General features: G+C 33.1%; 1 protein-coding gene across 4 annotated transcripts; it reads right to left on the bottom strand.

The window, feature by feature from the left end:
* Positions 1–37,589: 37,589 nt before the first annotated feature.
* Positions 37,590–61,209, bottom strand: LOC143246838 (uncharacterized). Of its 4 annotated transcripts, none has more exons than XR_013026190.1 (3): positions 60,959–61,195; positions 52,047–52,170; positions 37,590–40,492 (listed from the first exon to the last, which is right to left on the bottom strand). XR_013026190.1 is itself a non-coding variant. In XM_076494032.1 (3 exons), the coding sequence occupies exon 1, from the start codon at positions 43,538–43,540 to the stop codon at positions 42,866–42,868; it is 675 nt and encodes a 224-aa protein (XP_076350147.1). In that variant the 5' UTR covers positions 43,541–44,285; the 3' UTR covers positions 37,590–38,526; positions 39,051–40,492; positions 41,658–42,865. The 4 variants fall into 4 exon arrangements, 2 of the variants coding, with proteins under 2 accessions (XP_076350147.1, XP_076350146.1); XM_076494032.1 differs by lacking the exons at positions 52,047–52,170; positions 60,959–61,195 and adding an exon at positions 41,658–44,285 and having other exon boundaries at positions 37,590–38,526; positions 39,051–40,492; XR_013026191.1 differs by lacking the exon at positions 37,590–40,492 and adding an exon at positions 48,561–50,737 and having other exon boundaries at positions 60,959–61,209.
* Positions 61,210–61,522: the final 313 nt, after the last annotated feature.

Below are 61,522 nucleotides of genomic sequence, written 5' to 3'. Positions count from 1 at the left end.
GATCAAACAGTAATAATGTATGAAGGTATCGTCAATTGAACTGTGATCTGTTGTAAACAATAAACAGTAATAATGTATGAAGGTATCGTGAGTTGAAGTGTGATCTGTTGTGAACAATAAACAGTAATAATGTATGAAGGAATCGTGAGTTGAAGTGTGATCTGTTGTGAACAATAAACAGTAATAATGTATGAAGGTATCGTGAGTTGAAATGTGATCTGTTGTGAACAATAAACAGTAATAATGTATGAAGGTATCGTGAATTGAAGTGTGATCTGTTGTGAACAATAAACAGTAATAACGTGATATGAAATGTGATCTGTTGTGAACAATAAACAGTAATAATGATGAAGGTATCGTGAATTGAAGTGTGATCTGTTGTGAACAATAAACAGTAATAATGTATGAAGGTATCGTGAATTGAAGTGTGATCTGATGTGAACAATAAACAGTAATAATGTATGAAGGTATCGTGAATTGAAGTGTGATCTAATGTGAACAATAAACAGTAATAATGTATGAAGGTATCGTGAGTTGAAGTGTGATCTGATGAGAGTAAAGAATCAAACAGTAATAATGTATGAAGGTATCGTCAATTGAACTGTGATCTGTTGTAAACAATAAACAGTAATAATGTATGAAGGTATCGTGAGTTGAAGTGTGATCTGTTGTGAACAATAAACAGTAATAATGTATGAAGGAATCGTGAGTTGAAGTGTGATCTGTTGTGAACAATAAACAGTAATAATGTATGAAGGTATCGTGAGTTGAAATGTGATCTGTTGTGAACAATAAACAGTAATAATGTATGAAGGTATCGTGAATTGAAGTGTGATCTGTTGTGAACAATAAACAGTAATAACATATGAAGGTATCGTGAGTTGAAATGTGATCTGTTGTGAACAATAAACAGTAATAATGCATGAAGGTATCGTGAATTGAAGTGTGATCTGATGTGAACAATAAACAGCAATAATGTATGAAGGTATCGTGAATTGAAGTGTGATCTGATGAGAACAATAAACAGTAATAATATATGAAGGTATCGTGAGTTGAAGTGTGATCTGTTGTGAACAATAAACAACAATAATGTATGAAGGTATCGTGAATTGAAGTGTGATCTAATGAGAACAATAAACAGTAATATTGTATGAAGGTATCGTGAGTTGAAGTGTGATCTCTTGTGAACAATAAACAGCAATAATGTATGAAGGTATCGTGAGTTGAAGTGTGATCTGATGAGAACAATAAACAGTAATAATATATGAAGGTATCGTGAATTGAAGTGTGATCTAATGAGAACAATAAACAGTAATAATGTATGAAGGTATCGTGAGTTGAAGTGTGATCTGATGAGAACAATAAACAGTAATAATATATGAAGGTATCATGAGTTGAAATGTGATCTGATGTGAACAATAAACAGTAATAATGTATGAAGGTATCGTGAATTGAAATGTGATCTGTTGTGAACAATAAACAGTAATAATGTATGAAGAAATCGTGAATTCAAGTGTGATCTGTTGTGAACAATAAACAGTAATAATGTATGAAGGAATCGTGAATTGAAGTGTGATCTGTTGTGAATTATAAACAGTAATAATGTATGAAGGAATCGTGAATTGAAGTGTGATCTGTTGTGAACAATAAACAGCAATAATGTATGAAGGAATCGTGAATTGAAGTGTGATCTGTTGTGAACAATAAACAGTAATAATGTATGAAGGAATCGTGAATTGAAGTGTGATCTGTTGTGAACTATAAACAGTAATAATGTATGAAGGAATCGTGAATTGAAGTGTGATCTGTTGTGAACAATAAACAGTAATATTGTATGAAGGAATCGTGAATTGAAGTGTGATCTGTTGTGAACAATAAACAGTAACAATGTATGAAGGTATCGTGAATTGAAGTGTGATCTAATGTGAACAATAAACAGTAATAATGTATGAAGGTATTGTGAATTGAAGTGTGATCTGTTGTGAACAATAAACAGTAATAATGTATGAAGGTATCGTGAATTGAAGTGTGATCTGTTGTGAACAATAAACAATAATAATGTATGAAGGTATCGTGAATTGAAGTGTGATCTGATGAGAACAATAAACAGTAATAATGTATGAAGGTATCGTGAATTGAAGTGTGATCTGTTGTGAACAATAAACAGTAACAATGTATGAAGGTATCGTGAATTGAAGTGTGATCTAATGTGAACAATAAACAGTAATAATGTATGAAGGTATCGTGAATTGAAGTGTGATCTGTTGTGAACAATAAACAGTAATAATGTATGAAGGTATCGTGAATTGAACTGTGATCTGTTGTAAACAATAAACAGTAATAATGTATGAAGGTATCGTGAGTTGAAGTGTGATCTGTTGTGAACAATAAACAGTAATAATGTATGAAGGTATCGTAAATTGAAGTGTGATCTGTTGTGAACAATAAACAGTAATAATGTATGAAGGTATCGTGAGTTGAAGTGTGATCTGTTGTGAACAATAAACAGTAATAACATATGAAGGTATCGTGAGTTGAAATGTGATCTGTTGTGAACAATAAACAGTAATAATGTATGAAGGTATCGTGAGTTGAAGTGTGATCTGTTGTGAACAATAAACAGTAATAACATATGAAGGTATCGTGAGTTGAAATGTGATCTGTTGTGAACAATAAACAGTAATAACATATGAAGGTATCGGGAGTTGAAGTGTGATCTAATGTGAACAATAAACAGTAATAATGTATGAAGGAATCGTGAATTGAAGTGTGATCTAATGTGAACAATAAACAGTAATAATGTATGAAGGTATCGTGAATTGAAGTGTGATCTGTTGTAAACAATAAACAGTAATAATGTATGAAGGTATCGTGAGTTGAAGTGTGATCTGTTGTGAACAATAAACAGTAATAATGTATGAAGGTATCGTGAGTTGAAGTGTGATCTGATGAGAACAATAAACAGTAATAATATATGAAGGTATCGTGAGTTGAAATGTGATCTGATGTGAACAATAAACAGTAATAATGTATGAAGGTATCGTGAATTGAAGTGTGATCTGATGTGAACAATAAACAGTAATAATGTATGAAGGTATCGTGAATTGAAGTGTGATCTGTTGTGAACAATAAACAGTAATAATGTATGAAGGTATCGTGAATTGAAGTGTGATCTAATGTGAACAATAAACAGTAATAATGTATGAAGGTATCGTGAATTGAAGTGTGATCTGTTGTGAACAATAAACAGTAATAATGTATGAAGGTATCGTGAATTGAAGTGTGATCTGTTGTGAACAATAAACAGTAATAATGTATGAAGGTATCGTGAATTGAAGTGTGATCTGATGTGAACAATAAACAGTAATAATGTATGAAGGTATCGTGAATTGAAGTGTGATCTGTTGTGAACAATAAACAGTAATAATGTATGAAGGTATCGTGAATTGAAGTGTGATCTGTTGTGAACAATAAACAGTAATAATGTATGAAGGTATCGTGAATTGAAGTGTGATCTGTTGTGAACAATAAACAGTAATAATGTATGAAGGTATCGTGAATTGAAGTGTGATCTGTTGTGAACAATAAACAGTAATAATGTATGAAGGTATCGTGAGTTGAAGTGTGATCTGTTGTGAACAATAAACAGTAATAATGTATGAAGGTATCGTGAAATTGAAGTGTGATCTGTTGTGAACAATAAACAGTAATAATGTATGAAGGTATCGTGAGTTGAAGTGTGATCTGTTGTGAACAATAAACAGTAATAATGTATGAAGGTATCGTGAGTTGAAATGTGATCTGTTGTGAACAATAAACAGTAATAATGTATGAAGGTATCGTGAGTTGAAGTGTGATCTGTTGTGAACAATAAACAGTAATAACATATGAAGGTATCGTGAGTTGAAATGTGATCTGTTGTGAACAATAAACAGTAATAATGTATGAAGGTATCGTGAGTTGAAGTGTGATCTAATGTGAACAATAAACAGTAATAATGTATGAAGGAATCGTGAATTGAAGTGTGATCTAATGTGAACAATAAACAGTAATAATGTATGAAGGTATCGTGAATTGAAGTGTGATCTGTTGTAAACAATAAACAGTAATAATGTATGAAGGTATCGTGAGTTGAAGTGTGATCTGTTGTGAACAATAAACAGTAATAATGTATGAAGGTATCGTGAGTTGAAGTGTGATCTGATGAGAACAATAAACAGTAATAATATATGAAGGTATCGTGAGTTGAAATGTGATCTGATGTGAACAATAAACAGTAATAATGTGTGAAGGTATCGTGAATTGAATTGTGATCTAATGTGAACAATAAACAGTAATAATGTATGAAGGTATCGTGAATTGAAGTGTGATCTGTTGTGAACAATAAACAGTAATAATGTATGAAGGTATCGTGAATTGAAGTGTGATCTGTTGTGAACAATAAACAGTAATAATGTATGAAGGTATCGTGAATTGAAGTGTGATCTAATGTGAACAATAAACAGTAATAATGTATGAAGGTATCGTGAATTGAAGTGTGATCTGTTGTGAACAATAAACAGTAATAATGTATGAAGGTATCGTGAATTGAAGTGTGATCTGATGTGAACAATAAACAGTAATAATGTATGAAGGTATCGTGAATTGAAGTGTGATCTGATGAGAACAATAAACAGTAATAATATATGAAGGTATCGTGAATTGAAGTGTGATCTGTTGTGAACAATAAACAGTAATAATGTATGAAGGTATCGTGAATTGAAGTGTGATCTAATGAGAACAATAAACAGTAATAATGTATGAAGGTATCGTGAGTTGAAGTGTGATCTCTTGTGAACAATAAACAGCAATAATGTATGAAGGTATCGTGAGTTGAAGTGTGATCTGATGAGAACAATAAACAGTAATAATATATGAAGGTATCGTGAATTGAAGTGTGATCTAATGAGAACAATAAACAGTAATAATGTATGAAGGTATCGTGAGTTGAAGTGTGATCTGATGAGAACAATAAACAGTAATAATATATGAAGGTATCGTGAGTTGAAATGTGATCTGATGTGAACAATAAACAGTAATAATGTATGAAGGTATCGTGAATTGAAATGTGATCTGTTGTGAACAATAAACAGTAATAATGTATGAAGGAATCGTGAATTGAAGTGTGATCTGTTGTGAACAATAAACAGTAATAATGTATGAAGGAATCGTGAATTGAAGTGTGATCTGTTGTGAACAATAAACAGTAATAATGTATGAAGGAATCGTGAATTGAAGTGTGATCTGTTGTGAACAATAAACAGTAATAATGTATGAAGGAATCGTGAATTGAAGTGTGATCTGTTGTGAACAATAAACAGTAATAATGTATGAAGGAATCGTGAATTGAAGTGTGATCTGTTGTGAACAATAAACAGTAATAATGTATGAAGGAATCGTGAATTGAAGTGTGATCTGTTGTGAACAATAAACAGTAATAATGTATGAAGGAATCGTGAATTGAAGTGTGATCTGTTGTGAACAATAAACAGTAACAATGTATGAAGGTATCGTGAATTGAAGTGTGATCTAATGTGAACAATAAACAGTAATAATGTATGAAGGTATCGTGAATTGAAGTGTGATCTGTTGTGAACAATAAACAGTAATAATGTATGAAGGTATCGTGAATTGAAGTGTGATCTGTTGTGAACAATAAACAGTAATAATGTATGAAGGTATCGTGAATTGAAGTGTGATCTGATGAGAACAATAAACAGTAATAATGTATGAAGGTATCGTGAATTGAAGTGTGATCTGTTGTGAACAATAAACAGTAACAATGTATGAAGGTATCGTGAATTGAAGTGTGATCTAATGTGAACAATAAACAGTAATAATGTATGAAGGTATCGTGAATTGAAGTGTGATCTGTTGTGAACAATAAACAGTAATAATGTATGAAGGTATCGTGAATTGAAGTGTGATCTGTTGTGAACAATAAACAGTAATAATGTATGAAGGTATCGTGAGTTGAAGTGTGATCTGTTGTGAACAATAAACAGTAATAATGTATGAAGGTATCGTGAATTGAAGTGTGATCTGTTGTGAACAATAAACAGTAATAATGTATGAAGGTATCGTGAGTTGAAGTGTGATCTGTTGTGAACAATAAACAGTAATAATGTATGAAGGTATCGTGAGTTGAAATGTGTGATCTGTTGTGAACAATAAACAGTAATAATGTATGAAGGTATCGTGAGTTGAAGTGTGATCTGTTGTGAACAATAAACAGTAATAATATATGAAGGTATCGTGAGTTGAAATGTGATCTGATGTGAACAATAAACAGTAATAATGTATGAAGGTATCGTGAGTTGAATTGTGATCTAATGTGAACAATAAACAGTAATAATGTATGAAGGTATCGTGAATTGAAGTGTGATCTGTTGTGAACAATAAACAGTAATAATGTATGAAGGTATCGTGAATTGAAGTGTGATCTGTTGTGAACAATAAACAGTAATAATGTATGAAGGTATCGTGAATTGAAGTGTGATCTGTTGTGAACAATAAACAGTAATAATGTATGAAGGTATCGTGATCTGTGAATAAACAGTGTGATCTGAAATGTGAACAATAAACAGTAATAATGTATGAAGGTATCGTGAATTGAAGTGTGATCTGTTGTGAACAATAAACAGTAATAATGTATGAAGGTATCGTGAATTGAAGTGTGATCTGTTGTGAACAATAAACAGTAATAATGTATGAAGGTATCGTGAATTGAAGTGTGATCTGTTGTGAACAATAAACAGTAATAATGTATGAAGGTATCGTGAATTGAAGTGTGATCTGTTGTGAACAATAAACAGTAATAATGTATGAAGGTATCGTGAATTGAAGTGTGATCTGTTGTGAACAATAAACAGTAATAATGTATGAAGGTATCGTGAATTGAAGTGTGATCTGTTGTGAACAATAAACAGTAATAATGTGATCTGTTGTGAACAATAAACAAGGAAGGTATCGTGAATTGAAGTGTGATCTGTTGTGAACAATAAACAGTAATAATGTATGAAGGTATCGTGAGTTGAAGTGTGATCTGTTGTGAACAATAAACAGTAATAATGTATGAAGGTATCGTGAGTTGAAGTGTGATCTGTTGTGAACAATAAACAGTAATAATGTATGAAGGTATCGTGATAATTGAAGTGTGATCTGTGATCTAATGTGAACAATAAACAGTAATAATGTATGAAGGTATCGTGAATTGAAGTGTGATCTGTTGTGAACAATAAACAGTAATAATGTATGAAGGTATCGTGAAAGTGTGATCTGTTGAACAATAAACAGTAATAATGTATGAAGGTATCGTGATTGAAGTGTGATCTGTTGTGAACAATAAACAGTAATAATGTATGAAGGTATCGTGAGTTGAAGTGTGATCTGTAAACAGTGTGAAGAACAATAAACAGTAATAATAATAATGTATGAAGGTATCGTGAATTGAAGTGTGATCTGTTGTGAACAATAAACAGTAATAATGTATGAAGGTATCGTGAAATTGAAGTGTGATCTGTTGTGAACAATAAACAGTAATAATGTATGAAGGTATCGTGAATTGAAGTGTGATCTGTTGTGAACAATAAACAGTAATAATGTATGAAGGTATCGTGAATTGAAGTGTGATCTGATGTGAACAATAAACAGTAATAATGTATGAAGGTATCGTGAATTGAAGTGTGATCTGTTGTGAACAATAAACAGTAATAATGTATGAAGGTATCGTGAATTGAAGTGTGATCTGTTGTGAACAATAAACAGTAATAATGTATGAAGGTATCGTGAATTGAAGTGTGATCTGTTGTGAACAATAAACAGTAATAATGTATGAAGGTATCGTGAATTGAAGTGTGATCTGTTGTGAACAATAAACAGTAATAATGTATGAAGGTATCGTGAATTGAAGTGTGATCTGTTGTGAACAATAAACAGTAATAATGTATGAAGGTATCGTGAATTGAAGTGTGATCTGTTGTGAACAATAAACAGTAATAATGTATGAAGGTATCGTGAATTGAAGTGTGATCTGATGTGAACAATAAACAGTAATAATGTATGAAGGTATCGTGAATTGAAGTGTGATCTGATGTGAACAATAAACAGTAATAATGTATGAAGGTATCGTGAATTGAAGTGTGATCTGTTGTGAACAATAAACAGTAATAATGTATGAAGGTATCGTGAATTGAAGTGTGATCTGTTGTGAACAATAAACAGTAATAATAATGAAGGTATCGTGAATTGAAGTGTGATCTGTTCGAACAATAAACAGTAATAATGAAGTGTGATCTGTTGTGAACAATAAACAGTAATAATGTATGAAGGTATCGTGAATTGAAGTGTGATCTGTTGTGAACAATAAACAGTAATAATGTATGAAGGTATCGTGAATTGAAGTGTGATCTGTTGTGAACAATAAACAGTAATAATGTATGAAGGTATCGTGAATTGAAGTGTGATCTGTTGTGAACAATAAACAGTAATAATGTATGAAGGTATCGTGAATTGAAGTGTGATCTGTTGTGAACAATAAACAGTAATAATGTATGAAGGTATCGTGAATTGAAGTGTGATCTGAATTGTGAACAATAAACAGTAATAATGTATGAAGGTATCGTGAATTGAAGTGTGATCTGTTGTGAACAATAAACAGTAATAATGTATGAAGGTATCGTGAATTGAAGTGTGATCTGTTGTGAACAATAAACAGTAATAATGTATGAAGGTATCGTGAATTGAAGTGTGATCTGTTGTGAACAATAAACAGTAATAATGTATGAAGGTATCGTGAATTGAAGTGTGATCTGTTGTGAACAATAAACAGTAATAATGTATGAAGGTATCGTGAATTGAAGTGTGATCTGTTGTGAACAATAAACAGTAATAATGTATGAAGGTATCGTGAATTGAAGTGTGATCTGTTGTGAACAATAAACAGTAATAATGTATGAAGGTATCGTGAATTGAAGTGTGATCTGTTGTGAACAATAAACAGTAATAATGTATGAAGGTATCGTGAATTGAAGTGTGATCTGTTGTGAACAATAAACAGTAATAATGTATGAAGGTATCGTGAATTGAAGTGTGATCTGTTGTGAACAATAAACAGTAATAATGTATGAAGGTATCGTGAATTGAAGTGTGATCTGTTGTGAACAATAAACAGTAATAATGTATGAAGGTATCGTGAATTGAAGTGTGATCTGTTGTGAACAATAAACAGTAATAATGTATGAAGGTATCGTGAATTGAAGTGTGATCTGTTGTGAACAATAAACAGTAATAATGTATGAAGGTATCGTGAATTGAAGTGTGATCTGTTGTGAACAATAAACAGTAATATCGTGAATTGAAGTATGAAGGTATCAATAAACAGTAATTGAAGGTGTGATCTGTGATCTGTGAACAATAAACAGTAATAATGTATGAAGGTATCGTGAATTGAAGTGTGATCTGTTGTGAACAATAAACAGTAATAATGTATGAAGGTATCGTGAATTGAAGTGTGATCTGTTGTGAACAATAAACAGTAATAATGTATGAAGGTATCGTGAATTGAAGTGTGATCTGTTGTGAACAATAAACAGTAATAATGTATGAAGGTATCGTGAATTGAAGTGTGATCTGTTGTGAACAATAAACAGTAATAATGTATGAAGGTATCGTGAATTGAAGTGTGATCTGTTGTGAACAATAAACAGTAATAATGTATGAAGGTATCGTGAATTGAAGTGTGATCTGTTGTGAACAATAAACAGTAATAATGTATGAAGGTATCGTGAATTGAAGTGTGATCTGTTGTGAACAATAAACAGTAATAATGTATGAAGGTATCGTGAATTGAAGTGTGATCTGTTGTGAACAATAAACAGTAATAATGTATGAAGGTATCGTGAATTGAAGTGTGATCTGTTGTGAACAATAAACAGTAATAATGTATGAAGGTATCGTGAATTGAAGTGTGATCTGTTGTGAACAATAAACAGTAATAATGTATGAAGGTATCGTGAATGTGAAACAGTAATAATGTATGAAGGTATCGTGAATTGAAGTGTGATCTGTTGTGAACAATAAACAGTAATAATGTATGAAGGTATCGTGAATTGAAGTGTGATCTGTTGTGAACAATAAACAGTAATAATGTATGAAGGTATCGTGAATTGAAGTGTGATCTGTTGTGAACAATAAACAGTAATAATGTATGAAGGTATCGTGAATTGAAGTGTGATCTGTTGTGAACAATAAACAGTAATAATGTATGAAGGTATCGTGAATTGAAGTGTGATCTGTTGTGAACAATAAACAGTAATAATGTATGAAGGTATCGTGAATTGAAGTGTGATCTGTTGTGAACAATAAACAGTAATAATGTATGAAGGTATCGTGAATTGAAGTGTGATCTGTTGTGAACAATAAACAGTAATAATGTATGAAGGTATCGTGAATTGAAGTGTGATCTGTTGTGAACAATAAACAGTAATAATGTATGAAGGTATCGTGAATTGAAGTGTGATCTGTTGTGAACAATAAACAGTAATAATGTATGAAGGTATCGTGAATTGAAGTGTGATCTGTTGTGAACAATAAACAGTAATAATGTATGAAGGTATCGTGAATTGAAGTGTGATCTGTTGTGAACAATAAACAGTAATAATGTATGAAGGTATCGTGAATTGAAGTGTGATCTGTTGTGAACAATAAACAGTAATAATGTATGAAGGTATCGTGAATTGAAGTGTGATCTGTTGTGAACAATAAACAGTAATAATGTATGAAGGTATCGTGAATTGAAGTGTGATCTGTTGTGAACAATAAACAGTAATAATGTATGAAGGTATCGTGAATTGAAGTGTGATCTGTTGTGAACAATAAACAGTAATAATGTATGAAGGTATCGTGAATTGAAGTGTGATCTGTTGTGAACAATAAACAGTAATAATGTATGAAGGTATCGTGTGAACAATTGATGAAGTGTGATCTGTTGTGAACAATAAACAGTAATAATGTATGAAGGTATCGTGAATTGAAGTGTGATCTGTTGTGAACAATAAACAGTAATAATGTATGAAGGTATCGTGAATTGAAGTGTGATCTGTTGTGAACAATAAACAGTAATAATGTATGAAGGTATCGTGAATTGAAGTGTGATCTGTTGTGAACAATAAACAGTAATAATGTATGAAGGTATCGTGAATTGAAGTGTGATCTGAACAATAAACAGTAATAATGTATGAAGGTATCGTGAATTGAAGTGTGATCTGAATAAACAGTAATAATGTATGAAGGTATCGTGAATTGAAGTGTGATCTGTTGTGAACAATAAACAGTAATAATGTATGAAGGTATCGTGAATTGAAGTGTGATCTGTGTGAACAATAAACAGTAACAATAAACTGTTGTGAGTAATAATGTATGAAGGTATCGTGAATTGAAGTGTGATCTGTTGTGAACAATAAACAGTAATAATGTATGAAGGTATCGTGAATTGAAGTGTGATCTGTTGTGAACAATAAACAGTAATAATGTATGAAGGTATCGTGAATTGAAGTGTGATCTGTTGTGAACAATAAACAGTAATAATGTATGAAGGTATCGTGAATTGAAGTGTGATCTGTTGTGAACAATAAACAGTAATAATGTATGAAGGTATCGTGAATTGAAGTGTGATCTGTTGTGAACAATAAACAGTAATAATGTATGTGAAAGGTGATCTGTGAACAATAAACAGTGAAGGTATCGTGATCTGTTGTGAACAATAAACAGTAATAATGTATGAAGGTATCGTGAATTGAAGTGTGATCTGTTGTGAACAATAAACAGTAATAATGTATGAAGGTATCGTGAATTGAAGTGTGATCTGTTGTGAACAATAAACAGTAATAATGTATGAAGGTATCGTGAACAATTGAAGTGTGATCTGTTGTGAACAATAAACAGTAATAATGTATGAAGGTATCGTGAATTGAAGTGTGATCTGTTGTGAACAATAAACAGTAATAATGTATGAAGGTATCGTGAATTGAAGTGTGATCTGTTGTGAACAATAAACAGTAATAATGTATGAAGGTATCGTGAATTGAAGTGTGATCTGTTGTGAACAATAAACAGTAATAATGTATGAAGGTATCGTGAATTGAAGTGTGATCTGTTGTGAACAATAAACAGTAATAATGTATGAAGGTATCGTGAATTGAAGTGTGATCTGTTGTGAACAATAAACAGTAATAATGTATGAAGGTATCGTGAATTGAAGTGTGATCTGTTGTGAACAATAAACAGTAATAATGTATGAAGGTATCGTGAATTGAAGTGTGATCTGTTGTGAACAATAAACAGTAATAATGTATGAAGGTATCGTGAATTGAAGTGTGATCTGTTGTGAACAATAAACAGTAATAATGTATGAAGGTATCGTGAATTGAAGTGTGATCTGTTGTGAACAATAAACAGTAATAATGTATGAAGGTATCGTGAATTGAAGTGTGATCTGTTGTGAACAATAAACAGTAATAATGTATGAAGGTATCGTGAATTGAAGTGTGATCTGTTGTGAACAATAAACAGTAATAATGTATGAAGGTATCGTGAATTGAAGTGTGATCTGTTGTGAACAATAAACAGTAATAATGTATGAAGGTATCGTGAATTGAAGTGTGATCTGTTGTGAACAATAAACAGTAATAATGTATGAAGGTATCGTGAATTGAAGTGTGATCTGTTGTGAACAATAAACAGTAATAATGTATGAAGGTATCGTGAATTGAAGTGTGATCTGTTGTGAACAATAAACAGTAATAATGTATGAAGGTATCGTGAATTGAAGTGTGATCTGTTGTGAACAATAAACAGTAATAATGTATGAAGGTATCGTGAATTGAAGTGTGATCTGTTGTGAACAATAAACAGTAATAATGTATGAAGGTATCGTGAATTGAAGTGTGATCTGTTGTGAACAATAAACAGTAATAATGTATGAAGGTATCGTGAATTGAAGTGTGATCTGTTGTGAACAATAAACAGTAATAATGTATGAAGGTATCGTGAATTGAAGTGTGATCTGTTGTGAACAATAAACAGTAATAATGTATGAAGGTATCGTGAATTGAAGTGATCTGATAAACAGTAATAATGTATGAAGGTATCGAATTGAAGTGTGATCTGTTGTGAACAATAAACAGTAATAATGTATGAAGGTATCGTGAATTGAAGTGTGATCTGTTGTGAACAATAAACAGTAATAATGTATGAAGGTATCGTGAATTGAAGTGTGATCTGTTGTGAACAATAAACAGTAATAATGTATGAAGGTATCGTGAATTGAAGTGTGATCTGTTGTGAACAATAAACAGTAATAATGTATGAAGGTATCGTGAATTGAAGTGTGATCTGTTGTGAACAATAAACAGTAATAATGTATGAAGGTATCGTGAATTGAAGTGTGATCTGTTGTGAACAATAAACAGTAATAATGTATGAAGGTATCGTGAATTGAAGTGTGATCTGTTGTGAACAATAAACAGTAATAATGTATGAAGGTATCGTGAATTGAAGTGTGATCTGTTGTGAACAATAAACAGTAATAATGTATGAAGGTATCGTGAATTGAAGTGTGATCTGTTGTGAACAATAAACAGTAATAATGTATGAAGGTATCGTGAATTGAAGTGTGATCTGTTGTGAACAATAAACAGTAATAATGTATGAAGGTATCGTGAATTGAAGTGTGATCTGTTGTGAACAATAAACAGTAATAATGTATGAAGGTATCGTGAATTGAAGTGTGATCTGTTGTGAACAATAAACAGTAATAATGTATGAAGGTATCGTGAATTGAAGTGTGATCTGTTGTGAACAATAAACAGTAATAATGTATGAAGGTATCGTGAATTGAAGTGTGATCTGTTGTGAACAATAAACAGTAATAATGTATGAAGGTATCGTGAATTGAAGTGTGATCTGTTGTGAACAATAAACAGTAATAATGTATGAAGGTATCGTGAATTGAAGTGTGATCTGTTGTGAACAATAAACAGTAATAATGTATGAAGGTATCGTGAATTGAAGTGTGATCTGTTGTGAACAATAAACAGTAATAATGTATGAAGGTATCGTGAATTGAAGTGTGATCTGTTGTGAACAATAAACAGTAATAATGTATGAAGGTATCGTGAATTGAAGTGTGATCTGTTGTGAACAATAAACAGTAATAATGTATGAAGGTATCGTGAATTGAAGTGTGATCTGAATTGTGAACAATAAACAGTAATAATGTATGAAGGTATCGTGAATTGAAGTGTGATCTGTTGTGAACAATAAACAGTAATAATGTATGAAGGTATCGTGAATTGAAGTGTGATCTGTTGTGAACAATAAACAGTAATAATGTATGAAGGTATCGTGAATTGAAGTGTGATCTGTTGTGAACAATAAACAGTAATAATGTATGAAGGTATCGTGAATTGAAGTGTGATCTGTTGTGAACAATAAACAGTAATAATGTATGAAGGTATCGTGAATTGAAGTGTGATCTGTTGTGAACAATAAACAGTAATAATGTATGAAGGTATCGTGAATTGAAGTGTGATCTGTTGTGAACAATAAACAGTAATAATGTATGAAGGTATCGTGAATTGAAGTGTGATCTGTTGTGAACAATAAACAGTAATAATGTATGAAGGTATCGTGAATTGAAGTGTGATCTGTTGTGAACAATAAACAGTAATAATGTATGAAGGTATCGTGAATTGAAGTGTGATCTGTTGTGAACAATAAACAGTAATAATGTATGAAGGTATCGTGAATTGAAGTGTGATCTGTTGTGAACAATAAACAGTAATAATGTATGAAGGTATCGTGAATTGAAGTGTGATCTGTTGTGAACAATAAACAGTAATAATGTATGAAGGTATCGTGAATTGAAGTGTGATCTGTTGTGAACAATAAACAGTAATAATGTATGAAGGTATCGTGAATTGAAGTGTGATCTGTTGTGAACAATAAACAGTAATAATGTATGAAGGTATCGTGAATTGAAGTGTGATCTGTTGTGAACAATAAACAGTAATAATGTATGAAGGTATCGTGAATTGAAGTGTGATCTGTTGTGAACAATAAACAGTAATAATGTATGAAGGTATCGTGAATTGAAGTGTGATCTGTTGTGAACAATAAACAGTAATAATGTATGAAGGTATCGTGAATTGAAGTGTGATCTGATGTGAAACAATAAACAGTAATAATGTATGAAGGTATCGTGAATTGAAGTGTGATCTGTTGTGAACAATAAACAGTAATAATGTATGAAGGTATCGTGAATTGAAGTGTGATCTGTTGTGAACAATAAACAGTAATAATGTATGAAGGTATCGTGAATTGAAGTGTGATCTGTTGTGAACAATAAACAGTAATAATGTATGAAGGTATCGTGAATTGAAGTGTGATCTGTTGTGAACAATAAACAGTAATAATGTATGAAGGTATCGTGAATTGAAGTGTGATCTGTTGTGAACAATAAACAGTAATAATGTATGAAGGTATCGTGAATTGAAGTGTGATCTGTTGTGAACAATAAACAGTAATAATGTATGAAGGTATCGTGAATTGAAGTGTGTGATCTAAACAGTAATGTATGAACAATAAACAATAAACAGTAATAATGTATGAAGGTATCGTGAATTGAAGTGTGATCTGTTGTGAACAATAAACAGTAATAATGTATGAAGGTATCGTGAATTGAAGTGTGATCTGTTGTGAACAATAAACAGTAATAATAAACAGTAATATGAAGGTATCGTGAATTGAAGTGTGATCTGTTGTGAACAATAAACAGTAATAATGTATGAAGGTATCGTGAATTGAAGTGTGATCTGTTGTGAACAATAAACAGTAATAATGTATGAAGGTATCGTGAATTGAAGTGTGATCTGTTGTGAACAATAAACAGTAATAATGTATGAAGGTATCGTGAATTGAAGTGTGATCTGTTGTGAACAATAAACAGTAATAATGTATGAAGGTATCGTGAATTGAAGTGTGATCTGTTGTGAACAATAAACAGTAATAATGTATGAAGGTATCGTGAATTGAAGTGTGATCTGTTGTGAACAATAAACAGTAATAATGTATGAAGGTATCGTGAATTGAAGTGTGATCTGAATTGAAGTGTGAACAATAAACAGTAATAATGTATGAAGGTATCGTGAATTGAAGTGTGATCTGTTGTGAACAATAAACAGTAATAATGTATGAAGGTATCGTGAATTGAAGTGTGATCTGTTGTGAACAATAAACAGTAATAATGTATGAAGGTATCGTGAATTGAAGTGTGATCTGTTGTGAACAATAAACAGTAATAATGTATGAAGGTATCGTGAATTGAAGTGTGATCTGATGTGAACAATAAACAGTAATAATGTATGAAGGTATCGTGAATTGAAGTGTGATCTGTTGTGAACAATAAACAGTAATAATGTATGAAGGTATCGTGAATTGAAGTGTGATCTGTTGTGAACAATAAACAGTAATAATGTATGAAGGTATCGTGAATTGAAGTGTGATCTGTTGTGAACAATAAACAGTAATAATGTATGAAGGTATCGTGAATTGAAGTGTGATCTGTTGTGAACAATAAACAGTAATAATGTATGAAGGTATCGTGAATTGAAGTGTGATCTGTTGTGAACAATAAACAGTAATAATGTATGAAGGTATCGTGAATTGAAGTGTGATCTGTTGTGAACAATAAACAGTAATAATGTATGAAGGTATCGTGAATTGAAGTGTGATCTGTTGTGAACAATAAACAGTAATAATGTATGAAGGTATCGTGAATTGAAGTGTGATCTGATGTGAACAATAAACAGTAATAATGTATGAAGGTATCGTGAATTGAAGTGTGATCTGTTGTGAACAATAAACAGTAATAATGTATGAAGGTATCGTGAATTGAAGTGTGATCTGAATTGTGAACAATAAACAGTAATAATGTATGAAGGTATCGTGAATTGAAGTGTGATCTGTTGTGAACAATAAACAGTAATAATGTATGAAGGTATCGTGAATTGAAGTGTGATCTGTTGTGAACAATAAACAGTAATAATGTATGAAGGTATCGTGAATTGAAGTGTGATCTGTTGTGAACAATAAACAGTAATAATGTATGAAGGTATCGTGAATTGAAGTGTGATCTGTTGTGAACAATAAACAGTAATAATGTATGAAGGTATCGTGAATTGAAGTGTGATCTGTTGTGAACAATAAACAGTAATAATGTATGAAGGTATCGTGAATTGAAGTGTGATCTGTTGTGAACAATAAACAGTAATAATGTATGAAGGTATCGTGAATTGAAGTGTGATCTGTTGTGAACAATAAACAGTAATAATGTATGAAGGTATCGTGAATTGAAGTGTGATCTGTTGTGAACAATAAACAGTAATAATGTATGAAGGTATCGTGAATTGAAGTGTGATCTGATGTGAACAATAAACAGTAATAATGTATGAAGGTATCGTGAATTGAAGTGTGATCTGTTGTGAACAATAAACAGTAATAATGTATGAAGGTATCGTGAATTGAAGTGTGATCTGTTGTGAACAATAAACAGTAATAATGTATGAAGGTATCGTGAATTGAAGTGTGATCTGTTGTGAACAATAAACAGTAATAATGTATGAAGGTATCGTGAATTGAAGTGTGATCTGTTGTGAACAATAAACAGTAATAATGTATGAAGGTATCGTGAATTGAAGTGTGATCTGTTGTGAACAATAAACAGTAATAATGTATGAAGGTATCGTGAATTGAAGTGTGATCTGTTGTGAACAATAAACAGTAATAATGTATGAAGGTATCGTGAATTGAAGTGTGATCTGTTGTGAACAATAAACAGTAATAATGTATGAAGGTATCGTGAATTGAAGTGTGATCTGTTGTGAACAATAAACAGTAATAATGTATGAAGGTATCGTGAATTGAAGTGTGATCTGATGTGAACAATGTGAACAATAAACAGTAATAATGTATGAAGGTATCGTGAATTGAAGTGTGATCTGTTGATGAACAATAAACAGTAATAATGTATGAAGGTATCGTGAATTGAAGTGTGATCTGTTGTGAACAATAAACAGTAATAATGTATGAAGGTATCGTGAATTGAAGTGTGATCTGTTGTGAACAATAAACAGTAATAATGTATGAAGGTATCGTGAATTGAAGTGTGATCTGTTGTGAACAATAAACAGTAATAATGTATGAAGGTATCGTGAATTGAAGTGTGATCTGTTGTGAACAATAAACAGTAATAATGTATGAAGGTATCGTGAATTGAAGTGTGATCTGTTGTGAACAATAAACAGTAATAATGTATGAAGGTATCGTGAATTGAAGTGTGATCTGTTGTGAACAATAAACAGTAATAATGTATGAAGGTATCGTGAATTGAAGTGTGATCTGTTGTGAACAATAAACAGTAATAATGTATGAAGGTATCGTGAATTGAAGTGTGATCTGTTGTGAACAATAAACAGTAATAATGTATGAAGGTATCGTGAATTGAAGTGTGATCTGTTGTGAACAATAAACAGTAATAATGTATGAAGGTATCGTGAATTGAAGTGTGATCTGTTGTGAACAATAAACAGTAATAATGTATGAAGGTATCGTGAATTGAAGTGTGATCTGTTGTGAACAATAAACAGTAATAATGTATGAAGGTATCGTGAATTGAAGTGTGATCTGTTGTGAACAATAAACAGTAATAATGTATGAAGGTATCGTGAATTGAAGTGTGATCTGTTGTGAACAATAAACAGTAATAATGTATGAAGGTATCGTGAATTGAAGTGTGATCTGTTGTGAACAATAAACAGTAATAATGTATGAAGGTATCGTGAATTGAAGTGTGATCTGTTGTGAACAATAAACAGTAATAATGTATGAAGGTATCGTGAATTGAAGTGTGATCTGTTGTGAACAATAAACAGTAATAATGTATGAAGGTATCGTGAATTGAAGTGTGATCTGTTGTGAACAATAAACAGTAATAATGTATGAAGGTATCGTGAATTGAAGTGTGATCTGTTGTGAACAATAAACAGTAATAATGTATGAAGGTATCGTGAATTGAAGTGTGATCTGTTGTGAACAATAAACAGTAATAATGTATGAAGGTATCGTGAATTGAAGTGTGATCTGTGTGTGAACAATAAACAGTAATAATGTATGAAGGTATCGTGAATTGAAGTGTGATCTGTTGTGAACAATAAACAGTAATAATGTATGAAGGTATCGTGAATTGAAGTGTGATCTGTTGTGAACAATAAACAGTAATAATGTATGAAGGTATCGTGAACAATAAACAGTAATGAAAGTGTGATCTGTGATCTGTGAACAATAAACAGTAATAATGTATGAAGGTATCGTGAATTGAAGTGTGATCTGTTGTGAACAATAAACAGTAATAATGTATGAAGGTATCGTGAATTGAAGTGTGAAACAATAAACAGTGATGAAGGTATCGTGAATTGAAGTGTGATCTGTTGTGAACAATAAACAGTAATAATGTATGAAGGTATCGTGAATTGAAGTGTGATCTGTTGTGAACAATAAACAGTAATAATGTATGAAGGTATCGTGAATTGAAGTGTGATCTGTTGTGAACAATAAACAGTAATAATGTATGAAGGTATCGTGAATTGAAGTGTGATCTGTTGTGAACAATAAACAGTAATAATGTATGAAGGTATCGTGAATTGAAGTGTGATCTGTTGTGAACAATAAACAGTAATAATGTATGAAGGTATCGTGAATTGAAGTGTGATCTGTTGTGAACAATAAACAGTAATAATGTATGAAGGTATCGTGAATTGAAGTGTGATCTGTTGTGAACAATAAACAGTAATAATGTATGAAGGTATCGTGAATTGAAGTGTGATCTGTTGTGAACAATAAACAGTAATAATGTATGAAGGTATCGTGAATTGAAGTGTGATCTGTTGTGAACAATAAACAGTAATAATGTATGAAGGTATCGTGAATTGAAGTGTGATCTGTTGTGAACAATAAACAGTAATAATGTATGAAGGTATCGTGAATTGAAGTGTGATCTGTTGTGAACAATAAACAGTAATAATGTATGAAGGTATCGTGAATTGAAGTGTGATCTGTTGTGAACAATAAACAGTAATAATGTATGAAGGTATCGTGAATTGAAGTGTGATCTGTTGTGAACAATAAACAGTAATAATGTATGAAGGTATCGTGAATTGAAGTGTGATCTGTTGTGAACAATAAACAGTAATAATGTATGAAGGTATCGTGAATTGAAGTGTGATCTGTTGTGAACAATAAACAGTAATAATGTATGAAGGTATCGTGAATTGAAGTGTGATCTGTTGTGAACAATAAACAGTAATAATGTATGAAGGTATCGTGAATTGAAGTGTGATCTGTTGTGAACAATAAACAGTAATAATGTATGAAGGTATCGTTGAATTGAAGAATTGAAGTGTGATCTGAATGTGAACAATAAACAGTAATAATGTATGAAGGTATCGTGAATTGAAGTGTGATCTGTTGTGAACAATAAACAGTAATAATGTATGAAGGTATCGTGAATTGAAGTGTGATCTGTTGTGAACAATAAACAGTAATAATGTATGAAGGTATCGTGAATTGAAGTGTGATCTGTTGTGAACAATAAACAGTAATAATGTATGAAGGTATCGTGAATTGAAGTGTGATCTGTTGTGAACAATAAACAGTAATAATGTATGAAGGTATCGTGAATTGAAGTGTGATCTGTTGTGAACAATAAACAGTAATAATGTATGAAGGTATCGTGAATTGAAGTGTGATCTGTTGTGAACAATAAACAGTAATAATGTATGAAGGTATCGTGAATTGAAGTGTGATCTGTTGTGAACAATAAACAGTAATAATGTATGAAGGTATCGTGAATTGAAGTGTGATCTGTTGTGAACAATAAACAGTAATAATGTATGAAGGTATCGTGAATTGAAGTGTGATCTGTTGTGAACAATAAACAGTAATAATGTATGAAGGTATCGTGAATTGAAGTGTGATCTGTTGTGAACAATAAACAGTAATAATGTATGAAGGTATCGTGAATTGAAGTGTGATCTGTTGTGAACAATAAACAGTAATAATGTATGAAGGTATCGTGAATTGAAGTGTGATCTGTTGTGAACAATAAACAGTAATAATGTATGAAGGTATCGTGAATTGAAGTGTGATCTGTTGTGAACAATAAACAGTAATAATGTATGAAGGTATCGTGAATTGAAGTGTGATCTGTTGTGAACAATAAACAGTAATAATGTATGAAGGTATCGTGAATTGAAGTGTGATCTGTTGTGAACAATAAACAGTAATAATGTATGAAGGTATCGTGAATTGAAGTGTGATCTGTTGTGAACAATAAACAGTAATAATGTATGAAGGTATCGTGAATTGAAGTGTGATCTGTTGTGAACAATAAACAGTAATAATGTATGAAGGTATCGTGAATTGAAGTGTGATCTGTTGTGAACAATAAACAGTAATAATGTATGAAGGTATCGTGAATTGAAGTGTGATCTGTTGTGAACAATAAACAGTAATGTGAAGGTATCAATCTGAAAACAATAAACAGTAATAATGTATGAAGGTATCGTGATTGAAGTGTGATCTGTGTGAACAATAAACAGTAATAATGTATGAAGGTATCGTGAATTGAAGTGTGATCTGTTGTGAACAATAAACAGTAATAATGTATGAAGGTATCGTGAATTGAAGTGTGATCTGTTGTGAACAATAAACAGTAATAATGTATGAAGGTATCGTGAATTGAAGTGTGATCTGTTGTGAACAATAAACAGTAATAATGTATGAAGGTATCGTGAATTGAAGTGTGATCTGTTGTGAACAATAAACAGTAATAATGTATGAAGGTATCGTGAATTGAAGTGTGATCTGTTGTGAACAATAAACAGTAATAATGTATGAAGGTATCGTGAATTGAAGTGTGATCTGTTGTGAACAATAAACAGTAATAATGTATGAAGGTATCGTGAATTGAAGTGTGATCTGTTGTGAACAATAAACAGTAATAATGTATGAAGGTATCGTGAATTGAAGTGTGATCTGTTGTGAACAATAAACAGTAATAATGTATGAAGGTATCGTGAACAATGAAGTGTGATCTGAATTGTGAACAATAAACAGTAATAATGTATGAAGGTATCGTGAATTGAAGTGTGATCTGTTGTGAACAATAAACAGTAATAATGTATGAAGGTATCGTGAATTGAAGTGTGATCTGTTGTGAACAATAAACAGTAATAATGTATGAAGGTATCGTGAATTGAAGTGTGATCTGTTGTGAACAATAAACAGTAATAATGTATGAAGGTATCGTGAATTGAAGTGTGATCTGTTGTGAACAATAAACAGTAATAATGTATGAAGGTATCGTGAATTGAAGTGTGATCTGTTGTGAACAATAAACAGTAATAATGTATGAAGGTATCGTGAATTGAAGTGTGATCTGAATTGTGAACAATAAACAGTAATAATGTATGAAGGTATCGTGAATTGAAGTGTGATCTGTTGTGAACAATAAACAGTAATAATGTATGAAGGTATCGTGAATTGAAGTGTGATCTGTTGTGAACAATAAACAGTAATAATGTATGAAGGTATCGTGAATTGAAGTGTGATCTGTTGTGAACAATAAACAGTAATAATGTATGAAGGTATCGTGAATTGAAGTGTGATCTGTTGTGAACAATAAACAGTAATAATGTATGAAGGTATCGTGAATTGAAGTGTGATCTGTTGTGAACAATAAACAGTAATAATGTATGAAGGTATCGTGAATTGAAGTGTGATCTGTTGTGAACAATAAACAGTAATAATGTATGAAGGTATCGTGAATTGAAGTGTGATCTGTTGTGAACAATAAACAGTAATAATGTATGAAGGTATCGTGAATTGAAGTGTGATCTGTTGTGAACAATAAACAGTAATAATGTATGAAGGTATCTGAATTGAAGTGTGAACAATAAACAGTAATAATGTATGAAGGTATCGTGAATTGAAGTGTGATCTGTTGTGAACAATAAACAGTAATAATGTATGAAGGTATCGTGAATTGAAGTGTGATCTGTTGTGAACAATAAACAGTAATAATGTATGAAGGTATCGTGAATTGAAGTGTGATCTGTTGTGAACAATAAACAGTAATAATGTATGAAGGTATCGTGAATTGAAGTGTGATCTGTTGTGAACAATAAACAGTAATAATGTATGAAGGTATCGTGAATTGAAGTGTGATCTGTTGTGAACAATAAACAGTAATAATGTATGAAGGTATCGTGAATTGAAGTGTGATCTGTTGTGAACAATAAACAGTAATAATGTATGAAGGTATCGTGAATTGAAGTGTGATCTGTTGTGAACAATAAACAGTAATAATGTATGAAGGTATCGTGAATTGAAGTGTGATCTGTTGTGAACAATAAACAGTAATAATGTATGAAGGTATCGTGAATTGAAGTGTGATCTGTTGTGAACAATAAACAGTAATAATGTATGAAGGTATCGTGAATTGAAGTGTGATCTGTTGTGAACAATAAACAGTAATAATGTATGAAGGTATCGTGAATTGAAGTGTGATCTGTTGTGAACAATAAACAGTAATAATGTATGAAGGTATCGTGAATTGAAGTGTGATCTGTTGTGAACAATAAACAGTAATAATGAAGGTATGAAGGTATCGTGAACAATGAAGTGTGATCTGAATTGTGAACAATAAACAGTAATAATGTATGAAGGTATCGTGAATTGAAGTGTGATCTGTTGTGAACAATAAACAGTAATAATGTATGAAGGTATCGTGAATTGAAGTGTGATCTGTTGTGAACAATAAACAGTAATAATGTATGAAGGTATCGTGAATTGAAGTGTGATCTGTTGTGAACAATAAACAGTAATAATGTATGAAGGTATCGTGAATTGAAGTGTGATCTGTTGTGAACAATAAACAGTAATAATGTATGAAGGTATCGTGAATAATGAAAGTGTGATCTGTTGTGAACAATAAACAGTAATAATGTATGAAGGTATCGTGAATTGAAGTGTGATCTGTTGTGAACAATAAACAGTAATAATGTATGAAGGTATCGTGAATTGAAGTGTGATCTGTTGTGAACAATAAACAGTAATAATGTATGAAGGTATCGTGAATTGAAGTGTGATCTGTTGTGAACAATAAACAGTAATAATGTATGAAGGTATCGTGAATTGAAGTGTGATCTGTTGTGAACAATAAACAGTAATAATGTATGAAGGTATCGTGAATTGAAGTGTGATCTGTTGTGAACAATAAACAGTAATAATGTATGAAGGTATCGTGAATTGAAGTGTGATCTGTTGTGAACAATAAACAGTAATAATGTATGAAGGTATCGTGAATTGAAGTGTGATCTGAACAATAAACAGTAATAATGTATGAAGGTATCGTGAATTGAAGTGATCTGTTGTGAACAATAAACAGTAATAATGTATGAAGGTATCGTGAATTGAAGTGTGATCTGTTGTGAACAATAAACAGTAATAATGTATGAAGGTATCGTGAATTGAAGTGTGATCTGTTGTGAACAATAAACAGTAATAATGTATGAAGGTATCGTGAATTGAAGTGTGATCTGTTGTGAACAATAAACAGTAATAATGTATGAAGGTATCGTGAATTGAAGTGTGATCTGTTGTGAACAATAAACAGTAATAATGTATGAAGGTATCGTGAATTGAAGTGTGATCTGTTGTGAACAATAAACAGTAATAATGTATGAAGGTATCGTGAATTGAAGTGTGATCTGAATTGTGAACAATAAACAGTAATAATGTATGAAGGTATCGTGAATTGAAGTGTGATCTGTTGTGAACAATAAACAGTAATAATGTATGAAGGTATCGTGAATTGAAGTGTGATCTGTTGTGAACAATAAACAGTAATAATGTATGAAGGTATCGTGAATTGAAGTGTGATCTGTTGTGAACAATAAACAGTAATAATGTATGAAGGTATCGTGAATTGAAGTGTGATCTGTTGTGAACAATAAACAGTAATAATGTATGAAGGTATCGTGAATTGAAGTGTGATCTGTTGTGAACAATAAACAGTAATAATGTATGAAGGTATCGTGAATTGAAGTGTGATCTGTTGTGAACAATAAACAGTAATAATGTATGAAGGTATCGTGAATTGAAGTGTGATCTGTTGTGAACAATAAACAGTAATAATGTATGAAGGTATCGTGAATTGAAAGTGTGATCTGTGATCTGTGAACAATAAACAGTAATAATGTATGAAGAAGTGTGATCTGTGTGAACAATAAACAGTAATAATGTATGAATCGTGTGTGATCTGTTGTGAACAATAAACAGTAATAATGTATGAAGGTATCGTGAATTGAAGTGTGATCTGTTGTGAACAATAAACAGTAATAATGTATGAAGGTATCGTGAATTGAAGTGTGATCTGTTGTGAACAATAAACAGTAATAATGTATGAAGGTATCGTGAATTGAAGTGTGATCTGTTGTGAACAATAAACAGTAATAATGTATGAAGGTATCGTGAATTGAAGTGTGATCTGTTGTGAACAATAAACAGTAATAATGTATGAAGGTATCGTGAATTGAAGTGTGATCTGTGATGTGAACAATAAACAGTAATAATGTATGAAGGTATCGTGAATTGAAGTGTGATCTGTTGTGAACAATAAACAGTAATAATGTATGAAGGTATCGTGAATTGAAGTGTGATCTGTTGTGAACAATAAACAGTAATAATGTATGAAGGTATCGTGAATTGAAGTGTGATCTGTTGTGAACAATAAACAGTAATAATGTATGAAGGTATCGTGAATTGAAGTGTGATCTGTTGTGAACAATAAACAGTAATAATGTATGAAGGTATCGTGAATTGAAGTGTGATCTGTTGTGAACAATAAACAGTAATAATGTATGAAGGTATCGTGAATTGAAGTGTGATCTGTTGTGAACAATAAACAGTAATAATGTATGAAGGTATCGTGAATTGAAGTGTGATCTGTTGTGAACAATAAACAGTAATAATGTATGAAGGTATCGTGAATTGAAGTGTGATCTGTTGTGAACAATAAACAGTAATAATGTATGAAGGTATCGTGAATTGAAGTGTGATCTGTGAACAATGTAATGAACAATAAACAGTAATAATGTATGAAGGTATCGTGAATTGAAGTGTGATCTGTTGTGAACAATAAACAGTAATAATGTATGAAGGTATCGTGAATTGAAGTGTGATCTGTTGTGAACAATAAACAGTAATAATGTATGAAGGTATCGTGAATTGAAGTGTGATCTGTTGTGAACAATAAACAGTAATAATGTATGAAGGTATCGTGAATTGAAGTGTGATCTGTTGTGAACAATAAACAGTAATAATGTATGAAGGTATCGTGAATTGAAGTGTGATCTGTTGTGAACAATAAACAGTAATAATGTATGAAGGTATCGTGAATTGAAGTGTGATCTGTTGTGAACAATAAACAGTAATAATGTATGAAGGTATCGTGAATTGAAGTGTGATCTGTTGTGAACAATAAACAGTAATAATGTATGAAGGTATCGTGAATTGAAGTGTGATCTGTTGTGAACAATAAACAGTAATAATGTATGAAGGTATCGTGAATTGAAGTGTGATCTGTTGTGAACAATAAACAGTAATAATGTATGAAGGTATCGTGAATTGAAGTGTGATCTGTTGTGAACAATAAACAGTAATAATGTATGAAGGTATCGTGAATTGAAGTGTGATCTGTTGTGAACAATAAACAGTAATAATGTATGAAGGTATCGTGAATTGAAGTGTGATCTGTTGTGAACAATAAACAGTAATAATGTATGAAGGTATCGTGAATTGAAGTGTGATCTGTTGTGAACAATAAACAGTAATAATGTATGAAGGTATCGTGAATTGAAGTGTGATCTGTTGTGAACAATAAACAGTAATAATGTATGAAGGTATCGTGAATTGAAGTGTGATCTGTTGTGAACAATAAACAGTAATAATGTATGAAGGTATCGTGAATTGAAGTGTGATCTGTTGTGAACAATAAACAGTAATAATGTATGAAGGTATCGTGAATTGAAGTGTGATCTGTTGTGAACAATAAACAGTAATAATGTATGAAGGTATCGTGAATTGAAGTGTGATCTGTTGTGAACAATAAACAGTAATAATGTATGAAGGTATCGTGAATTGAAGTGTGATCTGTTGTGAACAATAAACAGTAATAATGTATGAAGGTATCGTGAATTGAAGTGTGATCTGTTGTGAACAATAAACAGTAATAATGTATGAAGGTATCGTGAATTGAAGTGTGATCTGTTGTGAACAATAAACAGTAATAATGTATGAAGGTATCGTGAATTGAAGTGTGATCTGTTGTGAACAATAAACAGTAATAATGTATGAAGGTATCGTGAATTGAAGTGTCTGATCTGAACAATAAACAGTGAACAATAAACAGTAATAATGTATGAAGGTATCGTGAATTGAAGTGTGATCTGTTGTGAACAATAAACAGTAATAATGTATGAAGGTATCGTGAATTGAAGTGTGATCTGTTGTGAACAATAAACAGTAATAATGTATGAAGGTATCGTGAATTGAAGTGTGATCTGTGTGAACAATAAACAGTAATAATGTATGAAGGTATCGTGAATTGAAGTGTGATCTGTTGTGAACAATAAACAGTAATAATGTATGAAGGTATCGTGAACAATGAAGTATGAAGGTGTGAATTGAAGTGTGAACAATAAACAGTAATAATGTATGAAGGTATCGTGAATTGAAGTGTGATCTGATGTGAACAATAAACAGTAATAATGTATGAAGGTATCGTGAATTGAAGTGTGATCTGTTGTGAACAATAAACAGTAATAATGTATGAAGGTATCGTGAATTGAAGTGTGATCTGTTGTGAACAATAAACAGTAATAATGTATGAAGGTATCGTGAATTGAAGTGTGATCTGTGTGAACAATAAACAGTAATAATGTATGAAGGTATCGTGAATTGAAGTGTGATCTGTTGTGAACAATAAACAGTAATAATGTATGAAGGTATCGTGAATTGAAGTGTGATCTGATGTGAACAATAAACAGTAATAATGTATGAAGGTATCGTGAATTGAAGTGTGATCTGTTGTGAACAATAAACAGTAATAATGTATGAAGGTATCGTGAATTGAAGTGTGATCTGATGTGAACAATAAACAGTAATAATGTATGAAGGTATCGTGAATTGAAGTGTGATCTGTTGTGAACAATAAACAGTAATAATGTATGAAGGTATCGTGAATTGAAGTGTGATCTGTTGTGAACAATAAACAGTAATAATGTATGAAGGTATCGTGAATTGAAGTGTGATCTAATGTGAACAATAAACAGTAATAATGTATGAAGGTATCGTGAATTGAAGTGTGATCTGTTGTGAACAATAAACAGTAATAATGTATGAAGGTATCGTGAATTGAAGTGTGATCTGTTGTGAACAATAAACAGTAATAATGTATGAAGGTATCGTGAATTGAAGTGTGATCTGATGTGAACAATAAACAGTAATAATGTATGAAGGTATCGTGAATTGAAGTGTGATCTGATGTGAACAATAAACAGTAATAATGTATGAAGGTATCGTGAAGAAGTGTGATCTGTGAGAACAATAAACAGAATAATGTGAAGGTATCGTGAATTGAAGATCTGATGTGAACAATAAACAGTAATAATGTATGAAGGTATCGTGAATTGAAGTGTGATCTGTTGTGAACAATAAACAGTAATAATGTATGAAGGTATCGTGAATTGAAGTGTGATCTGTTGTGAACAATAAACAGTAATAATGTATGAAGGTATCGTGAATTGAAGTGTGATCTGTTGTGAACAATAAACAGTAATAATGTATGAAGGTATCGTGAATTGAAGTGTGATCTGTTGTGAACAATAAACAGTAATAATGTATGAAGGTATCGTGAATTGAAGTGTGATCTGTTGTGAACAATAAACAGTAATAATGTATGAAGGTATCGTGAATTGAAGTGTGATCTGTTGTGAACAATAAACAGTAATAATGTATGAAGGTATCGTGAATTGAAGTGTGATCTGTTGTGAACAATAAACAGTAATAATGTATGAAGGTATCGTGAATTGAAGTGTGATCTGTTGTGAACAATAAACAGTAATAATGTATGAAGGAATCGTGAATTGAAGTGTGATCTGTTGTGAACAATAAACAGTAATAATGTATGAAGGAATCGTGAATTGAAGTGTGATCTGTTGTGAACAATAAACAGTAATAATGTATGAAGGAATCGTGAATTGAAGTGTGATCTGTTGTGAACAATAAACAGTAATAATGTATGAAGGAATCGTGAATTGAAGTGTGATCTGTTGTGAACAATAAACAGTAATAATGTATGAAGGTATCGTGAATTGAAGTGTGATCTGTTGTGAACAATAAACAGTAATAATGTATGAAGGTATCGTGAATTGAAGTGTGATCTGTTGTGAACAATAAACAGTAATAATGTATGAAGGTATCGTGAATTGAAGTGTGATCTGTTGTGAACAATAAACAGTAATAATGTATGAAGGAATCGTGAATTGAAGTGTGATCTGTTGTGAACAATAAACAGTAATAATGTATGAAGGAATCGTGAATTGAAGTGTGATCTGTTGTGAACAATAAACAGTAATAATGTATGAAGGTATCGTGAATTGAAGTGTGATCTGTTGTGAACAATAAACAGTAATAATGTATGAAGGTATCGTGAATTGAAGTGTGATCTAATGTGAACAATAAACAGTAATAATGTATGAAGGTATCGTGAATTGAAGTGTGATCTGTTGTGAACAATAAACAGTAATAATGTATGAAGGTATCGTGAATTGAAGTGTGATCTGATGAGAACAATAAACAGTAATAATGTATGAAGGTATCGTGAATTGAAGTGTGATCTAATGTGAACAATAAACAGTAATAATGTATGAAGGTATCGTGAATTGAAGTGTGATCTGTTGTGAACAATAAACAGTAATAATGTATGAAGGTATCGTGAATTGAAGTGTGATCTGATGTGAACAATAAACAGTAATAATGTATGAAGGTATCGTGAATTGAAGTGTGATCTGTTGTGAACAATAAACAGTAATAATGTATGAAGGTATCGTGAATTGAAGTGTGATCTGTTGTGAACAATAAACAGTAATAATGTATGAAGGTATCGTGAATTGAAGTGTGATCTGTTGTGAACAATAAACAGTAATAATGTATGAAGGTATCGTGAATTGAAGTGTGATCTGTTGTGAACAATAAACAGTAATAATGTATGAAGGTATCGTGAATTGAAGTGTGATCTGTTGTGAACAATAAACAGTAACAATGTATGAAGGTATCGTGAATTGAAGTGTGATCTAATGTGAACAATGAACAGTAATAATGTATGAAGGTATCGTGAATTGAAGTGTGATCTGTTGTGAACAATAAACAGTAATAATGTATGAAGGTATCGTGAGTTGAAGTGTGATCTGTTGTGAACAATAAACAGTAATAATGTATGAAGGTATCGTGAATTGAAGTGTGATCTGATGAGAACAATAATCAGTAATAATGTATGAAGGTATCGTGAATTGAAGTGTGATTTGTTGTGAACAATAAACAGTAATAATGTATGAAGGTATCGTGAATTGAAGTGTGATCTAATGTGAACAATAAACAGTAATAATGTATGAAGGTATCGTGAATTGAAGTGTGATCTGTTGTGAACAATAAACAGTAACAATGTATGAAGGTATCGTGAATTGAAGTGTGATCTAATGTGAACAATAAACAGTAATAATGTATGGAGGTATCGTGAATTGAAGTGTGATCTGTTGTGAACAATAAACAGTAATAATGTATGAAGGTATCGTGAATTGAAGTGTGATCTGTTGTGAACAATAAACAGTAATAACATATGAAGGTATCGTGAGTTGAAATGTGATCTGTTGTGAACAATAAACAGTAATAATGTATGAAGGTATCGTGATCTGATGTGAACAATAAACAGTAATAATGTATGAAGGTATCGTGAGTTGAAGTGTGATCTGATGTGAACAATAAACAGTAATAACATATGAAGGTATCGTGAATTGAAGTGTGATCTGATGTGGACAATAAACAGTAATAATGTATGAAGGTATCGTGATCTGATGTGAACAATAAATAGTAATAATGTATGAAGGTATCGTGAATTGAAGTGTGATCTAATGTGAACAATAAACAGTAATAACATATGAAGGTATCGTGAATTGAAGTGTGATCTGTTGTGAACAATAAACAGTAATAATGTATGAAGGTATCGTGAATTAAAGTGTAATCTGTTGTGAACAATAAACAGTAACAATGTATGAAGGTATCGTGAATTGAAGTGTGATCTAATGTGAACAATGAACAGTAATAATGTATGAAGGTATCGTGAATTGAAGTGTGATCTGTTGTGAACAATAAACAGTAATAATGCATGAAGGTATCGTGAATTGAAGTGTGATCTGATGTGAACAATAAACAGCAATAATGTATGAAGGTATCGTGAATTGAAGTGTGATCTGATGAGAACAATAAACAGTAATAATATATGAAGGTATCGTGAGTTGAAGTGTGATCTGTTGTGAACAATAAACAGTAATAATGTATGAAGGTATCGTGAATTGAAGTGTGATCTAATGAGAACAATAAACAGTAATATTGTATGAAGGTATCGTGAGTTGAAGTGTGATCTCTTGTGAACAATAAACAGCAATAATGTATGAAGGTATCGTGAGTTGAAGTGTGATCTGATGAGAACAATAAACAGTAATAATGTATGAAGGTATCGTGAATTGAAATGTGATCTGTTGTGAACAATAAACAGTAATAATGTATGAAGGAATCGTGAATTGAAGTGTGATCTGTTGTGAACAATAAACAGTAACAATGTATGAAGGTATCGTGAATTGAAGTGTGATCTAATGTGAACAATAAACAGTAATAATGTATGAAGGTATCGTGAATTGAAGTGTGATCTAATGTGAACAATAAACAGTAATAATGTATGAAGGTTTCGTGAATTGAAATGTGATCTGATGAGAACAATAAACAGTAATAATCTATGAAGGTATCGTGAGTTGAAGTGTGATCTGTTGTGAACAATAAACAGCAATAATGTATGAAGGTATCGTGAGTTGAAGTGTCATCTGATGAGAACAATAAACAGTAATAATATATGAAGGTATCGTGAGTTGAAATGTGATCTGATGTGAACAATAAACAGTAATAATGTATGAAGGTATCGTGAATTGAAGTGTGATCTGTTGTGAACAATAAACAGTAATAATGTATGAAGGAATCGTGAATTGAAGTGTGATCTGTTGTGAACAATAAACAGTAATAATGTATGAAGGTATCGTGAATTGAAGTGTGATCTGTTGTGAACAATAAACAGTAATAATGTATGAAGGTATCGTGAATTAAAGTGTGATCTGTTGTGAACAATAAACAGTAACAATGTATGAAGGTATCGTGAATTGAAGTGTGATCTAATGTGAACAATGAACAGTAATAATGTATGAAGGTATCGTGAATTGAAGTGTGATCTGTTGTGAACAATAAACAGTAATAATGTATGAAGGTATCGTGAGTTGAAGTGTGATCTGTTGTGAACAATAAACAGTAATAATGTATGAAGGTATCGTGAATTGAAGTGTGATCTGATGAGAACAATAATCAGTAATAATGTATGAAGGTATCGTGAATTGAAGTGTGATCTAATGTGAACAATAAACAGTAATAATGTATGAAGGTATCGTGAATTGAAGTGTGATCTGTTGTGAACAATAAACAGTAATAATGTATGAAGGTATCGTGAATTGAAGTGTGATCTGTTGTGAACAATAAACAGTAATAATGTATGAAGGTATCGTGAATTAAAGTGTGATCTGTTGTGAACAATAAACAGTAACAATGTATGAAGGTATCGTGAATTGAAGTGTGATCTAATGTGAACAATGAACAGTAATAATGTATGAAGGTATCGTGAATTGAAGTGTGATCTGTTGTGAACAATAAACAGTAATAATGTATGAAGGTATCGTGAGTTGAAGTGTGATCTGTTGTGAACAATAAACAGTAATAATGTATGAAGGTATCGTGAATTGAAGTGTGATCTGATGAGAACAATAATCAGTAATAATGTATGAAGGTATCGTGAATTGAAGTGTGATTTGTTGTGAACAATAAACAGTAATAATGTATGAAGGTATCGTGAATTGAAGTGTGATCTAATGTGAACAATAAACAGTAATAATGTATGAAGGTATCGTGAATTGAAGTGTGATCTGTTGTGAACAATAAACAGTAACAATGTATGAAGGTATCGTGAATTGAAGTGTGATCTAATGTGAACAATAAACAGTAATAATGTATGGAGGTATCGTGAATTGAAGTGTGATCTGTTGTGAACAATAAACAGTAATAATGTATGAAGGAATCGTGAATTGAAGTGTGATCTGTTGTGAACAATAAACAGTAATAATGTATGAAGGTATCGTGAATTGAAGTGTGATCTGTTGTGAACAATAAACAGTAATAATGTATGAAGGTATCGTGAATTTAAGTGTGATCTGTTGTGAACAATAAACAGTAATAACATATGAAGGTATCGTGAGTTGAAATGTGATCTGTTGTGAACAATAAACAGTAATAATGTATGAAGGTATCGTGATCTGATGTGAACAATGAACAGTAATAATGTATGAAGGTATCGTGAGTTGAAGTGTGATCTGATGTGAACAATAAACAGTAATAACATATGAAGGTTTCGTGAATTGAAGTGTGATCTGATGTGGACAATAAACAGTAATAATGTATGAAGGTATCGTGATCTGATGTGAACAATAAATAGTAATAATGTATGAAGGAATCGTGAATTGAAGTGTGATCTGTTGTGAACAATAAACAGTAATAATGTATGAAGGTATCGTGAGTTGAAGTGTGATCTGTTGTGAACAATAAACAGTAATAATGTATGAAGGTATCGTGAATTGAAGTGTGATCTGATGAGAACAATAATCAGTAATAATGTATGAAGGTATCGTGAATTGAAGTGTGATTTGTTGTGAACAATAAACAGTAATAATGTATGAAGGTATCGTGAATTGAAGTGTGATCTAATGTGAACAATAAACAGTAATAATGTATGAAGGTATCGTGAATTGAAGTGTGATCTGTTGTGAACAATAAACAGTAACAATGTATGAAAGTATCGTGAATTGAAGTGTGATCTAATGTGAACAATAAACAGTAATAATGTATGGAGGTATCGTGAATTGAAGTGTGATCTGTTGTGAACAATAAACAGTAATAATGTATGAAGGTATCGTGAATTGAAGTGTGATCTGTTGTGAACAATAAACAGTAATAATGTATGAAGGTATCGTGAATTGAAGTGTGATCTGTTGTGAACAATAAACAGTAATAACATATGAAGGTATCGTGAGTTGAAATGTGATCTGTTGTGAACAATAAACAGTAATAATGTATGAAGGTATCGTGATCTGATGTGAACAATAAACTGTAATAATGTATGAAGGTATCGTGAGTTGAAGTGTGATCTGATGTGAACAATAAACAGTAATAACATATGAAGGTATCGTGAATTGAAGTGTGATCTGATGTGGACAATAAACAGTAATAATGTATGAAGGTATCGTGATCTGATGTGAACAATAAATAGTAATAATGTATGAAGGTATCGTGAATTGAAGTGTGATCTAATGTGAACAATAAACAGTAATAACATATGAAGGTATCGTGAATTGAAGTGTGATCTGATGTGGACAATAAGCAGCATAAATACTTTAACTGTCACAAGAGCTGGTATATTCTGTTGAATTACACTGTGTAACAAAATTTTTACTTTTTTTTGTTCATGGACAGAAAGTGTTATTTCCCAACTGCTTATGCCTAAAGTAAATGGAAAAGTCCTGTTTTTCCCTTCAAACTTTGCTTTCGTGATCTGTGTAATGAAATTTTTAAATTTATCTATTTTCCAGAACATTGCAAATAGATTCAATGGTAAGTAACTGATAGAGAATTTTCTCAAACTTACAAGAAATTCGTAGAATATTGTAGAACTTACGATAATTTTAAAGAACCTTTTAGAATTTTCTAGAACTTTCCATATACTACTACTTACTACTTATCACTTCAGTTTAGTTCTAGCTGCCTACGTTAACACGTGGACCTATCTGATTTTATCAGAAATGGCGTCAAGAAGCTGCAAGAATTTGGCGTGAACCCACTGATCACTTAAGCAATTGCTACTTCTCGATGGTGGACCCTTCCAAACGTTTGGCAAGAATGCATCTACTGTCATGTATCTGATTCTTCCATCAGCCATCACGCCAGTGCCACACTGCCCTGAGCTCCCTGTACTCACTCTGCCAGAGAGAAAACAGCCATCCTCAGAAGATAGCAGCAAATCAGAAGAGGAGGTAGACGTTGAAGATCCATATTACAATTTCAGAAGCGCAACTGGTGAAAGAAACCCATACTACCCCAACCAAAGAGACCTCAATGACTTGATCAGAGAGCTTGGTCTGACTCAAGAAATGGGATTTGTTAGATGAAAGTCGCAAGTCAGAGGAAGCATCACCGACATTTTTCAAGCTTCTTCACTCAGGAAGATGGGCTTTGCTTCTGCCACAATGTATCTGGTCTGTGCGAGGCAATTGGAATTGCCTGTAACCCGAACGAGTGGCACCTCTTCATTGATAGCTCATCCAGAAGTCTCAAAGTTGTGCTGCTACATAAAGGGAATAAGTATCCATTTCTTCCTCTGGCTCATTCGGTGCACCTCAAAGAGGAATACAACAGTGTCAAGACCTTGCTGGAAGTCTTGAAGTATGATAAGTGTGGCTGGAAGGTTATCGGAGACTTCAAAATTGTGGCATTTCTTATGGATCTTCAAGGTGGCTTTATCAAGTTTCCCTGTTATCTTTGCCTTTGGGACAGCAGGGACACCACAACGCACTACAACAGGAAGCACTGGCCACAACGGACCGAGTTCTCTGTGGAGAGGCACAATGTCAAGTGTGAGTCACTAGTGGACCTCCAGAAGGTATTGTTCCCACCATTGCACAGAAAATTGGGTCTTATGGAACAATTTGTCACAGCCCTTGATAAGGAGTCTGCAGCTTTCAAGTACCTTTCAGACTTCTTCCTTAAGCTGTCTGAGGCAAAGGTCACAGCTAGTGTATTCATTGAACCACAAATAAAGAAGATCCTGGAGTGTACAGAATTCCCCAAGAAGCTCAGTAGGAAGGGTACAAAAAATCTTGGGGCAGTTTTGTCGCAGTGGTTCGGAGTTTTTTGGGCAATCACAAGGCCAAAAACTGGTTGAGACTCTGGTGAAGAACTACGGCAAAATGGGCTGCAGGATGCCTCTGAAAGTCCATATCCTTGACGCTCATCTTGATAAATTCAAGGAGAACATGGGAGCATAATCAGAGGAGCAAGGCGAGCGCTTCCAGCAAGATATACTGGACTTTGAACGCCGCTACCAAGGAGCGTATAACGAAAACATGAGGGGAGACTATTTGGGGGCTGATACGTGAAAGTGATTTACACTACAGTCGCAAATCTCGAAAGACTACTCACTTCTAAACATTTTTGTTCATTTTTGTATAACTTTAGTATAAATACATGTAAATCTTGATTCATATGTTGTTTTATTCTGACCTTATGTAAATAAAAATGTGCAAATTTGTCCATTTTTACATAGAAAATAGGTTAATTTCTAAACTTCATTATCCAGGTCATAAAAGCAAAGTTTGAAGTGAATAATGGTCATTTTCTGTACTTTTACAACATAGCAATTAAAAAATAACACATACTATCCAGGAACAAAATTTGTGTCACATAATGATATTTAACGTAAAACCTAGAAACACTTCGTTATTATTCTAGGGCCGTCTTTAGTTGAAAACCGTTCATATTCACTGTACTACGTAACATAGCCGCCTTCTTCTATGAAACTCAGTAGACGTATTTTGACAAAGGTAAATACGTCTGAATAAATCGTTACTCAAGTCACGTAAGTATTAAACTCTGTTTTGTAACAATATTCATATATTAATCTAATCTGTATTAATACCAGCAACAATCTCTCCAAGTCTCTCGAAAAGAATGTAATCAAATAATTTAGAACTACATGTCCTTTTAGCTTGTAACAAAAACTGATGTAAGTAAAAGTTAGAGAACAGGATACGTCATATCGAGAATACACACGTTTCCATGTTTATTACTGGTGTTTGATCTTTAACTACGATAGCTTACGATAAAACTGTTGTTTGACACACAATACTGTTAAGTGTAATAATGTCAGATTAATCAGTAATAACACACAACACTTGGTAACAATGACGAACTTTAATACATTCAGATCACAAATATTTCTGGGTGTATTAATAACTCCACATAACGTAGTTGTGTCTATTAATGACAATAATGACAATATTAACACACATTAATAGACGTCACTAAAGTTTTATAATAATAATAATATTAATAACATACAGCTATGTTTATGGACACAGTATTGTTAAATGTAACATCAGCGATGAAATAACCCTAGTGTCACTTTTTGGAAGCTATCATTTAACTTTATAACTCGGGTGTAATAATATCAGTAAATGCAAATAAAACAATTAAAACACATGTTACTGGACTTACCACAGCCAATTAAAACACACCTTACTGGACTTACCACAGCCAATTATAACACACCTTACGGGACTGACCACAGCCAATTAAAACACACGTTACTGGACTTACCGCAACCAATTAAAACACACCTTACTGGTCTTACCACAGCCAATTAGAACACCTTACTGGACTTACCACAGCCAATTATAACACACCTTACGGGACTGACCACAGCCAATTAAAACACACGTTACTGGACTTACCGCAACCAATTAAAACACACCTTACTGGTCTTACCACAGCCAATTAGAACACCTTACTGGTCTTACCACAGCCAATTAAAACACACCTTACTGGACTTACCACAGCCACTTAAAAAACACCTTACTGGACTTACCATAGCCAATTAAAACACACGTTACTGGTCTTACCACAGCCAATTAGAACACCTTACTGGTCTTACCACAGCCAATTAAAACACACGTTACTGGTCTTACCACAGCCGATTAAAACACCTTACTGGACTTACCACAGCCAATTAAACACTCCTTACTGGACTTACCACAGCCAATTAAAAAACACCTTACTGGACTTACCACAGCCAATTAAAACACACGTTACTGGTCTTACCACAGCCAATTAAAACACCTTACTGGACTTGCTAGAGACATTTATGAATACATGTTACTGGACTTACCACACCCAATTAAAACACACGTTACTGGACTTACTACAGGCAATTAAAACACATGTTACTGGACTTACCACATCCATTAAAAACACATGTTGATAGACTTACTAGAGACAGTTATGAACACATTTTACTGGACTTACTAGAGACAATTATGAACGCATGTTACTGGCCTTACCAGAGGCAGTTATGAACATATGTTACTCGACTTACCACAGTTAATTAAAAACACTCATTAAAACATATGTTACTGGACTTACCACAGCCAGTTAAAACACATGTTACTGGACTCACTGGAGACAATTATGAACGCATGTTGCTGTTCTTACCAGAGACAGTTATGAACACGTTACTCGACTTACCACAGTTAATTAAAAACACTTTATTGGACTAACCACACCCATTAATAACACATGTTACTGGTCTTACCAAAGACAATTAAAACACATGTTACTGGACTTACCACAGCCAATTAAAACACACGTTACTGGACTTACCACAGCCAATTAAAACACACGTTACTGGACTTATCACAGTCAGTTATAAACAAATATTTCTGGACTTACCACACATTAAAAACGCATGTTACTGAACTTACCAGAGACAATTATAAACACGTTACTGGACTTATCAGAGACAATTATAAACGCATGTTCCTGGACTTACCAGAGACAATTATAAACACGTTACTGGACTTACCAGAGACAATTATAAACGCATGTAACTGGACTTACTAGAACCAGCTAAAAACATATGCCACTGTACTTGCAAGAGGTATATAGTTAAAACCGCATAGGCGACAATGATATGGACATTGAACAATAGGTTACCAAGGTTTCGTTAATATTTTTATTTAAATATTCCTATTAAAACTTATTATTCAATTTCGATTGAACTTAAAACCCAACCAAAAACGTATGCCTACATGATAAACTTGTTCGCGTACCTGAAATGTTTGCCCATACAGTCCCAGTAAAAACGTGGTTTCTCTTTAACGTGTAAAATAAATGAATCATAATAGTTTGACAAACATTTCCAAGTACAGTAAATCATCATGTACACTAGTTTCATTAAGATTCTTTATACGAGGTGCAATCAGAAAGTTCTCAGACTTCACTTTTATTCCGAAGAATAATGTACATACATATGTTATCACCTTCAAAGTAATCTTCCCCAGCTGATACACACTTGTTCCAACATTCCTTCTAATTTCGGAAGCAGTGCTGGAAGTCTTTAACTGTTATGCGACTAAGTTCTGTTTTCACACTATTTTGGATGGCTAGAATGTCATGAAATCTCTTTCAACTTAATTTTGATTTTTGGGAAGAGTATAGATCACACGGGACAAGATCGGGAGAAAACAGGATGCGTGGTATCACAGGAATGTTTTCTTCTGCCAAAAATTCTTTAACAGACACAGCAGTGTGTGAAGGTCCATTGTCATGATGAAAAACCAGTGACCGTTCTCCTACAGCTCACGATGGTTTCTTCTAAGTTTCTCCCTCGAGCGAATTAAGACCTCTTTATAAAAGGCCTGGTTAACTGTCTTTTTCTTTCACCTTAGCAACCGTTTCATCAGTGGACGATGTCGACAGTCGCCTAGAACATGGGTCATCTTTGACCGCTTCCCGGCCATCTTGAAAGCACTTTATCCAGTGATAAATGACAGCCTTACTTAAGACAGTTCTTAACATATAAAGGATTTATGTTCCTCCTTTACCATTTTTCGCACAACCTTATGCAAACACGTTGCTCTTATTTCCTGTCCATTTTTATTACGACGGGAGCAAGATACACGTCTGTCTTTAAACACGTTTTCCGTAACACGAGTTTAAGGTCTGAAGAAATGGCTTGTTTGTGTGGTAGATCACTATTTGTACTTTGTACACACTTCAGTGAAGCTCACTGCCTCTGTACTGGCACCTGTAACAGAAAAAGTCTCAGAACTGTTTGTTTGATCATACCTGGTAAACTAAGATAAACGTTGGTCTGCCTCCCTCAATGTGGGTACAAATTATTGTTCGTTAATTTGGTACTGCCTTTAGTGACCACTGTTTGTAAGACATGGCAACCCTGAAGTGTCTGCACGTCCCTTGCCTGTATTCGATCTGAAATACCTTGTCTCAATCTGAAAAACTGGTATTGAGAGCAACTGGTCTAGAAGATCTGGTCTCCAAATAACTGACCAGAAATAATGTTTCATGTACAGTCAACATAACCATACGCTCTATTTGTTTGTATTATTTAGAATTTCGTGCAAAGGTGCATGAGGGTTATTTGCGCTAGCTGCTCCTAATTTAGCAGTGATAGACTAGATGTAAGGAAGCTAGTCATCACCACCCACCGCCAATATTTTAGCTACTCTTTCATCAACGAATAGTGAGATTGACCGTCACCTTATAACGCCTCAAAGGCTGAAAGAGGCGACACAGCCAAACCTTCTTTAGTTCGTATTTGATGATTATGGAAAATGTGGACTTCGACAGTTTGAATATCTTTAATAAATTCATAAGAAATAAAGAGGGAAAGCATTTTGTCGTAAAAGACCACTGTTATGAATGAAAACGTTTTTTTCTCAAAAATAACCTAAATAAGGTAAGTTTCTAAAATTGGATTCTGTTTTCAGATTGTTACTAACTATATGAAAGCTAAATTATTTACTGATTACAAAGAGAAACATGTTAAAGTACCCGGATGTTATTCTATTTTAGATTTAAAAATAGTCGTCAAGATATTCAAGGTTGAAATGAGACTGTTATTTGAGATATGTCTTGCTGACGTAAACTGACCATCCTAAACTACAAAAGCTTTCATTTTAGACCTTACAAAGATTGATGCATCACGTATGTTCATTTCTAAGAATAAAAGACGTCAAATGTTGAAATACTGATTGTTATAAAACGACGTTAGGGATTTCCATGACACTTTTATTACATGCTAATTTAGAATTTTAACGAACAAAGAACTTCTGATAATGATAACAGTAGGAAAGCTTACTGCTCGTCTATGGACAAAGCAATAAAGACATCTAGCAATTCGAGTATTAATAAGAACGAAGACAATGGGATGGAAAAAAATTGTTGTTTACCTTGTCCAAAATGTAATTTTCAGATTCGTGATTTCTAGAGCCAGTTGAAAAGACAGTTTAATTTGGTGTATTTTTCAGTTTTTTGGAGAAACATGATTTAGTGATAGAACAAGGAACATTTAGGTCGATAGAAGAGACTCCTGGTTACTACAAGAAAAGTTCATTGTTTTTTCAGAAGACTCCTGGTTACTACACGAAAAGTTCATGGTTGTTTAGAAGACTCCTGGTTACTACAAGAAAAGTTCATGGTTATTTCAGAAGACTCCTGGTAACTACAAGAAAAGTTCATGGTTATTTCAGAAGACTCGTGGTTATTACAAGAAAAGTTCATGGTTGTTTCAGAAGACTCCTGGTAACTACAAGAAAAGTTCATGGTTGATTTAAAAGACTCCTGGTTACTACAAGAAAAGTTCATGGTTATTTCAGAAGACTCCTGGTAACTACAAGAAAAGTTCATTGTTGATTTAGAAGATACCTGATTACTACAAGAAATGTTCATGGTTGATTGAGAAGACCCCTGGGTACTATAAAAAATGTTCAGATCGATGGAGAAGACTCCTGGTTACTACAAGAAAAGTTCATGATTGTTTGAGCAGACTCCTGGTTACCACAAGAAAAGTTCATTGTTGTCTCAGAAGACTCCTGGTTACTACAAGAAAAGTTCATTGTTGTTTCAGAAGGCTTCTAGTCACTGCAAGAAAAGTTCATGGTTGATGGAGAAGACTCCTGGTTACTACAAGAAAAGTCCATTGTTGTTTCAGAAGACTCCTGGTTACTACAAGAAAAGTTCATCGTTGATGGAGAAGACTCCTGGTTACTACAAGAAAAGTTCATTGATGTTTCAGAAGAATCCTGGTTACTACAAGAAAAGTTCATGGTTATTTCAGAAGTCTCCTGGTAACTACAAGAAAAGTTCATTGTTGATTTAGAAGATACCTGATTACTACAAGAAATGTTCATGGTTGATTGAGAAGACCCCTGGGTACTATAAAAAAATGTTCAGATCGATGGAGAAGACTCCTGGTTACTACAAGAAAAGTTCATTGTTGTCTCAGAAGACTCCTGGTTACTGCAAGAAAAGTTCATGGTTGTTTCAGAAAACTCCTTGTAACTACAAGAAAAGTTCATATTTGATGGTGAAGACACCTGATTACTACAAGAAATGTTCATGGTTGATTGAGAAGACTCCGGGGTACTACAAAAAATGTTCAGATCGATGGAGAAGACTCCTGGTTAATACAAGAAAAGTTCATGATTGTTTGAGCAGACTCCTGGTTACCACAAGAAAAGTTCATTGTTGTCTCAGAAGACTCCTGGTTACTACAAGAAAAGTTCATTGTTGATGGAGAAGACACCTGATTACTGCAAGAAAAGTTCATGGTTGATGGAGAAGACTCCTGGTTACTACAAGAAAAGTTCATGATTGTTTGAGCAGACTCCTGGTTACCACAAGAAAAGTTCATTGTTGTCTCAGAAGACTCCTGGTTACTACAAGAAAAGTTCATTGTTGATGGAGAAGACACCTGATTACTGCAAGAAAAGTTCATGGTTGATGGAGAAGACTCCTGGTTACTACAAGAAAAGTTCATGGTTGTTTCAGAAAACTCATTGTAACAACAAGAAAAGTTCATAGTTGATGGAGAAGACACCTGATTACTGCAAGAAAAGTTCATAGTTGATGGAGAAGACACCTGATTACTACAAGAAAAGTTCATGGTTGATGGATAAGACACCTGATTACTACAAGAAAAGTTCATGGTTGATGGAAAAGACTCCTGGTTACTACAAGAAAAGTTCATGGTTGATGGAGAAGACTCCTGGTTACTACAAGAAAAGTTCATAGTTGATGGAGAAGACTCCTGGTTACTACAAGAAAAGTTCATGGTTGATGGAGAAGGCTCCTGGTTACTAGTTTTCTTTAGTGGTTCCAGAAGAAGCTGGTATGATCGTTATATATATATTTCAATAATGATGTTTTATCGAATGGGTGGTTTTAATTCAAGTAAGGTTGAATTAACCATGTTTACAAGGGCAATAAATTCTTTTGCAAGGAATGTTTTAAATTAAGACTAGACAGTGATGATGATAATATAAATGAAAAAGGTCCGTCTGGAAGTAAGTTTATTATAGGGGAAGAGTATATACGTAGTTACGACGATAGGTTTAATTTTTACTGCTGTAATGCATGAAGTACAAGAAATAAAACAGATTAGTTTTGGGCATTGGAAGGAACAGAGGATTTTCATATAATGGGAATAATTAAAACGTAGTTAAATATAGATGATTTTGACGACAGAAATTTCTTTGTAATACAGGTTTAAACAGTGGCTGCAAGTAAAAAAAAAGAAGTACCATCAGTCTTTAGGTCGTAAGTCAGTATCCATTAAACTCACATGATAAGGATTCATGATTTAGTACCATCAGTCTTTAGGTTGTAAGTCAGTATGCATTAAACCCACATGATAAGGATCCATGATTTAGTACCATCAGTCTTTAGGTTGTAAGTCAGTATGCATTAAACCCACATGATAAGGATCCATGATTTAGTACCATCAGTTTTTAGGTTGTAACCCAGTATACATGATTTAGTACCATCAGTCTTTAGGTTGTAAGTCAGTATACATTAAACCCACATGATAAGGATCCATGATTTAGTACCATCAGTTTTTAGGTTGTAACCCAGTATACATTAAACCCACATGATAAGGATCTATGATTTAGTACCATCAGTTTTAGGTTGTAACTCAGTATACATTAAACCCAGATGATAAGGATCCATGATTTAGTACCATCAGTCTTTAGGTTGTAACCCAGTATGCATTAAACCCACATGATAAGGTTCCATGATTTAGTACCATCAGTCTTTAGGTTGTAACCCAGTATACATTAAACCCACATAATAAGGATCCATGATCTAGTACCATCAGTCTTTAGGTTGTAAGTCAGTATACATTAAACCCACATGATAAGGATCCATGATTTAGTACCATCAGTTTTTAGGTTGTAACCCAGTATACATTAAACCCACATGATAAGGATCTATGATTTAGTACCATCAGTTTTTAGGTTGTAACTCAGTATACATTAAACCCAGATGATAAGGATCCATGATTTAGTACCATCAGTCTTTAGGTTGTAACCCAGTATGCATTAAACCCACATGATAAGGTTCCATGATTTAGTACCATCAGTCTTTAGGTTGTAACCCAGTATACATTAAACCCACATAATAAGGATCCATGATCTAGTACCATTAGTCTTTAGGTTGTAAGTCAGAATTTATTAAACCCACATGATAAGGTTCCATGATTTAGTACCATCAGTCTTTAGGTTGTAACCCAGTATACATTAAACCCACATAATAAGGATCCATGATCTAGTACCATCAGTCTTTAGGTTGTAAGTCAGTATACATTAAACCCACATGATAAGGATCCATAATTTAGTACCATCAGTTTTTAGGTTGTAACCCAGTATACATTAAACCTACATGATAAGGATCCATGATTTAGTACCATCAGTTTTAGGTTGTAACCCAGTATACATTAAACCCACATGATAAGGATCTATGATTTAGTACCATCAGTTTTTAGGTTGTAACTCAGTATACATTAAACCCACATGATAAGGATCCATGATTTAGTACCATCAGTTTTTAGGTTGTAACCCAGTATACATTAAACCCACATGATAAGGATCCATGATTTAGAACCATCAGTCTTTAGGTTGTAACCCAGTATACATTAAACCCACATGACAAGGATCCATGATTTAGTACCATCAGTCTTTAGGTTGTAACCCAGTATACATTAAACCCACATGATAAGGTTCCATGATTTAGTACCATCAGTCTTTAGGTTGTAACCCAGTATGCATTAAACCCACATAATAAGGATCCATGATCTAGTACCATCAGTCTTTAGGTTGTAAGTCAGTATTTATTAAACCCACATGATAAGGATCCATGATTTAGTACCATCAGTCTTTAGGTTGTAAGTCAGTACACATTAAACCCACATGATAAGGATCCATGATTTAGTACCATCAGTTTTTAGGTTGTAACCCAGTATACATTAAACCCACATGATAAGGATCCATGATTTAGTACCATCAGTCTTTAGGTTGTAACTCAGTATACATTAAACCCAGATGATAAGGATCCATGATTTAGTACCATCAGTCTTTAGGTTGTAACCCAGTATACATTAAACCCACATGATAAGGTTCCATGATTTAGTACCATCAGTCTTTAGGTTATAACCCAGTATGCATAAAACCCACATGATAAGTATCCATGATTTAGTACCATCAGTCTTTAGGTTATAACCCAGTATGCATTAAACCCACATGATAAGTATCCATGATTTAGTACCATCAGTCTTTAGGTTATAACCCAGTATGCATTAAACCCACATGATAAGGATCCATGATCTAGTACCATCAGTCTTTAGGTTGTAACTCAGTATACATTAAATCCACATGACAAGGATCCATGATTTAGTACCATCAGTCTTTAGGTTGTAACCCAGTATACATTAAACCCACATGATAAGGTTCCATGATTTAGTACCATCAGTCTTTAGGTTGTAACCCAGTATGCATTAAACCCACATAATAAGGATCCATGATCTAGTACCATCAGTCTTTAGGTTGTAAGTCAGTATTTATTAAACCCACATGATAAGGATCCATGATTTAGTACCATCAGTCTTTAGGTTGTAAGTCAGTACACATTAAACCCACATGATAAGGATCCATGATATAGTACCATCAGTCTTTAGGTTATAACCCAGTATGCATTAAACCGACATGATAAGGATCCATGATCTAGTACCATCAGTCTTTAGGTCGTAAGTCAGTATCCATTAAACTCACATGATAAGGATCCATGATTTAGTACCATCAGTCTTTAGGTTGTAAGTCAGTATGCATTAAACCCACATGATAAGGATCCATGATTTAGTACCATCAGTCTTTAGGTTGTAAGTCAGTATGCATTAAACCCACATGATAAGGATCCATGATTTAGTACCATCAGTTTTTAGGTTGTAACCCAGTATACATGATTTAGTACCATCAGTCTTTAGGTTGTAAGTCAGTATACATTAAACCCACATGATAAGGATCCATGATTTAGTACCATCAGTTTTTAGGTTGTAACCCAGTATACATTAAACCCACATGATAAGGATCTATGATTTAGTACCATCAGTTTTTAGGTTGTAACTCAGTATACATTAAACCCAGATGATAAGGATCCATGATTTAGTACCATCAGTCTTTAGGTTGTAACCCAGTATGCATTAAACCCACATGATAAGGTTCCATGATTTAGTACCATCAGTCTTTAGGTTGTAACCCAGTATACATTAAACCCACATAATAAGGATCCATGATCTAGTACCATCAGTCTTTAGGTTGTAAGTCAGTATACATTAAACCCACATGATAAGGATCCATGATTTAGTACCATCAGTTTTTAGGTTGTAACCCAGTATACATTAAACCCACATGATAAGGATCTATGATTTAGTACCATCAGTTTTTAGGTTGTAACTCAGTATACATTAAACCCAGATGATAAGGATCCATGATTTAGTACCATCAGTCTTTAGGTTGTAACCCAGTATGCATTAAACCCACATGATAAGGTTCCATGATTTAGTACCATCAGTCTTTAGGTTGTAACCCAGTATACATTAAACCCACATAATAAGGATCCATGATCTAGTACCATTAGTCTTTAGGTTGTAAGTCAGAATTTATTAAACCCACATGATAAGGTTCCATGATTTAGTACCATCAGTCTTTAGGTTGTAACTCAGTATACATTAAACCCACATAATAAGGATCCATGATCTAGTACCATCAGTCTTTAGGTTGTAAGTCAGTATACATTAAACCCACATGATAAGGATCCATGATTTAGTACCATCAGTTTTTAGGTTGTAACCCAGTATACATTAAACCCACATGATAAGGATCCATGATTTAGTACCATCAGTTTTTAGGTTGTAACCCAGTATACATTAAACCCACATGATAAGGATCTATGATTTAGTACCATCAGTTTTTAGGTTGTAACTCAGTATACATTAAACCCACATGATAAGGATCCATGATTTAGTACCATCAGTTTTTAGGTTGTAACCCAGTATACATTAAACCCACATGATAAGGATCCATGATTTAGTACCATCAGTCTTTAGGTTGTAACCCAGTATACATTAAACCCACATGACAAGGATCCATGATTTAGTACCATCAGTCTTTAGGTTGTAACCCAGTATACATTAAACCCACATGATAAGGTTCCATGATTTAGTACCATCAGTCTTTAGGTTGTAACCCAGTATGCATTAAACCCACATAATAAGGATCCATGATCTAGTACCATCAGTCTTTAGGTTGTAAGTCAGTATTTATTAAACCCACATGATAAGGATCCATTATTTAGTACCATCAGTCTTATGTTGTAAGTCAGTACACATTAAACCCACATGATAAGGATTCATGATTTAGTACCATCAGTTTTTAGGTTGTAACCCAGTATACATTAAACCCACATGATAAGGATCCATGATTTAGTACCATCAGTCTTTAGGTTATAACTCAGTATACATTAAACCCAGATGATAAGGATCCATGATTTAGTACCATCAGTCTTTAGGTTGTAACCCAGTATACATTAAACCCACATGATAAGGTTCCATGATTTAGTACCATCAGTCTTTAGGTTATAACCCAGTATGCATAAAACCCACATGATAAGTATCCATGATTTAGTACCATCAGTCTTTAGGTTATAACCCAGTATGCATTAAACCCACATGATAAGTATCCATGATTTAGTACCATCAGTCTTTAGGTTATAACCCAGTATGCATTAAACCCACATGATAAGGATCCATGATCTTGTACCATCAGTCTTTAGGTTGTAACTCAGTATACATTAAACCCACATGATAAGGATCTATGATTTAGTACCATCAGTCTTTAGGTTGTATCTCAGTATACATTAAGCCCACATGATAAGGATCCATGACTTAGTACCATCAGTCTTTAGGTTATAACCCAGTATGCATTAAACCGACATGATAAGGATCCATGATCTAGTACCATCAGTCTTTAGGTTGTAACTCAGTATACATTAAATCCACATGACAAGGATCCATGATTTAGTACCATCAGTCTTTAGGTTGTAACCCAGTATACATTAAACCCACATGATAAGGTTCCATGATTTAGTACCATCAGTCTTTAGGTTGTAACCCAGTATGCATTAAACCCACATAATAAGGATCCATGATCTAGTACCATCAGTCTTTAGGTTGTAAGTCAGTATTTATTAAACCCACATGATAAGGATCCATGATTTAGTACCATCAGTCTTTAGGTTGTAAGTCAGTACACATTAAACCCACATGATAAGGATCCATGATTTAGTACCATCAGTTTTTAGGTTGTAACCCAGTATACATTAAACTCACATGATAAGGATCCATGATCTTGTACCATCAGTCTTTAGGTTGTAACTCAGTATACATTAAACCCAGATGATAAGGATCCATGATTTAGTACCATCAGTCTTTAGGTTGTATCTCAGTATACATTAAACCCACATGATAAGGATCCGTGATTTAGTACCATCAGTCTTTAGGTTATAACCCAGTATGCATTAAACCGACATGATAAGTATCCATGATCTAGTACCATCAGTCTTTAGGTTGTAACTCAGTATACATTAAATCCACATGATAAGGATCCATGATTTAGTACCATCAGTCTTTAGGTTGTAACCCAGTATACATTAAACCCACATGATAAGGTTCCATGATTTAGTACCATCAGTCTTTAGGTTGTAACCCAGTATGCATTAAACCCACATAATAAGGATCCATGATCTAGTACCATCAGTCTTTAAGTTGTAAGTCAGTATTTATTAAACCCATATGATAAGGATCCATGATTTAGTACCATCAGTCTTTAGGTTGTAAGTCAGTACACATTAAACCCACATGATAAGGATCCATGATTTAGTACCATCAGTTTTTAGGTTGTAACCCAGTATACATTAAACCCACATGATAAGGATCCACGATTTAGTACCATCAGTCTTTAGGTTGTAACTCAGTATACATTAAACCCAGATGATAAGGATCCATGATTTAGTACCATCAGTCTTTAGGTTGTAACCCAGTATACATTAAACCCAGATGATAAGGATCCATGATCTTGTACCATCAGTCTTTAGGTTGTAACTCAGTATACATTAAACCCACATGATAAGGATCTATGATTTAGTACCATCAGTCTTTAGGTTGTATCTCAGTATACAATAAACCCACATGATAAGGATCCATGATTTAGTACCATCAGTCTTTAGGTTATAACCCAGTATGCATTAAACCGACATGATAAGGATCCATGATCTAGTACCATCAGTCTTTAGTTTGTAACTCAGTATACATTAAATCCACATGATAAGGATCCATGATTTAGTACCATCAGTCTTTAGGTTATAACCCAGTATACATTAAGCCCACATGATAAGGATCCATGATTTAGTACCATCAGTCTTTAGGTTGTAACTCAGTATACATTAAACCCACATGATAAGCATCACTGATTTAGTACCATCAGTCTTTAGGTTGTAACTCAGTATACATTAAACCCACATGATAAGGATCCATGATTCAGTACCATCAATCTTTAGGTTGTAACTCAGTATACAGTAAATCCACATGATAAGGATCCATGATTTATTGCCTACAATGAAAACAGTACCGTTTCTCATGCGTGTGAAACCACGTGTAACAGAACGTTTTGCTGAGACAAGTCAAGATGTTTCAGCCAAGCGAAAAAGTGCTTATCCATGTTTTTTAGGACCCTCATTATAGAGTGAAATGGTTGTGCCTAATCATCGGTTTGTAAGAAATGCAGAAATTATCCTTTATCGTGTGGAACTCGACGAACATTATGAAGCAGCGCCGCGGGCTAAGGGTCATCACTGACGTCACTGTTCAGCTTCGAGCTCTCTTCCGGCGACACTTGCAGGTTAATTGTGAATTTCCTTCTTCCTAAAAGGAGTAAAATGTTTCTGAACTACTGAACATTTACAGTTGGTACGTAAAACATATTTTAACAAGTGTTTATATATTGGGTTATGTTGTATATATTTGATTTGTTTTCAGTTTCATTCAAAATTATACGAGGGCTATCTTCGCTCACCGTCCTCAATTTAACAGTGTAAGACTAGAGGGAAGACAGCTACCATCACCTGCAGTCAACTCTTGGGCTACTATTTCACCAGCGTATAGTAGGATTGACCGTAACATTATGTCGCCTCCACGGCTCAAATGAAAAGGTGAACATCTTTGGTGGAAACAGGAGTCGAACGTACGATCCTCGCATTGCGAGTCAAGCACCCAAATCCCCGGGCAATACTGGGCCATAAACATTTCAAACAGTTATTAACACTGTTAAGTATCTGTTAGCTCATGTTGTGTACATTTCAAACAGTTATTAACTGCGAATATGTTACACTGTTAACTATCTGTTAGCTCATGTTGTGTACATTTGAAACAGTTATTAACTGCTAAGATGTTACACTGTTAAGTATCTGTTAGCTCACGTTGTGTACATTTCAAACAGTTATTAACTGCGAAGATGTTACACTGTTAACTATCTGTTAGCTCATGTTGTGTACATTTGAAACAGTTATTAACTGCGAAGATGTTACACTGTTAACTATCTGTTAGCTCATGTTGTGTACATTTGAAACAGTTATTAACTGCGAAGATGTTACACTGTTAACTATCTGTTAGCTCATGTTGTGTACATTTCAAACAGTTATTAACTGCAAATATTTTTACTGCTAATTATTTAATAATAAATATAATTTCTATGTTTGAAGAGTGATTACTTTTACAAAATACATGCCATCTACTTCGATGTAACCTTTATTCAACACAGAATCTATTAATTATATCTTCTTGTTTGATCTACACCTGTACTCATTTATTCTCGTTCATTGTTATTGATTTAGGCATAGGAGCTACTATTTTTACTCTACTAAACCTGTCGTGTTTGTTACTACAAAGTTTCATATTGATTCTTGTGATGTGATGGACAACCCCGCAGTTCTGTTAACAATATTTTTAATATTTAATTTGGTTTTTGTTTCTATGACATCTCTTTCCCTTTCTGATCATACATGAAGTATATGGTGTTTTTTGTTTGTGAATTTACCTTAACCCAACATTTTCTCCTTATATAGCAGGTTATAAACTGGAACTTTAAGCCAGTCTTGGCTCCATGATTAGGGTTAGAGAAAAAGTCGGTTAGAAAAAAAAAAAGAAAAGAAAATTCTTTGATAAGAGGACTTACTTTGTCTTGCAGCTAGGAGTCGCTTTAGGTAATCGCTAGCTCGCTCTTGTGTTCGATAAGAGAGCAAAAAAACAACTATGAACTGTCACCAAGAAAATTGATGGACTATTTTAGCCGATAGGATCTGTAAAATAACAAATAAAAAATCCAGTTACTAAAAAACACCAAACTGTAGAAAAACGAGATTTTGTTACAAACATTTTAAAAATGATATCTTTCCGATAATATTCTGAAACAGAATATTTTTAGTAGTGATTAAAGAAAGCTGTAAAAACCACAAACACTTTTGTCTTTTCTGTACTAAGCCTTATATTACTCCAGAGGGCGGACGTTCTTTTAAATCTCCTTGTGTTGATATTTTGGTTCAGCATGGTTTGGTGGTTAGAGCGCTCGACTCGTAATCTGAGGGTCGCGAGTTCGAATCCCCGTCACACCAAAGATGCTCGTCCTTTCAACCGTGGGGACGTTATAACGTGACGGTCAATCCCACTATTCGTTGGTAAAAGAGTAGCCCAAGAGTTGGCGGTTGGTGGTGATGACTAGCTGCCTTCCCTCTAGTCTTATAATGCTAAATTAGGGACAGCTAACGCAAATAGCCCTCGTGTAGCTTTACGCGAAATAAAAACAAACAAACAAGCTTTGCACGAAATTTAGAAACAAACAAACAAACATAATGTCCACCAGAGTGCTGTTTATTACTCGCACAAAACTGCATTGCAAGATTCGAAACCCGAACTTTTGGGATTTATAACTGGGTTTTGTGCATCACGTAAATTAATCCTTTGAAAAATAATAAAACCGACTTATATTTTAACACCAAAACATGAAACATGACAAAAAAGCCTTTCAAAAGCACCATGGTTATGTTTTAATTTTTGTTCTTCTTTATGGTACAGTATTGTAACATAAATAAATATTCTCGGACATATGTATGTTTAATTTGAATATCTTAAGCTTTTATTAATGCAAACATTTTCTTTGTCCTTATCAAGATATTATGGTCCCCCGCTGCTACAGGGGTAAGTCTACGTGTTTACAATGCTAAGATCAGGGGTTCAATTCCCCTCGGTGGATTCAACATATAGTCCAATGTGGCTTTGCTATAAGAAAACACACAAGATATTATGTATATTACTCGTGTCTGTTTACTCTAGGTAAGTAGATTGTTATCCCTTCTTTCATGTGCTGTGGTGAGACATGTAAAACTGCATACAAATGACACAAAATGGATACAGAACTTTATTAAAACCTTTGAATATGCTTTGTTAGGGTCCAGTAAATCAACTGAAGTGTTTTGGTGTTTGAACCGATAACTTCAAGAAAAATGAAACACGATTGACTAATTTGAATAAGAATGGTAGCGCCACCTAGTGAACAGATTTTCCGGGTAATAATTCACTATTATATTTCATTTGTTCCTGTTCTTACTACCAAAGATAAAACAAAACATGCAATTGAGTTCGCTTCTTTACGTTTAGTACAATCAAAGTGGTTACCAATCAATCAAGTCATATCTTTTTAAACAACAACTGTAACAGAATGTATGAGTGGAAAGTTTTCTTAACCAATACGCTGTCAGTAAATAGGTTTCCGGTACGAAGAGCGCGTAATGACATTTCATTGGACTGCGACATTTGATGAAAAGAGAAATATTTGGGTGATTGAAACTAGTATAAAAACACTTCCGGTCTGTCATCTTCTTGTCGTAAATGGAACTGTGGTTAAGTAAGATCTATCGAACTGAGCCCTACACGCACTTACAACTGCTCCCGAATCTAAGATCTTGTAAATATATGAACAACGAGTAATCCAAAACAGCAGATGTGCGTTCCCGTGAATCACAATTGATGTAAGGTCCAAGGTTGGAGGTTTTACTGGATGGATGGAAGAGACGTTGATGTATTCTATAGTTACTCCTCAAGTTTCTCAACGAGATAAGATTTACATTTTCTCCTTAAAATTGTTAAGTGTGTACTTTGAATTTTTAACAGTCTAGATTCACACCTCACGAATATGTATATTTGTCTCGTTAAACAAAGGACTGACAGAGTCATTACATTTGGTACGACTATAATAACTTCCATGTTTCAAAACCAATCGAACACCAGAAGGGGGATTAGACTGTTCAGGCAAGGAAAAGATGGTCTAAAAATATTTCTCGCTGGTTAAGTTAATGATAGGTTGGTGTAAGGGATAGTTTTTTGTCTGTTGAGGCTACAAGTGAAGTCATCATCTGTCAGTTGACAGTGTGGTTGGGACCTCGTGCCAGGCTGTTTGTTGGTGTAATTGCTGGGGCTTGGAAGCTCCATTAGGAAAAGTGCAGAAAATATTTATCTCGTCTTTACGACCGTCATTAACCCAACATTAACGCACTTAAGGGCCCGTGTTTTTTTTTTCTTCTGGAATTCCGAAAATTATTCCATGCGATGGTGGAACCCCTGTCGGTACGTTAGACACCAGGAATTAAACATGATGGTTTGAACTAAAATTTCAATTTGGTTTGTAGTCAGAAGGTAAACCATCTGACACGACAAGAGCCAGAGGCATCACTTAGTAGTCGATAACATTTTCGTTTCTTTACCCTCCCTTTCTATAAGGTAGGCGGAGACAGAAATGGCATTACAAGCGGAAAGACGGTGATTATGGTTCTTCCAGTAACGTGGACTTCACTTAACGCACGCTTTCCAAGGATAATACGTTCTAGATTAAGTCTTCATACTTTGAAGTATTCCCGCTATATTGTTTATGGCGATATTAGAGCCGAGAAATTACGAGTCATGGCCACGACAGGTTCACTTTCAACCTATGAGGGTGATTTAATGTTATGAGTCGTAAGAAAGCCATAGTTTAATGGTCGAAGGACAATCTTTTATCCATTATACTATCGCAAACAATGTTCTAACTATCTTAAATAATTCTCGTCATGTGTCCCAATTTCTTCAATTGCAGATATAAATTTCTTAATAGATAGAACATTAGTAAATTCATCAACTTATTAATTAACACGTTAGCTAAGAATAGTAGTCGCATATGGCAAGGTTTTTATCTTAACTGCTATAGTTTTGTACCAGTAATGTACAGGTTTCAATGCCTTTATTTTAATTTTTATATTTTTGTACCAGTAATGTATAAGTTTCAGTATGTCTGTATTTCAACTTTTATATTTTTGTACCAGTAATGTACACGTTTCAGTATGAATGTCTGTATTTTAACTGTTATATTTTTGTACCAGTAATGTATAAGTTTCAGTATGAATGTCTGTATTTTAACTGTTATATTTTTGTACCAGTAATGTATAAGTTTCAGTATGAATGTTTTTATTTTAACTGTTATATTTTTGTACCAGTAATGTATAAGTTTCAGTATGAATGTTTTTATTTTAACTGTTATATTTTTGTACCAGTAATGTATAAATTTCAGTATGAATGTTTTTATTTTAACTGTTATATTTTTGTACCAGTAATGTATAAGTTTCAGTATGAATGTTTTTATTTTAACTGTTATATTTTTGTACCAGTAATGTACAAGTTTCAGTATGAATTTTTTTATTTTAAATTTTATATTTTTGTACCAGTAATGGTACAAAATGTTTCAGTATGAATGTTTTTATTTCAAATTTTATATTTTTGTACCAGTTAATGTATAAGTTTCAGTATGAATGTTTTTATTTCAAATTTTATATTTTTGTACCAGTTAATGTATAAGTTTCAGTATGAATGTTTTTATTTCAAATTGTATATTTTTGTACCAGTAATGGTACAAAATGTTTCAGTATGAATGTTTTTATTTCAAATTTTATATTTTTGTACCAGTAATGGTACAAAATGTTTCAGTATGAATGTTTTTATTTCAAATTTTATATTTTTGTACCAGTAATGTATAAGTTTCAGTATGAATGTTTTTATATTTTTGTACCAGTTTATAACTATGTTATATTTTATTTTTGTACCAGTAATGGTACAAAATGTTTCAGTATGAATGTTTTTATTTCAAATTTTATATTTTTGTACCAGTAATGTATAAGTTTCAGTATGAATGTCTATGACATAAGTTCGTTCACAAAGTTTCTTCTTTTTCCAAACTCTATTTATAGTTCAATCTCTATTTAGTTTACATAAAGACAAAACAAACAAAGCCTACAGGGTTTTTATTTATTAAAACAAAACAAACAAAGCCTACAGGGTTTTTATTTATTAAAATAAAACAAACAAAGCTACAGGGTTTTTATTTATTAACTTATTCTGAGCAAAAGAATTTTGAAGGCAAAATTTGTGGTATAAAGAAATGTGTTAGTCGACGAAAGGATTTTTTTTTTGGTTTGTTTTTGAATTTCGCGCAAAGCTTCATGAAGGCTATCTGCACTAGCCGTCCCTACTTTTGCAGTGTAGGACTATAGGGAAAGCAACTAGTCATCACCCCCACCGCCAACTTTTGGGCTACTCTTTTACCAACGAATAGTGGGATTGATCGTCACATTATAACACCCCTACGGCTGAAAGGGCGAGCATGATTGATGTGACAGGGATTCGAATCCGCGACCCTCATATTACGAGTCGAATGCCTTAACCACCGGGCCATGCCGAGCCTCGTCGAAAGGTGTTTCAATATTGCGTTATAAGCTTTTTTTATTCGTCGTATCTTAACAGTATTAATTATGATGTGGCTTACTGGATGTTTATTGATGTCTGGAATGGTAAGATGTCAGACAGCTAATTTCTTATGTTCATAATAACACGAGAAATTTCTGACCGTTATAATTATCTTCCTTTTAAATAGCAAACACTTAGAAGTTTATATAGGTCATAAATCACCACTTAAGATCAAGTAAGTTGTCTTGGAATTTGTTGTATTTGAATTTTTAATGCTTGAGCAAAAAGTTTCACGTAACGTGTGATTATTCAATGTTTATTTGGAATTCATAAAAAAAATCTTAACTTCCGTCCCGTGTTTTTAAATGATGCGCTTTGTTATTCTAAATGAAATGATTTATGATTTTATAATCATGAGTATGTTATAAACTCTAATTTTGTCTCGGACACTGGACGCAAGTGTCAAACAACTTCCTGTTGAGGTAACGTTTTACTGGATAGTTACTTTAACTATTGTGGGTTTCAAAGTCACCCCTGTAATGTCAATAAGAATTGGTATAGGGCTATACACAAACAGAATACAAACAATGTCCACCCACTTTGTTGGATACACCGAAAATCTTACGTTTAATCAGTACAATATCGCTATGTATTGTCGCTACATTGACGACATACTAAAGGATTGAATCTGTGCCTAAATAAGATTGAGAAACTTTTCTATACTTTGTTTCTATTCTCCATCCTATTGAGAATTTACTTGTGAAATATCCAACACATACATATATACATACAAGATGACCATTTGACCACTAGAGTACATTACAAAAAACACATTCACACACGTACAATAACAATAGTCAACAGCGTACTCACAGTTTCTATGATTACACAAACTACGTAATGATAATAAAGATTACAAATACATGTCAAATTTAAAGACAACGTAGTTTAATGAAGTTACTTCACTTAACCCTACTAAGACACACCGATCGTATTGAACTTGTGTTAACATATCATCAGACCAACAAGAAGATATTTTACTAAACATTTACACAACACTTACTGAATACTTCACCAATAAACCTCTTTTCAAGGACTCACCCCTCGTTACAGACATGACAAGAAACCTAAATAAATCATAGTGGACAGTAACCTTAAACCAAACAATGCTCCTAACACTGCACACACTCGTATATTGAGAAAGAAGACAACTTTTGACATAAGACAGCCCAATATGTACCACTGAATCTGTAAGATTCAATAGTTTATACATTGGACAAACAGGTTGCCAACTGAGCACGAGAACATATAAACCAAATTAAACTACAGAACCAAACACACAAGGATTTTACCATCAACAACCATATACGAGGACTTTTCGATTTTTGAGTAGTCCGACAGATATTCACAAAAGAGAATCACTTGGAAGGATGTTAGGCTGCATTCTGGAAACCTGGTGGTTTAAATGAACGTTTTTCTCACCTTTAATTTATAGTTTTCCGTCTCTTGTTTTAGTTTAATTGCCATCAGTTTTATCTTTCCAATATTTGTTATGCAACAGATCTAATTTTGCTTAACATTTTTACGTTGAACATTCAAAATACCAGACACGCAATTTCTTTCAATTCTGCGCATGCGCCTTTCTTGTAAACTAAAGGATCTGAGTAGGAGTGCTAGTTCGAAACTTCATCCTTTAATAAGTAATTGTTCAACCTATTATCGAGTTTTATTTGCGTTGTTAATGCCCTTTTAACTATATTTGTCTATCATTTATTATATATAGTGAGATACGTTTCTTGCCTTCGTTCACTCGCGACTGAAGAAAGCTGCTACACACGTTAGTAAGTTTGAGGTACTCATTAATTTCTTTTTTAAATTTCGCGCAAAGCTACTCAAAGGCTATCTGCGTTAGCCGTCCATAATTTTGCAGTGTAACACTTGAGGTATGGCAGTTAGTCATCACCGCTAACTCTTGGGCTACTCTTTTACCCACGAATAGTGGGATTAACAGTCACATTATAACGCCCCCACGGTTGAAAAGGCGAGCATGTTTGGTGCGACGGGGATTCGAACCCGCGATCCTCAAATTAGGAGTCGAACGCTTAAACCCACCTGGCCATGCAGGGCCGTTTTATTCGTTAATGAAAACTTGTATATTTGGTATCGAAACTGGATTTTTTTTTTTTTTTTTTGCATTATAAGCCTTCAAACTCACCACTAAACCAATGAATAGATGTTAAAGTATAAGTAGACATATACCAGAGAATTTAACCAAGCTGTTATTTAGAACCTAAACTGTTGTAATAAATTGGTTGTTAGTATAATTGGTATGAGAATTGCCCGAAACAAAATAAATACTAATGTTGTTGTTGTTTTAAATTAAGCACAAAGCTACACAATGGGCTATCTGTGCTCTGCCCACCACATGTATCGAAACCCGCTGTTTAGCACACAATAAATACGTATAGCTAAATAAAGCAGTCATGATTCAGCAGCCAATTTATTTTGAAACAATCCAGTTAGTAACACTTTACTGTACGTTTTATTGAAATATTTATTTTGGAGACATCTTATAACAATTGTAAGAATAACCAACAATCCTTATTTTTCGTCAAAATTTTATTTTTTTACCATTTATTTGTTCAGTTTTAATATGTCCAGAATAGACTCATCTATAAGCTATCAGTATAGATATATCACTGAAAACTATAACTTTTACAAAAAATTAAAACCACAATAAGAAATTTTTAAAATGTAATCCTTACAAATGTGTTTATAAAACTGCGGAAATAAATATTAAATTTTATAAATTTGTGGTTTTAATTAGAAGAATCCTTACTTCATTTTAAAACTAATGATCTCTAATGCTCTTGTTTCTTTATTTTGATGTTGTTCCTATATAAACTATATATTTTAACTTTAGAAACTGTCGTGTCTATCTATCGAGGCTCTCCATGGCCAGATTTTAAAGGTGCTGGATTTGTAATCTGAGGGACGCGGTTTCGAATCCCTGTCACACCAAACATGCTCTCCCTTTCCGCCGTGGGGGCGTCATAATGTTCGGTCAATCCCACTATTCGTTTGTAAAAAGAGTAGCACGAGAGTTGGCAGTGGGTGGTGATGACTAGCTGCCTTCCCTCTAATCTTACACTGCGAAATTAGGAACGACTAGCGCAAATAGCCCTGGTGTAGCTTTGCACGAAATTTAAAAAAAAATCAAACTATCCATTGATATTTAGCGCCATCTGTTTGTTTGAATTGGGTTTAAAAGATATTTAAGTACGTGCATGATATATTTACCGTTTATAAAAAAAAATAAAAAATATACGTATATTTATCAGAATATTAAAAGCGAATATCCGTAGACTAGTCAATTAATCTGAAGAAATCTTGATACGATAGCCCAAGCCTTTTAAGGACTAGCCCCGCTGACGTGACAAGGCAGGTAGGTAGTAGACGAAAAGTGCTATGTTTTAGAATTTTTAAAAAAGTTATACAGGAAACGTTCTGTTGTGTCATTAGTGTATACGTTCGTAATATATCGTAACCATTACTTTAAATGGTCATTTGTTTTGTTTTTTTCTCTTAGTAATTCATTAGGGTGAATTCTTTGGAAACGCCGTCCATCCGTTTTATTATTTACTACCGATGCATAAGGTACTTAATAATAGTCTATTCGACACTTAGGCGAGTTCAATGGGGTGTTCATAAGTACAATTTTATTAATTAAACAGAATTGGAAAAACGAGGTATACAACAATGGAGTGTGGTACAATGGATATTTTATTCCACATTTATACATATTCAATTGCGCTGTTACTTAGCACGGCTCAATATTGGCGTCATTAGTGGCTGGAAGAATGCCCCCTCACTCAAATTCTACTTCAAACTATGACAACGTAGACGTCGCGTTTCCATTGGTTATTTAAGGTTCATAAAGTTGTCATATCCGGTATCTCTGTGTTACAGACAATGTTATTCAATAATCACCCTGTCTAAATTAGTATGAAAAACCTCAAATATTCTTATTCTATTTAATTATGCAAGTTGTTCAATAGTTTCTCAACTATTTGTTTGAGATTACAGGATAATTAATGTGGAACAGGTAGATATTTCCACTAGGCTCAACGCATTCATGTTATTAAAAATAAAAATTATTACTGTTGAACTTGTAAGTTTCGAGCAGATATCAATTGTGTTAGAGAAAAGTTAGGTCAGCCTTACAAACGTAAACACGAGTTTTAACCTATTTATCTAAATCATATAATTTGAAACAATTACTAGTAACTTAATAAAATAAACAGAACGTTTTTGACCACTTACCTTATTATCTTTCAAAGAGAATTTAATCCATATTGATTCATGGTCAGGTTAATCTTACCATGACCTTTGCATTACCCCTTTTAAGAAAAGGACACGGTTTGGCTATCTGCAAGTTTCGGAGGAATTTTTGTGTGTTTGTGATCAACCAATATATTACGAACTTAAAATACAGGTTATGAGTCATCAAATGTATTTTATATTTTATCAGTTGTAAAAGTTATTTTAGTATTTTAATTCATCAAGAGTTTGTTTTTATCAGTTTCTGTTTAATTAATATCCAAAAGTGTTTGTGCGAAAATAGTACAAAAGAATTATTGTTATTGAACGCGTTTAAACAACCAATCAAATAACAGTATATAAATAAAAAACAAAACAAAAGGCAGACGATATTTATTTCCAAGAAATACGTTCGTTATAATACAGATAAAATTACGTTATTAAACCTTCCTCTTGAAATATTTGGGTAAGTTTTGAAGGGAATTATGCTAAATTTAAAAATTATATATGAAGTTTTCAGGTTATTAAGATAAACTTAACGTTAAATTTAAGTTAATTACGTGAATA

This window comes from Tachypleus tridentatus, chromosome 3, assembly GCF_004210375.1.
Source record: "Tachypleus tridentatus isolate NWPU-2018 chromosome 3, ASM421037v1, whole genome shotgun sequence".
Classification (NCBI taxonomy): Eukaryota; Metazoa; Arthropoda; class Merostomata; order Xiphosura; family Limulidae; genus Tachypleus; species Tachypleus tridentatus.
The sequence above is the reverse complement of the archived record's forward strand: the minus strand, read 5'-3'. Positions and strand labels throughout refer to the sequence as shown.

Coding starts and splice junctions, on each gene's coding strand:
- LOC143246838 (XM_076494031.1), bottom strand. CDS start 43,540: ATGAACTTTTCTTGTAGTAACCAGGAGTCTTCTCCATCAACTATGAAC.